The sequence below is a fragment of the Zingiber officinale genome, chromosome 9A, assembly GCF_018446385.1.
Source record: "Zingiber officinale cultivar Zhangliang chromosome 9A, Zo_v1.1, whole genome shotgun sequence".
NCBI lineage: Eukaryota > Viridiplantae > Streptophyta > Magnoliopsida > Zingiberales > Zingiberaceae > Zingiber > Zingiber officinale.
In genome coordinates, this window is record NC_056002.1 from 129740944 (window position 1) to 129812679 (window position 71736).

At 36.9% G+C, this 71736-nt stretch overlaps 5 protein-coding genes and 1 long non-coding RNA gene across 11 annotated transcripts; 5 read left to right on the forward strand and 1 right to left on the reverse strand.

Annotated features, from left to right (window-relative positions):
• The first annotated feature begins 3022 nt into the window (after nt 1-3022).
• Nucleotides 3023-11288, forward strand: LOC122019803 (glutamate--cysteine ligase A, chloroplastic-like). Its single transcript, XM_042577334.1, has 16 exons — nt 3023-3183; nt 3264-3588; nt 4252-4402; nt 4662-4769; nt 6783-6875; nt 7627-7710; nt 7880-7948; nt 8022-8092; nt 8188-8256; nt 8774-8867; nt 9027-9116; nt 9198-9278; nt 9378-9470; nt 9683-9763; nt 9857-9926; nt 10897-11288. Exons 2-16 carry the CDS (start codon nt 3281-3283, stop codon nt 10983-10985), a joined length of 1551 nt encoding a protein of 516 aa, XP_042433268.1. The 5' UTR covers nt 3023-3183; nt 3264-3280; the 3' UTR covers nt 10986-11288.
• A 1351-nt stretch (nt 11289-12639) lies between these two features.
• Nucleotides 12640-14322, forward strand: LOC122020618 (protein trichome birefringence-like 3). Its single transcript, XM_042578621.1, has 5 exons — nt 12640-13087; nt 13159-13330; nt 13413-13612; nt 13684-13842; nt 13903-14322. The coding sequence occupies exons 1-5, from the start codon at nt 12654-12656 to the stop codon at nt 14234-14236; spliced, it is 1299 nt and encodes a 432-aa protein (XP_042434555.1). The 5' UTR covers nt 12640-12653; the 3' UTR covers nt 14237-14322.
• Nucleotides 14323-16616: 2294 nt separating this feature from the next.
• LOC122020210 (RING-H2 finger protein ATL64-like) lies at nt 16617-17582 on the forward strand. Its single transcript, XM_042578031.1, has one exon. It carries the CDS (start codon nt 16617-16619, stop codon nt 17508-17510), a length of 894 nt encoding a protein of 297 aa, XP_042433965.1. The 3' UTR covers nt 17511-17582.
• Nucleotides 17583-17625: 43 nt separating this feature from the next.
• LOC122020209 (protein REPRESSOR OF SILENCING 3-like) lies at nt 17626-21945 on the forward strand. Of its 6 annotated transcripts, none has more exons than XM_042578027.1 (6): nt 17626-18241; nt 18321-18537; nt 18690-18950; nt 19642-19875; nt 20534-20953; nt 21086-21945. In XM_042578027.1, the coding sequence occupies exons 3-6, from the start codon at nt 18705-18707 to the stop codon at nt 21806-21808; spliced, it is 1623 nt and encodes a 540-aa protein (XP_042433961.1). In that variant the 5' UTR covers nt 17626-18241; nt 18321-18537; nt 18690-18704; the 3' UTR covers nt 21809-21945. The 6 variants fall into 6 exon arrangements, with proteins under 6 accessions (XP_042433961.1, XP_042433962.1, XP_042433963.1 ...); XM_042578028.1 differs by having other exon boundaries at nt 18693-18950; XM_042578029.1 differs by having other exon boundaries at nt 18321-18492.
• An 8945-nt stretch (nt 21946-30890) lies between these two features.
• On the reverse strand, nt 30891-43663 carry LOC122019768 (cycloartenol synthase-like). Its single transcript, XM_042577281.1, has 18 exons — nt 43271-43663; nt 42837-43022; nt 42504-42593; nt 42221-42415; nt 41864-41948; nt 40585-40751; nt 37021-37209; nt 35978-36091; nt 35720-35842; nt 35487-35609; nt 35323-35421; nt 35198-35254; nt 33874-33920; nt 33634-33777; nt 32845-33022; nt 32360-32440; nt 31725-31808; nt 30891-31161 (listed from the first exon to the last, which is right to left on the reverse strand). Exons 1-18 carry the CDS (start codon nt 43466-43468, stop codon nt 31051-31053), a joined length of 2271 nt encoding a protein of 756 aa, XP_042433215.1. The 5' UTR covers nt 43469-43663; the 3' UTR covers nt 30891-31050.
• A 22780-nt stretch (nt 43664-66443) lies between these two features.
• LOC122018551 lies at nt 66444-68225 on the forward strand. The gene is made up of 5 exons (XR_006121817.1): nt 66444-67131; nt 67214-67321; nt 67388-67481; nt 67574-67650; nt 68172-68225. It is a non-coding gene; the product is annotated as an uncharacterized LOC122018551 (long non-coding RNA).
• The last annotated feature ends 3511 nt before the right edge of the window (nt 68226-71736 follow it).

Below are 71736 nucleotides of genomic sequence, written 5' to 3' on the forward strand. Positions count from 1 at the left end.
ATATTTGGCTTATACTCATTTGGCTTATACTCAATTATAGCATATTTATATAATTTTTTTTCTCCAAATGAGACACGTAATTAAATGATGCTAAGTTTATGAGTTTTTCATCATGTACGGTTCTCTATTACTATGATAATTTATGAAAAATTTCTATGAGACTATTAATTAAAGTTAACTGAATTTATCATTATTTATTTATTTATTTTTAAATAGAATATCATAATAATTTGTCCGGAGGCTGACAAGGATAATAGTAGATTTTTTAAAAAATCAAAAAGTAAAGTATGCCATTTAAAACTTTGACAACTTCAAATTCACCCAAGTCGTTTTTCATTTGCTTTTTCGGCCATTTCAATTACAAATAAACAAATACAAAAGGTCACTATAATAATCATGAACCTTAGAGCATCCTACAGTGGGAGGGAGCTTTCGTTGATTTCAAAAAACTGATTCCCAATTTAAGGAGTCATCTTCATATTTTTATTTTAATAAATAATTTTTAATGTATGTTTAAATAAAAAATATATTAAAAAAAGTTAGGTAACATTATTTTATTATGAATTTAAATTTTATAAAAATTTAATTATATATAATTTAAAATATGAAAAAGATGAGAAATATATATAATGGTGGCAACACTTCAGTCGAGAGGAGTTATTAAAAGATTTTTTTATAATAAAAAAATTATGAGATTTTTTATTTTTAACGTGTAATGAGTATAGTAATGGAGGGACTCATGAAGAAATTACATGAAATACATTTAGAAATTTCCTTTTAAAATATATTTTAGCACCAAAATAGTAGTAAGATGCTCTTTTTCTTTCTTTCCAAAAGGGCTGAAATGATTGATTCAATGGGTGTCTTTTTCTTGTCATATTGCCCCACCAATAAAAATTAATAAATAAAAAGATAAATAATAGTAAACATAAAGCACATTTTGATAAAGCTAACTTTTTCTTTTCTAATAAACACTGTATAAATCTTTCCGAATGCACAGAATTACAAACAGACTCGCCCTATAAAATTTATATAGATGACGATTTGATTAAATGATGAGAATAATTATAGGTATGAATTTGATAGTAAAGTGTAATAGGAATGAGAATGAAAATGAAACTCACTTAATTATATGAGTTTGGTTGATTCCTATAAATCTAAAAATCATTCCTAAATTGTCATTCCTAAAATCATAATCAAATGTGGAATCGCCACATCAGCGGCCCCCCTAGAGCCGGTCCCACGGATATGGAGGGAGGTAAATGCAGGTACACAGGTGGAAAGTATATAGCGGAGACGTTAACCCCAGACAGTGACACTCCGGGGATCGACCCCTGGACCTTTTAACCACAGAACTATGCACTCCCCATCTGTGCTACACCCTGGGGACTTATCTGACTGATTTCACAATCGTATGTAAGGGGACCTTTTTAGCTCCCAAATATTTAAGAATCAAATTTTAACATTAATAAATTAATGGATATTTTTTTAATAAAAAATTTACCTAAGAACTTGGTCGATGGGCGGCCATCCGAATGATAAAAAACTTTTATAAAATCACATTGTCACCCTAAAATAAGATTTGAGAGAGATATAGTCTAATTAAGATAATATCAAGATCAACACATATCACCCTAAAAGGTCCTAAGTGATTACTTTAACGTTCTTGTCTATTAATTCGTCTCTAAACTAATAAAGAGGAGATAAATTATGAATGATTATATATTAACCATTGATATATATAACTAAGATATATTTTAAGAGAAAACATAATTGAAATATTTTGTTTCATCTAAAATTCGACGAAACATTATTTTCTTTCCTCCCAAGCAAATCCTAATATGTTTGTTGTGAACCCAACAAAAACTAAGCCAAGGTGGGGCAATGGCGGCGGCTACTTTTCTCTCAATTTTTTTAGTACAAGAGTGATGTAGTGGTACAATATGTATCTTTCGCACTTAATATAAAATTTCGGCCTCTATCTGTCTATATGATCCAACTTATGAGCTCGCGGTGACTTATTTGTGAGCTCGAAGACCACCTAACAGAACCTGACCACTGATCTAAACTTATCTCCTCGTCATTTTTAGTAAATTAAAAACATCCCTTTCTTTTGTGAAATTACTTAGCATCTTCCTAAAACATTAGAAAACTGAACATGTCAAATCAAAATCAAAATAAAACCACAATCGGGGAGGGCAAAATTAAAATTATGGAAAATTAAATACAAAAATATAAAAAACATGATAAAAGGTATAAAGTGGGAACTCAATTGACACAAATTGGTAAAAATATACGCCGACGTAAGTGCCCACGTCACATCAGTGGACCTCCTGTCCAACTTATAATAATAATAATAATAATTATATATATATTAAAAAAACTTTTTAAAAGTATTTTAACTTTTACTCCAAAGCACCCCTCATGTTTTTTTTGGAGTCACTTGGTGGAGGGACCTTTTGTTTCCCATTCCATAAAAATTGAATAAATATTTATATAAAAAATAAAGTTTCCTGTAGTCTTTTTCGTTTTTAGGGTTTCTATATTTGGGTGGGGTTGGTAACTCTGTATATATAGTTCAAGAAGCATTGATAGTGACTTTCTAATTGGCCAAGTAGTAGTAATAGTAGTAGTCGTTTATAAGCAATCTCCTCACAAATAAAAAGATTATATTCTTAGATTTAGCCAAAGTAATATAACAAGTTCATATTGCTAGTTCATTGTTTGAAAAAGGATAATCTCTGTTGGATTTGGATTGACTAAAAGGTCAAATTGATTTAGTATTAAATCGGTTAAAGTTTAATAGTATTTCCAATGACGATATTTAAAAGGGATATTTTATTTTAAAATTTAAAATATTTAAATAGTAAAATATTTAAAAAAAATGATGAGAAATGTGATCATAAATATTTAAGAGAAATTCCTACCACCGTAAAGGATACTTTTTTCCTTGCTGACTTGGCAATGGAGGCGGCGAGTTGAAAAACGCACCGCTATTGCGGACATTGTATCGGATCCGAGAGAGTTGCGTTTGGCGATCTAGCAGCCCGTAGCCCCTATTTATAGCTTCTCCTTTCCGTCTTCTCAGCACCTTCCGCTTTTCGATTTCTTCGCGTTTTCCTCGAAAGGCGGAAACCCTACTCCTCGGACAAATCGCAGCGAAAATCAACGCAAACCCTACTGGTAATCCTTTTTTTCCCCTTCTATGATTGTATTCTTCATTTGATGTTGAGGTGATTTGATTTGGACGTTATGTTTGACAGATTTGGGCGGAGGAGAAATGGCGACCGTGTGCAGCTTGCACGTCGCCCGAATCCGTTGCTCCGGGGTTCTCTCCGCGAGCTCCGAACCGGAGGGCGGTGCTTCGAGGCAGAGGGAGATTCGAGCGCGTGGGAATAGTTCCGAGGGATTCGGATTTTATGGTAAGAGGAAGTTTCGAGGGTTTCGTTTCGTGTCCGGAAGAGGGAAGAGTGTGGTTGTTGACGCGAGCCCTCCGACGGAGGATGCCGTGGTCATAACGGAGCCGCTGACAAAGGACGATCTCGTGAGGTATCTCGCTTCGGGTTGCAAGCCCAAGGAGAAATGGAGGTATATACTCTTCATCTGGCTTTTCTGCTATGCCTGCTAGTCCTTCCTGGGATCGTTGGTGGATAAATATGGATTGCCTCTGATCATGCATTTGACGTACAGAAGTTTATACAGGATCTCTATTGATGTGATTTTGTCTCTCCTTTCCAATTATTATGTTTTTTTTTTGAAGTTTTCTTTGAATGATTAGTATATGGAATTCTGTAGGAACTAAATATATATCCTGTTAATTATCTCAGTCGAGGAAGACTTGGCTGGTTGTTTTGGTTACTGTCCTAGTATCCTTGTGAAGTACAGGAACAAAGAAGATTTTTTTCCTTCGTATTAATATTGCAAATTAATCTTGTCCATTTATTGTACCCTGAATAAACTGCTTTATTTCCTTATTTAAGGCTCCTTGTTTATGGATTTGTTTTTTTCCATTCATCTCCTTACATAGAGGTCAATGTTGAGAAAAGATCCATGGAGCTGGCCTCTAGGAATCAATAGTTTATCGATGTTGTTTCTTATGAAAATTAATTTCCTTGTACTTGTTGAATTGTTTCATTTTTTCTATTCCATATGGAAGGGATGCCTCTTTGTTTATCTTTGAAGTTTAAAGAGACATTTCACTCTCGTTGGTCATATTGTTATGATGACTTGTATGTTTTTTTGCTGAAACAGAATTGGTACTGAACATGAAAAGTTTGGTTTTGAAGTTGAAACTTTGCGCCCAATGAATTATGAGCAGATTGCAGACTTGCTAAATGGTTTGGCAGAGAGGTTTGATTGGGATAAAGTCATGGAAGAGAATTACATTATTGGTCTCAAACAGGTGATAAAATGTTTCTCTTTTAAGTGTTTAAGATTGCATAGCGAATGAAAATCTGCATACAAAATTTGAAATATCTTGTTGTCTTATACAGGGAGTCTAACTAGCTTCTCTGACATTTCAATTTAGTCTTTTGATTTCTTTTCAGCAATCAAATTATTGTTCTAATAGAGCTTGAATCTGTCACGTAATCGGAATATTAAGGTTCATGGCCTTGTATTTTCTCCAACATTTTAAGTAAAATGGCTTGGCTTCCATGCAGGACAAACAAAGTATTTCTTTGGAGCCTGGTGGTCAATTTGAGCTTAGTGGTGCGCCACTTGAAACGCTACATCAAACTTGTGCTGAGGTTAATTCACACCTCTATCAGGTTAGTTTCTTGTATAATTAGTTGCTCTTAGCTAGGAATTTTTGAGTTATTTCTGTACTTAAAAGAGTGTTTAGGTTGAGTGCTTAGTTAATAAAAACTTCCTCTTGTACTTTATCCGCCTGAAGGGTTCTGCATTGTGTAAACTTTCTTAAGGAATCTATCTGTCACAAAAGTTTTTACATATAATACTTGATAAAAGATCAAACATTTTGGGAAAAATTTCAGATTTCTTGTTTTATTTTAGAGTAAATCCATAAAGATCTATCATTTTTTGACATCATTTCTGAATTTCCCTCCACTTTGATTCAACTATTAAGCTTTGATTTTCTATTGCCTTTCTAAGAACAAGATATTCTCCACCAAACATTTGCTTATGTTATTTGCTTGTGTTTAAGAGTATATTTGCTTATGTTATACCCCATGTTCAAAATTTAGTTCCGTGCGTGGGATGGGCGAAATTTACTGTTCCACCCGTGCACCGAAACTGACACTAGATTAGCGACGATTTTGTCCTGCGTCATCACGTGCGTCACGTGATAGAAGGAATTGTGCGCGCTCGTCGTCACGCAACAAAAGGAAGGGGAGGGGCAGTGCCGAAGGCATCCAGCAAGCGATCATCGACAAAGGCATCCAGTGAGGTAGTGAGCAAGGCAACGACCAAGTGGAGGCGGCTCGGAAGCGTCCAGAGGCGTCGCGAGACGCCTTCGGTGTTGCCGGAAGCCTTGAGCCTTGGCATCCTAGAGGCGCTTATCTAACCACGCTTTGCTGTATGTCCCGAGGCGTTCTAGATGCCTCGCACGCTTTGCAAGCGGTGCTGGAGGAGTCGTGGGACTCCTCCGGCATCGCCCGACGGTCCCGAGTGCCTTGTAGGCGTTGCTGGAGGAGTTGCAGGACTCATCCGGTGACGCCGGAGGCATCTTGCAATGCTCCGGCGCCGCTGGATGAGCGTGACATGAAGACGGCATGTTAAAAATTAAATATTTCAATTTAATTAATTCAAACATTTTCTAATTTAAGTGCGATATTTTGAAGAGGCTTTTATAAATTATAATTAAATTATCCTAATAAAATATAAGCATATTTAAATTTTTTAAAAAATAATAAATTTTATTAATTAATATTTTGAAAATCAATTTTACTGTTTTAAATTGTATTTAAAAATTATAAAAATAAAAAAATCTAATAAATAGGATTAATAATTTTTTTATATATTTTTATATATTTTTTTACTGTTTTAGTATTTAATTAATATTCTCATTTTTTTTTATCATTTTAAATATATATTATTTAAAATAATAATGAATTAAATGAATAAATAATTAATTTATGTAGTTATTATACATAACGTAGTATTTTTTATTAATTTATATACTTATATATATATATATTATCATAGAATCAATTTAAAATTTAGATCAATGAATATTAAGATATTTAATTGTTTTTTCTAACCATATTAAGTTGTCCAATAATTGAGAATTTTATAATTTATATATATATATATATATATATATATATATAATCAATTTAAAATTTAGATCAATGAATATTAAGATATTTAATTGTTTTTTCTAACCATATTAAGTTGTCCAATAATTGAGAATTTATATAAAATCAATATACAATTTATTTTTAAATTATACATAGTAAACATATTTATCTAATAATTACTATATATAAATAAAAAAAATATCGAAACCGTATTGGTATTGCATGATACGATACCGAAGTCGTATCGTTCTGGTCTGAGACCGAAACCTCGGTACGGGTCGAGATTTTAAACCTTGGTTATACCGGTTACATCTCAAACTTATTATGCATTAATCGTTCTACATATTAGATGCAAGTTCTATTTGTTTTCATTCTTTGCTCTTAGGCATGTGCCTCCACAAGATAGAAAATTTAATGTTGTAGAATGACAAGCATTCAACTATTTTGCACATTACCTACTCTTTATTTAATTATTTAATTATTATTATTATTATTATTATTATTATAATATTTTTTTTATAGGTGAAAGCAGTGGCTGAGGAAATGGGAATTGGATTTTTAGGAATTGGATTTCAGCCAAAGTGGAGGCTCAGTGACATTCCTATAATGCCCAAGGTACTTGTCTTATATTGGTGTATCTTAAATCTGTTTAATATTGGATGTTCATGCCATTTGGCGTGCCTAATTTATGCTCCAATAATTTATCTATACTACAATACTTTGTGATCACACTCAGTGGATTACCAAGTTGTTCTTATTAAAATGCATGTTGGTTACCTTTGAAATATCGATAATTGCTTCTCTTTACCTCTTTACAGTCCAAACAAGCTTTTCCCATACAGATAATTGCTTATCGATGAAGCATGTTTGGATGTTGGTTAACTTTGAAATATCGATATGACATGATTTTCTATTATATGTGGCATGCCATTACTCTCAGTTGCATTTGAAGAATCATTACTCTCCGTTTTTTCTCATATTTATTTATTTGTAAAGAATAAGATTATAAAATTAAGATATGACAACAGTTTCTCTTGCACAATGCATGGGTCAACTTGTGTTTTTTTACTTGCCTATCAGATCTCTATTGTCAATAACAAGTTTTGTTGCAAGTTGGCTGCCATAATTTGCTTCACACTTGGAATCAACTAATGGATCTTGTACTTATTACTTGTGTATTTTTTATCATATTAATACCCTCAAATAATAGTGAAGCATATGCGAGAATGAATCGTTAAATGCTGATTCTTTGTCCTATGATTTACTAGCAACATCTACGGGTCATTATTTAATAAATTCACAACCATGTTTAAAAGCTTCTTGGGTACTTTTAAATAAGAGTATTATTGAGATAAATCCTTCACAGGGAAGGTATGAGATTATGAGGAACTACATGCCAAAAGTTGGTTCTCTTGGACTTGACATGATGTTCCGGACTTGTACAGTTCAGGTACGTTACCTTTATGTCACAGAAATATGTTTGCCATCCTTAGATTATTATACTTTTCAATATTCCAAATTTCTTTATTCCCGGGCTTCACACCACAGTATTCTTGCAGTTTATTCAACTTATATTGCTCTGAACTATGAGATATCTGCATGAATTTTGATACAAACAGGTTAATCTTGACTTCAGTTCTGAATCAGACATGATAAGGAAGTTCCGTGCTGGTCTTGCTTTGCAACCTGTGGGTACTATATTCATTCAACTAAAATATTTGTTATTTTTTACTAATCTTTTCTAACTTGTTATTGAACCAGATTGCAACAGCAATATTTGCTAACTCGCCTTTCATTGAAGGAAAGCCCAATGGTTATTTGAGCATGAGAAGGTTGCTATTAACACCATGCATACCCACATCATGTTTAATCTTATTTGGCTAATGTGAATTCATTTTGAGTAATCATCATTGTTTGTGTATTGCAGCCAAATATGGACTGACACTGACAATAACCGAACTGGAATGTTGCCTTTTGTTTTTGATGATTCTTTTGGGTAATTTTTTTGTTTGCTTCTGTTCTTTTATAAGTGACAGTGGAAATGGTTGTTTGTTTTTGTTGGTAATTAATAAGGCTGGAGTGTAAATATGGTATTTGATATGAAACTATGAAGATAAGCAGGCATGAGAGATCCCTGTACAATAAAGTGATACAAAACAATGAAAAATAGATCTAACAGTGTTTCAATTAGAAATATTCCTCTAGTTGCATGATAATTTTGTGAAATTTGTGTGACATACATTAGAATTTGCCCTCTATAGAGAAACTAAGGCAGTTCTGCTGCAATACTAAAACTCTATGTATCATATGATTAGCTATTATTTTTGCCTTAATAAATTTATTACGTTGTATTATTTGTAACTCTGTTACCCTTCAGCATATGATTATTTTAGATGTTTTGTTTTTTAGGATCTAATATGACAATTATCTATTGTGTATCATGTAAACATATTATTGTCTTGAGTTGAATGTGTACTGAACTTTTGTAACTACCTTTATTCTACTTTTCACAGATTTGAACAATATGTTGACTATGCTCTGGATGTTCCTATGTACTTTGTCTACCGGAATAAGAAATATGTCAATTGTAGTGGGATGTCCTTCAAGGTTCCTATCTTCACTTGATCTACCTTCTTATTTGGTCCTTCATACCTTTATTAGAACTCATTGAAAAGTATGCAGTATGAATTGTAGACTATTTCATTCTGCATAGGGGCTTTTTTTAAGAAAATTAGTCATTATAATCTCTCAATCATATATCTGCAGGACTTCATGCAAGGAAAACTTCCTTCACTTCCAGGAGTGCTTCCAACACTGAATGATTGGGAGAATCACCTAACAACTATATTCCCTGAGGTATCTTTGTCTTCATCATCTTATGTAATAATTTTTTTTTCTTTTGATAGAGAATGATCGCTATCCATCCCTGGATTACAGGTCAGATTAAAAAGATACTTGGAAATGAGGGGCGCTGATGGTGGTCCTTGGAGGAGACTATGTGCCTTGCCTGCCTTTTGGGTATTTCTAGAATAAACAAGTATTTCTATGATCAATTTTATTTTTTTGAAGAATTCGGTGATAGATTATCTGGTTGCCCCAAAATTGTCACTTGTGCAGGTAGGCTTGCTGTATGATGAAGTTGCCTTACAAAATGTTTTGGATCTGACCTTTGATTGGACTCAGGAGGAAAGAGAGATGCTACGTAAACAGGTGCAATAGATAATTGGAACATCGTAGCCTTCCATCAACAGTAGTCATTACTAGAAGTCTAGAATATGGTTTCTACTTTCTAGTTGTATTTGGTCTTACACATAACTACTAGAAGTTCACATAATATAATGAACAACCGATTTCCGTATGCATAACTACTCTGTGATTCTTAAGGAAATTGTTATTAATTTACTATGATGTTTGCTCGACAGGTTCCTGTGACTGGTTTGAAGACTCCATTCCGAGATGGAACACTAAGACACGTGGCTGAACAAGTTCTGAAGTTGGCTAAGGTCAATCGGTTCACAACTAATTGTATTAAATGCTTGGAAATACATATAATTTTAGAATATGAAGTTCACAAGTGTCTTGTATAAATCTTACAGGATGGACTCCAAAGAAGAGGATATAAAGAAGTTGGCTTTTTAAAAGAAGTCACTGAGATTGTTGGGACAGGTAAACACCTTTTGCATCTCATTTATTGTCATATTCAACGTATTAGTGTAGTTGCGTGGACAATTTGTGTTTCTCTTGTGTGTATCACCATCATCATCGGCATCATCAATCTGTGTTTGCACAAAGTATTGGGTTTCAGTTACAAAAATGTTACAACTCCATTGAGCTCTATGCAAGGGTATATCATTAGCTAAATCATTCTTTATGACATTGACTCATATTTCTTTGGCCTCTTATTTTTTACACCTTTCACTTTAGTAGATTTAATCATCCTCTCTGAACATGTTGTCATCTTGATCTATTTTCTCTCTCTTTCATTTATCATCTATCAAGGCTGTAATTGCTAATATATATATCGGAGAATGTTATCCTACTTATCTTATGGTGCACATCCGTGTGCATCAAGTGTAATTGTTATCCTACTGACCTTATGGTGCACATCCATGTGCATCAAGTGTAATTGTTTCAATCGCGCAACGGAGGCGCATACGGCGCAGCATATCAAAACTCTTTCTCTCTCTCTCTCTCTCTCTATATATATATATATATATATAAGTGCTCACTTTTCGTGCGCGACTGAGAGCACGGGGCATTGGAAGTGCATTCAGTTGCATATGAGAGTGAGCAACATAACAAATATCACTCTCTCACTATAAATTTGTCTTTTCTAGTTACCTTTATACATCCATTTTAGCATTCACATCTCTATAATTTCAACTTTTCCACAAGTGTTGTTGTCTATCAACTTTCTACAATTGTTGCTATCCTAAGACTGACCCATCCCATAATACATGCACGTATGTGAATTAGAAGTGACATATTTTCATTCCTTCCTAAAAGCTGATCATAAACAATCATCAAATTCCAATCCTTTTAACAAGCACCGCCTCATAATTGTTTTAACAGTTTCCTAAGCATTTATTCTTCTAATAATCACTTTGTATGAATAATCCTTTTTTTTTTTCAACAGGCATAACTCCAGCCGAGAAGCTTCTCGAGTTATACCATGGAAAATGGGGACGAAGTGTTGATCCAGTTTTTGATGAGTTGCTGTACTAACCAGCAAATCTGATACCAAGTGCATACATGTAACAACAGTGGTTACCTTCCTGATTCAGCCAAAGCACCCGTTCTATGACCTTGTGCATTCTGTCCACTGGCAGAATAACTGGCAGAATAAAGGCAATGCTTGAGGTTGATATACAGCTCAACTTCGCTTGCTGCGAACGAACTACAACTGTATCCTTAAGTGATTTCTTTTTAGCGAACTCTGATGGAAGGTGCTATAGTCCTGTGTAATCTTTTGTGGCAAACTTTGAACTTGAAATAAGTGTATCATATACTCGTTTTTTTCCCTCTTTCCTTCATTGACTCAACTGTATCATGTCAGTCAGCGAGCAACTTTCCTCGTCATTAGTTAGCAAGAATACTTTGTCTGGAGCAGTTGAGATTAGGAAGGAGTTGTTTACTTCCTGCTAATGTTCATTTGACATCACATGCAATTAGGGCACAGACTGTGTCAAGGTCAAGCGAGTGAGGGTGGAAAAATCCCATTTGCATTCATGAGCAAAGTATCGCTGATTCTGCTTTGGATGGTTTGCATTCACGAGCAAAGTATTGCCAATTCGGCGTTGGATGATTCTTGACAAGCGAGTGAGGGTGGAAAAATCCCATTTGCATTCATGAGCAAAGTATCGCTGATTCTGCTTTGGATGGTTTGCATTCACGAGCAAAGTATTGCCAATTCGGCGTTGGATGATTTTACAGGGATGACGAAAGTATTGCCAATTCGGCGGTGGATGATTTTACAGGGATGACGAAGACAATGGGGGTTAGTTGTCAATGACTTGTGCTTTTGTAATTTACTAAAATTTCTGTGGACATCTCCCAAGCCAACTCGCCCTAAAGGAGTTACCCAAGACTTAGCCAAATTGCATCCCTCTTCCTCTTGGTCTTACCTCAACCAGACTCCACCATCTTCAGCTTCATCGTATCATATTACATTTAATCTCCTTTGATTCACATATATATATTTCATAATTTTATCTGATCAAGACACAAATGGAAATGAGATTTTTTTTAAAATATTTTTTTCTTTCAATTATTAGTTTCTTTAAATTAGTTAGAAAAGGAGGGCTTTCTCCATGGCTCCACCAACCTACCAACCAACGGTCCCTTCAATTTGATCAAACACAAACATCAACTACTTGTTTAAATATCACATCACTTTTCCTTATCGTGTTGTCATACATAAAATTTAAATTTCTCACATTGACGATATACATTGAGATACCTAATCGCTTACTATACAAGATAACAAATTAACAACCGAAAAAATTTTCACTCTCACAAAATAAATTCTCCAACATCTACCAGGACAATTTATTCAACTTGAAAGATCTTACAAATGAAAGACCGAGCTTAATATGCTGCGCTACTTCGAGCGATCTCATTTATGCTACCTTTTCGAGATTCGACAATCATGAATCCGCTTTATGCTACACTCAATGCATACATACAACACAACTAGATTCCACCTTTTACATCGTTTTCCAAATCCATCTTAACTATACCCCACGAAGACTTATGTTCAAAATGGCCATTAAAGTAGTTGGTGCAAGAGCCAAGTCGACATGCCTTTAACTTCACTCCTACTCAATGCCACCAATTACAACTATAAACCCCTAGAGCATGTTCATGCTCCATCACCTCACTCACTCCTCAAGTATGAAGATACCGCCCAAGGGGAAGACTCCCCTCTCCCTCGCCATCATCATCATCGCCGTCATTGCCTTGATGAGTGCAACTTTCACTGAGGACCTTCGTGTGCTCACCGGCACATCCACCTTTAAAGCCAAAGCCGCCGCCGCCGCCTCCTCCTCCTCCTCTACCTCCACCTCCACCTCCACCTCCGTAGAGAGAGATGTTAGTTCACGCGAAACTAGCGAAGCTGTGGTGGATGAGGAAGACAAAATTGAGTTCAAACGAAAGAAGTGCAGCACCACCAAAGGAAAATGGGTGTTCAATAGCTCCAAGGAGATGCCCTACACCGACGAAAGTTGCCCTTATTTAGACAAACAACTAGTGTGCCAGAGGAACGGGAGACCGGATGACAAGTACTTGTATTGGGAGTGGGAGTTGGACGATTGCACATTGCCAAGGTGATGATCGATTCAGGGTTTAACGCAATTCACCAAAACATGTTATTGATTCTTCTCTCTTTTTTATATAGATTTAATGTTGAAAATGTGCTACAAAAGTTGAGAGGGAAAAGGTTGATGTTCGTCGGAGACTCGCTTCAAAGAGCTCAATGGCAATCATTTGTGTGCTTGATACAAGCTCACATACCTCCCAAACGGAAGCTCATCAAGAGGAATGAAGCCAATTGTTGGTTCAAAGCAAAGGTGTTATTATATCTCTCATGATCCTTTCCTTTGTTTCTCTTCTTCTTGTTTTCTCTTTCAAATTTTTGATACTAAAACCTAGGATTACAACGCGACGATCGAGTTCTATTGGACACCATTTATCGTCGAATCCAACACCGACAAATACATCGTTCCCGACCCTAACAAAAGAATTCTACGAGTGGACTCCATTTCCGCCCATGCTCAAAGTTGGGTAGGGGTGGACATTCTCGTCTTCAGTACCTACACATGGTGGATGAGTGTCGAAAGCATAAAATGCTCGTGAGTCTTTGCTCTTATCATTCACAAACTCTTTCATAGTATTTGCACCGTAACATTTCCGTTGATGGTAGGTGGCATTCATTCGTCAACGGAGAGGAAGGTTACGATGAACTAGATCGTAGGATTGCCTATAGACTTGGTATCAAGACATGGGCTAATTGGATTGATTCCTTCATCAATCCTAACACCACAAGAGTCTTCTTTGCCACAATGTCGCCGTCTCACACGAGGTTTAGTCCTCTCCTTAATCATTTTGAATAGTTTGCCCCGCTAAAATTGTAAGTTTGTAGGAGCTTGGATTGGGGTAGAGAGGATGGAATCCAATGCTACAACGAGACGATGCCCGTGGCACGAAGAGGCTTTTCGGGAAGTGGCACCGACATGGAAATGATGCAAGCGGTAACCGATGTGGTAGAGAGGATGAAGGTGCCGGTGACGGTCCTCAACGTAACACAACTTACGAATCACCGGATCGACGCGCATGTCTCAGTGTACACTCAATTGGACGGCAAAGTTTTATCGGATGAGCAAAAGAAGAATCCACATCGATACGCCGATTGCATCCATTGGTGTTTACCTGGAGTCCCTGACATTTGGAACCAACTCTTGTATGCCTATCTATGAAGCATTTCCTTTCTTCCTGATTTGTTTTTAAAATATATGTTTTTAATCATTTTGCTTGGATGGAAATTGAATTTTAATCTCTTTAATTGAAAGTATTATATAAATATTTTTAGGATTTATTATTATTTATAATAATAATAATAATAATAATAATAAAGAATAAACGAGTTAACTTGGGAACTAAGTATGGACTTACAGAGCCAAAGTCCACGTCAACGATGTTGACTTGCTGACCCATGAGTCATAATTTTGCGCATGGAAGAAATTAATTTGGGCCAAGAAAAGTCGACATATCTAACTCCGGTCAATTTGATTTGGACCGATAAATTGGCATTTATGAACCGGTTTATTTAAAAGAAAATGTCTTGAATTAATTAAAATGGAAAGGATCAATTATGATAATCGAATAATAATAATGTAGTATATTTTCAACACATAAAAAATGATTTTAATTTTAATATATAGATTAAAAAAGGGATAATTTGACCTAAAAAAATTTACACAAGGATTTTAGGACAATTTGTCCATAAAAAATTTGTTAAAATAAAATACGGTAAATTAGAGAAAAATCTTTAATCACAATATTAACTTTGCATGCAATTCTCATGTCCAAAAAACTTTATTTCCACTCCCTGCATGCAAAGTATTACTTGTTTCAACTCCCTCATGTAAATATTGATACCTAAATTGTTCCTCAGATTTTTTAGGTACAAAAATTTCAAAATTGAGTACAAAAAGTCAAAAAATGAGTATAATTCTTCTTAAAGTCAGTACTTTATATTAAAAATCGAGTATATTTTCTATCAAAATTGTCTATCTTATTTTTTAGGTATAAAAAGTCTAAAAATAAGTATAATTCATATTAAATTCAACATTTTACACTATAATCTAGTACTCTATACTATGATCGAGTATATTTTCTATCGAAATTAACCCTCATATTTTTCGGTACAAATAGTTTAAAAATGAGTATAATTCCTATTAAATTCAGCACATTAAACTAAAATCGAGTATATTTTGAGGCGAAAAAAGAATCATACTCAATTTGATAGAAAATATATTAGATTCTAAGTTAATATACTCAATTTAAGAGGATTTATACTGATTTTTAGACTTTTTGTACCTAAAAATATCATGGACAATTAGGTAAAGATATTTGACTGGGGAGTGAAAATAAAGATTTTCATGGATGGGGACTATATGCAAAGATTTAGGTAATAACTCATTCTCATGTACCTCCCCTTCAATGAGCCATTACCCTATTTTCATCAATCAAAATATTCCCTTATTCCAAAAATACCCTTGACTTAAAACTAAAATTTTCTCCATTAATATCAAATATCAAAATATATATATTTATTTTTTCTTTCATATCGCTTATCTATCCTTATTCTCTCTCATCATATTTTCTCTCTCATCATTTTATCACACACTTTCTCTCTACTTAATCTCTTTTATCACACTCTCTTTCTTCTTTTTTTTCTCATTGCACTTTCTCTCTCATCATACTTTCTCTCTCCTCAATCTCTTCCATCGTACTCTCTTCCTTCTTTTTTTCCTCGTCACATTTTTTCTCTCATCACACTTTCTCTCTCCTCAATATCTCTTATCTCTCATCACACTTTCTCTCTCCTCAATATCTCTTATCACACTTCCTCCTTTTTTCTCAACCCACTTTCTCTCTCATCATATTTTCTCTCTTATCACACTTACTACTTTTTTCCTCAATACACTTTCTCTCTCATCATACTTCCTCTCTCCTCAATCTCTCCCATCATATTCACTGTTCTCTTTTTCTCTCACCATACTTTCTCTCTTCTCAATCTCTCTCCTCATTTTTTCTCACTATATTTTCTCTCTCTTCATCCTCTCCTATCATACTTTCTCTCACATCATATTTTCTCTCATTATGCTCTCTCCAATCACACTCTTTTTTTTATTTTCTCTCATCACACTTTCTCTCTCTTCATTCTTTCTTATTGCACTTTCTCTCTCATAATACTTTCTCTCTATCATTCTCTTTCATCATATTTTTCTCTCACATTCATCTTTCTCTCACATCTAATTTTTTTCTCTTATTTTCCTTTAAGGGTAAAAAAAGGAAACTTTGATTTATTCCGATAGAAGATATACAACTAACCAAAGATTGCTTTTAAGAGTGATATTCATGCTCATACCCATTCCACAATATAATGATTACCATTCCGATTCCTATTCTAGGAAAGAACCAAACGCCCCCTTATTTGCCAATAGAGACTGCATGCAAAATTACCCAATAAAATACTCTATAGGGCGATTTTGAGTTGACTAAATAATGACGTAATAATTACGTCATCACATCCCTTTATAACCGGTTTCCCGATAAATCTACGGCCAAGCCATGGCGGAGCCCGGCGATCCCGACTTCGACGACTCCTCCACTGCCGACGCCACCGTAGACCAGGCCAGCTACACGTTCCTTCTGGCCGCGATCGTCTTCCTCTTACTCGTCGTTTCCTTCGTCTTCCTTTTCTACCTCTACGCCAAGCGCCACCTGCGCCGCCCCCACGTCCTCGTCTTCTCCGCCTCCGACCACGGCGCCTCCTCCGCTCTCCCGCGCGGCCTCGACGCTACCGTCCTCCGATCGATACCTGTCTCCGTATACCGCGCCGCGGAGTTCGGGAACGGGATCGAGTGCGCCGTGTGCCTCTGCGAGCTCACCGATGGCGAGGCGGCTCGGATCCTACCCAAGTGCGGCCACGGCTTCCACCTCGAGTGCATCGACAGGTGGTTCCACTCTGACTCCACTTGCCCTCTCTGTCGGAGCCCTGTCGTCGCCGAACCATTCCCGGTCCTAAATCCCAATTACCTCGTCGCCGGATCCGGAATTCCAATCCATGCATCGCCCGCCTTGCCATCGGACCAGCAGCAAACGAGTGAAGCCCCTTCGAGCTCTTCGGTCCGATCGAAGAAGCCAAAAGGGGATCTTGTGATTGAGATACCGAGGAGGGTGGCGGAGGGGTTTCCCTCGCCCGTATCTCCGCTGCTGACGAGCAGGAACGCCGGTGAGGAGATGAGGACGCCGGGTTCGGCGAGGCTTCGGGCGCTGAGGCGGCGCTGGAGCATCGGGAAGCGAACGCCTCCGACCGCCTCTGCGTCTAGTCCCATGGGAAGTGATCTCGAGCAGGAATTTGTCTGGTTTTGCGGAGAGGGAAGCGATCCGCCAGCGAAATCTCCGGCGAACTCCCGACTGGAAATTACCAAACCGCACGAAGTGCACGAAGCAGGTGTTTGAGGAAATGCCCCAGTGAAGAACTAGGATTGCATTAGAAGATTAAATTTTGAAAATGTCGTATAAAGTGAGAAGAAAAAAAGAAGAAGAAGAAACATTATGCTATAGATTCCTGATCTACATTGCTTGTAGTTTCAGCTTGTAAATGAGTTCTACGATTACAATTTGAAGTCAAATCATTATCATCGTGAGGAAATTGCCTAAAAACCCTAGTAAAATCACGGGAAGTTTGATGACGACAACAACAACAACAAAAAAAAAAAAATCACGGGAAGTTTGAAGTTTGCTGTTGGCGATGAACAGATGATCCGAGAAAGAAGGCAGAAATCGCGAAGCAAACATCGAGGTGCGACACTTGAAGTTGCCTTCTTCTGCGCTGAGAACTCCCTCAGAGTTCCTTCTTCCGATTAATCCCACCGGCGAACCGCTGCTCGAATCACGGCTCCTCTTCGCCTGAGGATCGGAGAAGAAGAGTTGGGCGAAGGATTGGAAGTTGCTCTACTTCCGCCGCTGGGTCAATGTCCTCAACCCGGTCTTCTAAATCGCCGTTATAAAAACAGAGTCAAAATTAAATTTTGACCCGGTTTGCGTAAACCGAGCTGAGTTTAGGAACCCTAACACCGCACCCGACTTCGATTAGATTTCTTCTACTTGAGACGGCGAAATCGAAGGCACTGACCCAGCGGCGGCGAATCGGAGGAAGGGAGCTCTGTAGGAATTTTTCAGCGCCGAAGGTAAACTCAAACTTCGCGCTTCCAATTTTTTCGACTCGGTTTCTGTGTTCTTCGCTGGATCAGCTGTTCTTCACCATAGGAATCAAAATCCTTGAGCGGCGAGAAGATGTCGGTGTAAGGCATCATGAGCTTTGCTCGCCGTCGACAAACGAAAAAGCTTTTTTTGTTCATCGTCTAACGATCGTAGAAATCATGAACAAGTTGAACTTCAAGCAAAGTTACATTTTGTTCTTCAAGCTGTAGCTTTGCCGGTGAGAGATCGCGAGGTGTTTGAGATTGATACTACAAAGACTTAAGTATATCTAGATCTTTCAATGTTCATCTCGTCAATTGTTAATTCGATTCCGCTCTGTTTTATGTCTATTTCTATCCATATACTGCCTGTTAATTTAACCCTATCTTACTAATTCCTTAAGCACTATCATTCTCATTTGTTCACATCTGATAGTAGGTGGAGGCAGAAATGGGTTTGGAGATGGCAAAAGGAGAAGAGATTGCTGCGACAACTGCTTTAGTTGCCGATTCAACCATCAAAAGGATCTTCATTGGTGGATTGAGTGCGACTGTGACGACTTCTGATATGGAGACGACGTTCTCGCCCTTGGGCAAGATTCATAATGTAGAATTTGTGCGCTCAGATGGTCGGAGCTTTGCTTACATGGACTTCGAGCCGAACTCTGAGAAAAGCTTGGCAAAGCTCTTTGCAGTTGTGAGTTGCCTTGACCCAATTTGTCTTATTCCTTCTTTTTTTTTTAAGTGTTTAGGATAAAGGCTTCTATTTCTTATATCATTATGTTCTCCAACATCTAACACTCGATTTCGTCACATACAAGACTTATTCTGTGATTTTTTAGAAATATTCTTGTTGAAGATTCACAAATTTGTTGGATAGAGTAGGAAGACCTTTCAACAGGTTTATTTTCTGAAAATTCATTGAGTAATCCACTAATGTTCCCCTAACATTATGGATGGAAAGAAGACATTGTAAAATTGTAACTCGATATGAACTTGTTGATAGACCTAAAAGATAGTTAAAGTCCTACATATACTGATGGATACTCAAGATTGTTTCTTCTATAAATTCCTTGTCTAGGATTAGTGTGACAATATTAGATACGATCTAATATTAGTACATGATCTGACTCGACTGAAACATGATTAACAGAGGTAAAAATGCAAAAATGATGACATGAGTCAAATATATAAATATGATTTTAAATTGATCATTTGTTTGGGATTGTTTTTATAGATTCATGTTTCCATGTGAAAGCCCTTTGCTTCTCAAATAATACTAGTCAATGAGATTTTATTTTGTTTCCCCATCACTGCTGCTTACATAGATGATGAACCACTAGATAATTGTTTAGCCATCGAAGGATTTCTAACTCGATTGCCTGCAGTACAATGGATGCGCTTGGAAAGGAGGGAAGCTGCGACTTGAAAGGGCTAAAGAACATTATCTCACTCGCTTGCAGCGAGAGTGGGCTGAAGATGCAAGCATAAATGTGCTAGATGATCTCAGTGCCGAGAAAAGTTCAGATCATCCAAACAAGTTGGAAATCCTGGCACACAAGTCAAAATGCCAAAACTTGGAGAATGCAAAACTCCAAATATATTTTCCAAAGCTGCGAAAGGTGTGCCCTTTTTTTCATATAAGAAAAGAAAATTCTTACCTATGGGAATGATCAGTGAGCCCATGCCAAAATATGGACCAGTGCATTCGTTCTCTTCTATTATTTTGGGTTAATTGATAACCGTTATGTGAAACTTCACGTTTATGATAACATCTAAATTTTTTAAAACAATCACAACATTTAAGTATTAGTTTCAAATATCATCCGTTTGCACTCATCAATTGGTGTTATGTTGGTGATGTGGTGATCGGTTAATTAGTCTACAGCATTTACTGACTAGGAACCAGTCATGCCATGTCAACAACTTAAATAGAAAAAGGATATTAAGGACAATGCCGACATTAGTTTCCAATATCTTCCTTATGCACTTGAGTTGATGATGTGGCATGACTAGTACCTAGTCCACAGATGATGTAGATAGATTTGGCATTTTACCATGTTGTCATCAATCATCAATTTAACAGTGAAGGAACAGACAACTGCTAGATTTGAAACTAAAACTGAAAGATCCTGTTAAATTTAAAAGCTTATCTTCCTTGTGATATCATTACAAGATCAAATTGAATTTGATTTTCAATCACTCTTTATATTTGGTTAGTAATCTTTCCCAGCACTCTATTTGGAAGAAAGAATTTGATTTATAACTGATGTTCTATAGGTAAAGCCGGTGCCGTTTAAAGGAACAGGGAAGCACAAGTACAGTTTTCAACGAATCGAAGTTCCTCCTCTACCGATTCATTTTTGTGACTGTGAAGAACACTGTGGCCCATCTGAAATGGCGAACGAAACATACATGTCTGCGCTGAACTCTGCAGCATATAATAAAGAGAGAAGTATAATGACAAGTGTGATGAACAAGTTCCTCGAAAAGGAAAGGAACAAGGTTCCTGAACCTGGGATGGTGAACTTTTCGAAAGAAGGGATAGCTGTTGATACTGCTGGTGGTGATGTTCAATTGAATGAAACAGATGAAGCTCTGGAAGAGGATGCAGACAATCTTGTCACTAACATCGGGGTGGGACAAAGCGATGACATGCTCATGCAGTTACTAGGAAAGAAAACTAATCTTATGGATCAGGTATCTGGTTGATTCTGAAGGTGTCATAAATGAACATTATGTTTTGATAAACAACAATAAACATTTAAACTTAGTTAAGTTATTTTGTGTTAGTAAGATACAGCTAACATTTCATCTTTTGCTGTACTGTAGGTTCATGAATCGGGAAAAAGTAAGCCTCGGCCATCTACAGATGGCCATCTTCGAGACAAAGCACAGTCTCGTAAGAGGCAAATAATTGCATCCGTTGATACTGAAGTTGCACCAAGCCAAGCAGCCCGGTCAATCCCAGTAGAGACTGACGACAAGTTTGCTTCTGTATTGCCGAAAAGTAAAACAGAGGCCATTTTGGATGAAGATTCCCCTTCCAAAATGCAAACTGAACATGGCACGGATAGTGTTGCGTTGGCAAAAACCAACACTTGGATACAGAAATCCTCTTGGAGAGATCTTGTTGGGGAGTCCAGTGGCAACACATTCAGCATTTCCACTATATTACCGGCATCGAAGACACTGAAAGCAAATGATTCAGCCACCAAGACTACCGGTGCACCGAAGAAGAGGAAAATGCAATCTGACATGGAGAGTTCGGTGAATGTCGAGGTCAAAAAAGCCATTGTATTTGAGAAAGCTGCAGCATCATCAAGTCTGAGAGGAGACTTAGCCCCTGGCAATCACAATGTTGCAGAGAATCAGAGCAGCCACCAGGGACAGAAGAGAAGTATCCCGAAAATTAACATCGGCGAGGTCTGCACCTTCATGCGCAGTGCCCAGTCCGAGAAGGAGTGGTCGAGGGCAAAAGCAGTACTAAGTGGCTACATCAAGAAGAAAGGTGATGGATCCCACGAAGCTAAAGCTAAGCCACATAGGAGGTGATCAGAAGCTCGATTTGATTCCTTGATGCTTTTCGGCAGGACAAGGTTTATCCTAACCGTCTTAACAGTGACTGCTATTTGTGAATCAACTTCTATATTTTGAAAAGCTTTTAATTCTCTCCCCCACAGATTTCGTTACTTGTGTGTCTTGTTTGATAACATAGAATCAAGAAAAGGAAAAGGGAACATAAATGAGCCATCCAGTCGCTTCCAAAATGATAATTTGAAACAGAGTCTAGCAACTGAACAAAGTCTGTGAATGCTAACCATATGTAATTTATATTGGAACCGGTATCTCCCGGAGTGCGCAAATTAATACTGATCGTCGAGATTAGTGTTCAACACTATCTCCGTAAACGATATTGCTCCGTTACGGTGCTAACGGATAGCAACAATTTGTTCCCAAGATACAACGACGAACGTCTCGGAATCGTAGCACTCCGAATTCTGAGACCAGCGAACCTTCTCGTAGGCTTTTTGGACTCTTAAATGCACAAGATGAGATGAATGCTCAAGAGAGAGTAGAATAGATGAATTCGATGATTCGATTGATATTTTCAGCATCTGGAGGGTTCTATTTATACCAAATGAAGATGTTGAATGTCTTTTTGGGTGAGAGGATGTGTTCTTTGGGCTGGATCGATCTGGATCGTCCATTCTGAAGAGTTATAACCCGCACGTGGCGGGTGGCGGGTGGCGGGCTCACAGGTGCGAGCACCTGGTCTTTTTTCTGAGTTAACTCCATTAACACAGCATCATTAATAAGCAAAGAATGCACATCGAAAATTTTCGATGTGGGACTATTCTCCCATGCATTTCCTTATATATATCATTAATTAATAATTAATGTTTATTTGGACCGACTTTAAACAATTAATTTCTCATTCACCTTTAATCGATTTTGAGCAAATTAATAGTCTAAATTTATCTACGCGAAACGTAGATTTTAATTTTGAAGTCAATTACGACTTTTATCTATTGATGGCATTCCGATTTTTTCACAAACCGTATTGGTCCATTAAGGCCCTAATATCCAACAATCCCCCACATGAATGGAAATTAATGCAATGCGTGTATGCATGCTGACACTTTACAAGAGTCTAATCGATAAGTCACTGCATCGGGAGAGGTAGCTTGTGGCTTTGAACCTTCCATAGTGGAATGCTATCTAGTATACTAGGTTGCGCAGTGAACGTGATGTCTTGAACTGCTCAGCTGTTGGTGTATATTAAGACAATAATACCCACACAGAGACCTATCTCACCTACTTTAGGTTCTCATGGTTGGTTCCGTTTCGGCCATGGACACCATCTTGGATTCATGAGTGTTTCATTGAAGCGGCCTGTCTTCACACTCATATAGGTGACACTTCTATCAGGAGTATCCTACCATACTCCACCTTATAAGGTATAGAAGTCACTAAAAGCATAAGCTTAACCTCACTACATGAGGTAGGACAACACAAATTCATCCTAGGATTGGGATAGAGATAAAATATCTCATGTGCTGTAACACAACTTCTGTAACTTCGTTGTCCCATTGAACCAAGATCTTGGGATCTCCAGTCAAATAGGTTGGGTTACCGCTACAGTCGTTTTTTAGTTGTAGATTTTTAATCACATTCCTCTTGACGAGCAGTATACTTGTTCTCGACTCAACCCTTTCGTAAGAGGATCTGCCAAATTATCTTTGGACTTAACATAGTCGATTGCAATCACTCCATTCAAGATCAACTGCCTAATGGTACTATGTCTACGACGTATATGTCGTGACTTCCCATTGTACATATTACTATGTGCCCTTCCAATTGCTGATTGACTATCACAGTGGATCAGTACGGTAGGCACAGGTTTCGTCCAACTCGGAATATCTTCCAAGAAATTTCGCAGCCATTCAGCTTCCTCAGCTGCTTTGTCTAGTGCTATAAACTCGAATTCCATAGTTGACCGAGCAATGCACGTTTGCTTAGTGGATTTCCAAGATACTACTCCCCCACCGATCGTGAAAACATATCCACTAGTGGATTTGGAGTATTTTGTATCTGATATCCAATTAGCATCACAATATCCCTCCAGCACAGCGGGATATTTTTCATAATGTAATTCATAGTTCATAGTATATTTTAAATATTTAAGAACTCGCATCAATGCTTTCCAATGGGTGTCGTTTGGATTACTCGTAAAATGACTCAGCTTGTTGACCGCACAGGCAATATCCAGACGTGTGCAGTTTGTGAGATACATCAAACTGCCTATTATATGAGAATATTCCAACTGCGATAAGGTCTCACCATGATTTTTCGCTAAGTGTTGACTTAGATCCATACGTGTTTTTACTGTAGAGAAATCGTACGCATTGAATCTTTTCAATACTGACTCTATATAATGGGATTGTGTCAGAACTATCCCTTCTGATGTCCTGAGAATTTTAATTCCCAATATAACATCTGCTTGACCCATATCTTTCATATCGAAATTTTTGGTCAATATTTTCTTTGTAGTCATGATTATATCATGATTACTGCCCATTATTAGCATGTCGTCTACGTATAGACAGACGATTACATAACCTTTAGGTGTGTCTTTGACATAAATGTATTTGTCACATTCATTTATTCTGAATTTGTTTGATAGCATTACTTTGTCAAATTTTTCGTGCCATTGTTTATGCGCTTGCTTAAGTCCGTATAATGACTTAACAAGTCGACACACCTTTTTCTCATTTCCTGGAGCCACGAACCCCTCAGGTTGCTCCATATAAATTTCTTCTTCCAACTCACCATTTAAGAACACAGTGTTAACATCCATTTGATGTATTTCAAGGTCATACAGTGCTGCAATGGCTATTAGCACTCGTATGTACGTAATCCTTGTCATCGGTGAGTAGGTATCGAAGTAATCAAGGCTTTCCTCTTGCTTGTACCCCTTGGCTACAAGTCTGACCTTATACTTGTCAATTGATTCATCAGCTTTATACTTGCGTTTTAGTATCCACTTACAACCTAATGGTTTATTACCAGAAGGAAGATCTACTAATTCCCAAGTATGATTATTCATGATGGATTCGATTTTACTGTTGACAGCTTCTTTCCACATTGGAGCATCGGGACTAGAGAGAGCTTCACTTAATTTCTTGGGTCCATTTCCGACATGAAAATCATGAAATCTGGCCCGAACGATTTCTCAGCTCTAGCCCGTTTGCTACGACGTGGCCCTTCGCTTTGATCGTCAATAGTCCTTTTATAATAGCTAAGTTCAGTAATGTCATTTTCGTTTGAACTTCTGTTGTTATCATTTTCAACGTTTTCCTTCTTATTTGGGAATTCGTTTTCAAAGAATATCGCATTCCGAGATTTTAAGGTTGTTCCCACATGAATATCAGGAATGTCTGATTTGTGAACTAGGAAACGATATGCACTACTATTATGGGCATATCCGACAAATACCGCATCGAACGTTTTAGGTCCGATCTTTACTTGCTTTGGTTTAGGTACTTCGACCTTTGCCAAGCACTCCCACACTTTCAGGTATTTGTACGATGGCTTGCGGCCTTTCCATAGTTCGTATGGAGTTTTATCACTTTTCTTATGAGGGATTTTGTTGAGAATGTGATTTGCCGATAATATTGCTTTCCCCCACAAGTTTTGAGGTAAGCCTGAATTTATCAACAAGGCATTCATTATATCTTTTAGTGCTCGATTTTTACGTTCAGCAACACCATTCAATTGAGGTGAGTAAGGCGCCGTTGTTTGAAGGATAATGCCAGAATCTGAACAAAATTCATCAAACGGTGCACCATATTCTCCACCTCTATCGCTACGAATTATTTTAATTCGTTTGTCAAGTTGATTTTCAACTTCTGTTTTATAGGTTCTGAACGCCTCTAAGGCTTCGTCTTTACTTCTTAAAAGAAAGACATAACATAACCTCGTGTAGTCATCGATAAAAGTAATGAAATACTTTTTACCTCATCTAGTTTGCACAAATTTCAAGTCACATAGATCACTATGTATTAACTCTAGAGGAGTCGTTGACCTTTCCACCGAATGAAAAGGTAGTTTCATCATTTTAACTTCCACACACACTTCACATTTGTGTGTTTCGTCAACATTGACGTTCGGTAATAAATTTAGTTTGACGAGACGTTTCAGAGTATTATTATGCACATGTCCGAGTCGATCATGCCACAAATTGAAACACTCAACCACATAGCTGGAAGTAATTATTTTATTACCATCAAATTTTCGGAGTACAGTCATTACAACCATTTTGAATAGACTTTGTTCTAAGTACTCCTTTCCTACGAAGACATCATTCTTCGTAAGGACAAAGTTGTTGGACTGGAACACTAGTCTAAACCTAGCCTTAACAAGTGTCGACCCAGAAATTAGGTTTTTTCTGATGTCGGGAACATGGAGCACATCAATTAGAGTTAGCTCCTTTCCAGACGTCATCTTCAGAACAACTTTTCCGAGTCCGACGATCGGAGATGTCGTGGAATTGCCCATATAGAGCTTCCTTCCATTTATCGGAGTATACTTGGAGAACATCGCTTTATCTAAACAGATATGACGAGTTGCTCCAGTATCGATCCACCACTGCTTCGGGTTATCCTCCACTGTATTGGATTCAAACACGACCGCAGTGAGATCCAAGTCTTCAAGAGAGGTTGCGACGTGGTTTGCAACATCTTTTGGTCCCTTAGTTGGCTTCTTCGGGTGTCTGCAGTCTTTTGACATGTGTCCTGACTTTCCACAGTTGTAGCAAGAACCCTTGAACTTCTTTGCTTGAGCCTTCTTCTTGAACTGCTTCGGCTTTTTGGCGTTTGGCTCGACCAGGTTGGACATGTCGTCAATAGTCCGCTTGGTTCCTCTAGAGTCGGATAATTTTCGATTATCGTCCTCTATTCGTAGCCTCAGGACCAGGTCTTCCAGTCCCATCTCCTTTTGATTGTGCTTGAGGTAATTCTTGAAGTCCTTCAATGATGGAGGGAGCTTCTCAATTACCGTAGCTACTGCGAATGACTCGTTCAGCTTCATGCCTTCGACGTCCAAATCATGCAGTATTAATTGCATATCTTGGACTTGAGCTGAGACGCTCTTAGAGTCCACCATCTTGAAATCCAGAAACCGGCCGACGATGAATTTCTTCAATCCGGCATTTTCGGTCTTGTATTTCTTCTCAAGTGATTCCCACAAAGATTTCGTCGTCTCTAATGAACAATACACGTTATACAGCGTGTTGTCCAAGGCGTTGAGAATATAGTTGCGGCACAGGAAATCTCCGTGTGACCATGCATCGCAAGCAGCCTTACTACCTTCCGTAGCGGCTGGCGGGACTTCCTGCAAAAACCGTACAAGGTTTAGCGTCGTTAGATAAAACAACATTTTCTGCTGCCATCTTTTGAAGTCGGCTCCACTGAATTTCTCCGGCTTTTCTCCATGTGGAATTGATGTTGGCGGAATGGCGGTTAGAACGACCGTCGGAACGTCGTTGGAAGTAGCCATATCAGTTTGCACAATATCGTTTACGACTGTTGGAAATTGGAATCGGTATCTCCTGGAGTGCGCAAACTGATACTGATCGTCGAGGCTAGTGTTCAACACTATCTCCGTAAACGATATTGCTCCGCTACGGTGCTAACGGATAGCAGTAATTCGTTCCCAAGATACAACGACGAACGTCTCGGAATCGTAGCACTACGAATTCCGAGACCAGTGAACATTCTCGTAGGCTTTTTGGACTCTTAAATGCACAAGATGAGATGAATGCTCAAGAGAGAGTAGAATAGATGAATTCGATGATTCGATTGATATTTCCAACATCTGGAGGGTTCTATTTATACCAAATGAAGAGGTTGAATGTCTTTTTGGGTGAGAGGATGTGTTCTTTGGGCTGGATCGATCTGGATCGTCCATTCTGAAGATTTATAACCCTTCACATATCCCACTTTAATCTCATCCATCAGATCTGAAGAGTTGTGACCCTCATATCTCGCCTATTGTCATCAGCCATCGGATATGGATCTACTGATCCATTCGATCTGACGCTTCAGATCAAGTCTCATCCCAAGCGGTCAAATCATGACTCTTCGCGATCCAACGCTCTAGATCGCATCACAAGCGATCCATCACACCTCTTTGATCAACGGTTGCCATCCGTTTGCCCAATCAATAGTCCAGTCATCTCTTCTTGCCCACGTGGATGCCACATTGGCATTGCCATGTCAGAGCCTGATATGTCACCCGAGTGCCACGTAGGTACTGCAATGTCCTCTGGAGCATAAATTTAAGCTCCTCAATGGACGATGCGTACGAAGTGCAAAGTGCGCCTACAAAGCGCCCATTGCGCACGTGGCGGGCTCACAAGTGCGAGCACCTGCTCGCCCCTGAGAAGAGAGCACCTGGTCTTTTTTCTGAGTTAACTCCATTAACACAGCATCATTAATAAGCAAATAATACACATCGAAAATTTCCGATGTGGGACTATTCTCCCATGCATTTTCTTATATATATCATTAATGAATAATTAATGTTTATTTGGGCCGACTTTAAACAATTAATTTCTCATTCACCTTTAATCGATTTTGAGCAAATTAATAGTCTAAATTTATCTACGCGAAACGTAGATTTCAATTTTGAAGTCAATTATGACTTTTATCTATTGATGGCATTCCGATTTTTCCACAAAACCGTATTGGTCTATTAAGACCCCAATATCCAACAATTTATAGGAGAAATGGGTAGCCATGTCACCCGACTTCAAGAAGATCGCGGTATAGCTAAGATTTCGCGACCGCAAACTCAAGTCAACCTGCATAGTGCCTTTGGTTTTGCAATTCCACGTCGGACGGTGGCAATTTTGGAGCCAAAGTAAAGGGATATCTTTTTTTGTTCCCATAGTTCATCAAAACTTGAAACTTAAGAGAGGTTCTCTAATATGATTTAGCATTTATTTGTTGGTGCGGGAAGCATCTGACGATCGAACCTGAGTTTTGATAATGACAAAAGATTCAAAGTTAAGGTGGTTTGTGATCTAACATGCTTGATTGAGTGTTTCAGGAAAGTCCTAACTGTGGTTAGGCAGGTGAAAATCCTAAGGGGTGGTAACCTTAGGTTCTAGGGGGCGGTAACCCTAGGTGGAGGAAAATCCTAGGGGGTGATAACCCTAGGTCATAGGGGGCGGTAACCCTATGCGGAAAGTCTTGGTGGGTCGAGTGCTTCAGGCAAAAGTCCTAGGGGGGTAACCCTACGTGGAAAGTCCTGGTGTCGCGAACCAGGTGCAAGACTGGACCAGCCGGGAAGCGGAAGTCCAGCAAAAAGTCCGGAAGCATCGAGCACCGAGCAAAAGTTCAGTCGATCTGGAGGATCGCACTGGCAACAGGTAAATCTCCTGAGTGGAGTAGGTGAGGACGCTTTCCCCGTAGAAGGAACAGTAGGCGTCGGGTCGACCTAGGGTTTCCGGTTGGAAATCCGAAGTCAGACCCGGACAGTCCGATGACTGTCAAACTTCATATTTATGATATTATATGTGCTAACTTTTATTTTGCAGGATATGTTTGTGTTTTGGATCTAACATGTCTTGCAGGTACGAAAGAACAAGGTTAAGCCTCGGATAAACAGTGTCCGAGGCGCTTCCATGGAGCTTGGAGGCGCCTCGGGTGCAAAAGATGAGCTGGCTGCGAAGCAGGCTTGGAGGCTCCTTGAAGGAAGCTCAAGGCGCCTTGGACTGGTGGATGAAGGCGCCTTGGAGAGCAAAGAAGGCGCCTTGAACTTGATAAGGTTCGACCAGATCAGCCCTTATCTCAGCGTGTGACTCGGCCAGCATGGAGGCGCCTTGGATGGCTTTCAAGGCGCGTTGAACACCCTTTATAAGAGGGTCTCGACCAGCAGCTCTCAACAACGAATTCCAAGCAATCCCCTTGCAACTAGCTGCTAACCAGACGACCCGGAAGTGCTGCGACTTGACACCGACAACTCGGAGCTCCAAATCTTCAAATAACTATACTGTTGTCGGTATAACTGTTTCTTTTATTTGTACTTAAGTGTAATACTTGTACTCTATTCGAGCTTATAGTTGTTGCCCACGGAAAGAGATCAAGGATCACGAGCCTTCGAGTAGGAGTTGTCACAGGCTCTGAACGAAGTAAATTCCTTTGTCTCTGTGTTTGATTGTTCTCTTTATTCCGCTGCTTATTACTTTGTTAGTTTCTAGTACGATTTACGAATTCGAAAATCGAAATAGCCACGAGCGCTATTCACCCCCCCTCTAGCGCTTCTCGATCCAACATTATTAACTGGCCAAAAATAACAAGTAACTACTATTATTTTTCTTGAAGGGAAGCCTTAAGCAACCTTAAAATTTCTGTTGTCTGACTTAGTGATCATAGATTAGAGTCGCAAAAATAAATTCTTCTACCATGAACTACTTTTTTATTGTTATTTTCCTGTTTATCTATTTCATTCTTTCTCTAATTAAAACTAGGGATGTAAATGAAAACGGTTCACGAGCTATTCGGAGCTCGATTCAATAAAAAGCTCGTTCGAGTTTATTCGTTTATCTTATCGAGCCGAGCTCAAGCTCGATTTCGAGCTCGATAGTTTTATCGAGCCGAGCTCGAGCTTAAGGATATTCGGCTCGTGAGTTCACGAACATGTTCGTTTATAGGCTCGCAAGCTAAAAAATGAGCCTTAAAATGAACCTTAAACCGAGCCAAAAAACGAGCTCTAAAATGAGCCAAAAAAATGAGCTCTAAAACGAGCCTTAAAATGAGCCAAAAAATGAGCTTAAAACGAGCCAAAAACGAGCTCTAAACGAGTCCAAAAACGAGTCTGAGCTCGCTTAACGAGTTAGACTCATTAACTTTGATAATCGAGTTAATAATGAGCCGAGCTCGAACTGTTCGCGGGCTTGATAATTCTAAAACGAGCCGAGCTCGAGCCTTGTGATAAAAGCTCGATTCGAGCTCGAGCTGAGCTCGAGTCCGAATATAACTTAAACGAGCCGAGCTCGAGCCTAATACTATTCGGCTCAGTTCGATTGATTTACATCCCTAATTAAAACCAAATGCAAAATAAACAAACATAACCCATGCCAAAGGTCGTCCAATAAAATTGTAGTAGTGCATCACATAATTTCATCACAGGTAGAGACTTACATAGCAAGGATCCGTAATACACGCATGATACACGCATGATAATTATGCTCACAATAAATTTAATCATATCATTGCGAAAGGCAGGCCTTAAGGGGACAATATGCGAGTGCGATATTCTCCGAGTGCCCATATTGGAAATATGTTTCTATATGCCGAATAGCTGAGTGTGCAGTTTTTACAGAAGACTCCCATAATCTCCTACACAAATAAATACTGATAGTTTGAATATTATTGTTGAAATTGTCTTCTACAGAAATGGAAGGGATAATTTCAGTTTGATGACGAAAGAAGAGCAAGAGAGAGCTACACAAATATAAGTATTTAAATAATGTAGTAGCAAAAAATTGTTATCAACTAAGAATGCAATAAGAATTACAAAATATATACTAATTGAGATAAACAACTTGATTAGAGAACAGAAAATCACATTTGATGACCAGAGTTTTCTTTTTCAAATGCAACCTAGAGCTCTAAATTTGTCAAAATATTCTCAATATTTTCAAACTGCCATCATTTTACTCCTAATCATTAACATCATCAATATAATTGATCTAAGGAAATGATGACATGAAAGGTATGTCATATATGCACTATGCTATTTTTAATAGTCTGGTGATGAAATGACAATAGTTTGGTGTTTGATAGTCTGGGGATGAAATTTGGTGTTTGATATAAAAGAGACAGTCCGATGTACTAAGTTTTCACCATGTGGAATCCTGAGAAAGGATCGAATTAAAAAAAAAATAGAAGAAATGTCTTACTTGTTGGGGAAACTCTCCATTTTCCATTTGCATATTTATTAATACCTTTGCTGCTCTGTGCAGTGGTTTTGGATCTATGTCACCCTATTCGAACACAAAATTGAAAGAAGTAACGTTATTTCATCTATTACATCATTACATTCAAAAACATTCAATGAACACAGAGAATGGATATAAATTCTTATATGAGTTTTAAATATTTTGAATCTATTAATCAATAGAGATCTATTGATGATGTATCAGTGATGCACTCAAAGAAATCTTATAGATAGTGATTTAGAAATCACAAATAGTTGAGACTTATAGCCCTTTAGCAACCCCAAATAGCCCATGTAAAAAAGAACCTCTTCTCCTAAGGTTAACCTTTTTGAACATGATAATTTTGAACATTAATTTGAATTATTTCTAGTTCTTTCAAAGATCTTAAGACAAGAAAACACTCGCACCATAATCTTTATTGAATCAACATTATTTCACTCATTTTGCATTAACTTGCACATGATATTTTCATTCTTTGCTTCCTCCACACCATACTTCCAATCTTTCTTCATTCACTAAATAAAAAAATTGCTTGTGAATTTGTAATCCTAAGAAATCTAAGCCTTCATGAGATTTGTGATTGACAGAAAACTGACCTGTCCAGCATCAATTAGAGCTAGCATTGCCCAGCTTGTGTTCACTGCATGAATCCTGTTGCCCTCAAGATTTGTATAAACCTGCTCAAAGAGAACTCGAGAAATATTAAATAATGTGAACAATAAAGTGGTTAGTAACTTCTAAACCAGTCAAGATGCCAGTTTGCTACAATCATAATGGTAGGATACACGAAATAGAATTCGAATAGAGTTTATTAAGTAACTTATGTAGAAATATTCAGAATCAGATGACAGTATGTAACTTGATTCGTAAACATCTTGGCTAATACAAAAACATGAAACAACCCAATGAAACAATTTGGGGATAAAAAAAAATCTTTCTAGCTAAATTTGATATCTCGCTATAACATAAAAACAAAAAGAGAAGAGAATATCATATGAAAAAATGAACTAGAACCCATATAATGGTGCTGATTCATGGAAGAAGCTGGAAAAGACAAATGGGTAATCAGTTAGGAATTAACCTTATCTTGACATGAAAGATAACTTTCTCCCCAGCCACCAGAGGCAAGTTGTTTAGATAACAGAAAGTTGCACGCCTTTCGGATACAAGAGCTGCTCTCGTATGTCCTTCCAGCAGCAATCAATCCGGCTACTCCAAACCATGTGCCATAAGTGAAGCAAACTCCCCAACATCCATACCTATTAGAAGAAGTTAACAGTATGTAACAAAAGTTTAAATGCCTTAATAGCACTTTTATAATAAATGATTGCAAAGATTTTGTTCTTGGCAATACCAAAATAAGACTAGTGACATGATAGTTCAGCTAGATGGATCTTTAGGAATTAGTAACCGCAAATGTAAACTATAACACATTAGCTTGATGAATCTTTAGTGAAACAGGATATTTAATTTTACAAATATGACTTTGTAATGCAACACAAAAATTGGCTGGCAAAATAGGAACTTGGACAAAAATGATCAAGAGGATAGTCTATATTTGTTGTTACTAATTCCTCTGGCCGAAAAATACACCTCGAAAGAATCAAAAGAAGAATTTTATAAATTTAAAAACTTATGGATCATATTTCTTTTTTTTATATATATAAATTGATAATAAAACTCATTTTTCATAAAATAAAATCTCAGTTTATCCCAATAGAAAATTTAAACTGAATAGATTTTTAAATTCAACATATATGGCAGGAGATTTAATCCGTTATAAGATTTTTTGTGACTCATTTTATAAAAAATGACAAAGCAGAATCCTACAAAATGAATTTAAATGAAATGGATAACTATAAGTGCAAACCATGAACCATCATCTCGCTGTGTCTTTTCAAGAAAACGTGCTGATTTATTAATACAATCATCTATCTCATCTCGTCGATGACCTGGATATAACTTTTTAAATGATGTCAATGCTTGAATCATTGAAGAGGTGCATTCGATAGACCTATAAAAAAACATTTGCAATTCAATTGCAAATAAAAAAATTAAAGTAACTAAATAGAAAATATTATATTAATAAATAGAAGTGATCGAATCTTACGAGGAATCAATCATAATGTCTCCAAATGTTTCAGCAGGATTAAAAATCTATAAAAAAAAAAACAGATTTAGTAAGTGAAGATTGCCATGACTTTGGTAGAAGAGTGGTATATAATTATCTATCCTAATTTATAGATAAAAATCCTATATTCTTATCAACCAATCCAATACACCAATCAAAACTGTCTGCAATATAACTAAGGCATTAAGTTTATCAACTTATACTTCAGTTTCCACAAAAGATGTTGCCTTAAGAAAGAAGCTAAGTTGATTGTATATTGTTCCAACAAGTAAAGATAGAGCAAGTTTTGTTAAATTGTACATTGTTGCCATTCCCCAATTTTGTCCCACGATCTCTCATATTAGGGTATTTCTAATTGAGGATATTTGGAGAAGATATTTCTTTAAATATCCTCTTCTCAAATATCCCTCATTGTGGGGGGTACTTAAGAGGTGAATAGAAATCAGCGAACATAATTTTATGTCCGGTGATTTAATTTTTGGTGGCATGCAAATGGGCCTCACAAGGAGCAATGATTATTTTATTGAGATATTTTATTATATAATTTGAGATATTTGAGAGTAAGATATTTGGTAGATGAAACCCATAAATATTTAGTTGAGGGGATATTTTGATGATAAAATTTGAAATATTTGAGGAGGGAGATATTTAATTGATGATGTGGATATAGGGATCACAAATATTTAAGAGAAATATTTAGTATTATTGTGGATACTCTTATACACAACTGGAAAATATCCGTGGATTTAATTCTTTCTTTTAAAAATCAGAAAAGATACCAGTCCGTTAAGAAATTCACTTTTTTATTTGGAAATTAAAAAGGAACATATAATAAGATTTTCTAAATATAAACTAGCCACACCAATTTGTATGATCCAAAATTTCTTTCTTTCCTTTATTTTTTGCTGTCTTATTCCTCTTGCGCTTTCCTCAACTATCCAAAGTATGTATGGTTCTGGAATTCACATAAGAATGCCTTACTAATGATCTAAGGAATTAGTTAATAATAATAATAGTAAACAATAATTAATCTCATTTTTACATCTTTAAAATTACATTTCCTAAATGCTCATGTGCTTCATAACACATGCAAGTTGTCTCCTTCCCATTCCTAGGCTAAAAGAATCTTTATGCCTCATTTTAATTACTTGGAAAATTAACAACTTCAAGGATAACCCTAGCTAGTGTTATGTAAACAACTCTTGTTTGTCCAAAGTGAATTAATCTATGAGCAAACTCCAGATACATGATTGAGAAACATATGCAGAATGCAACATCAACAAAATGTTCTTGGAGTGCATACCTCCAACCAAGCGTAAGATCTTGTAAGTTCATAAGTACCAAAACCACCGTCCTTGTTCTGCAACATAACCACAATTAGAAGAAAAGCTACTGTTAAGTATTTGCATCTATTACTAATACGTTTACCATTAGTGAAAGGATGAAATTGACCGCATCATATAGCTTCCTTGCTTCAATTGGATCACCAACAATCTTTGGAGAAGCCTTAGATAACAAGAGGGCAGCCTACAGAAGAAACATAAGCATAAAAATCAAGAAATTTGGCTTGACAATAGAAGGTAGTTAGTTACCTTAAGTGCTTCTGCTGTGCAATCTGAGGCAGCCCACCCTTGATCTGCAGTGGTAAAGGTCCATGCACCTTTGGAGATGTGGCGGTACCAAAAATCAAGATCACCAGGGCAATCTTCAAGGATCTTCCAATCAGAAAGAAGACAAAACTTAATGTAGTTACATATTCAATAAAGGGTAAATATTCAGTAGAAGAATACACATACTTTTGAGAACTTTGTTAAAAAATGCTAACCTGTGAGCATTTAAAGAATTCGTGAGCCTTCTTGAGTGTTTCACCAAATTCCTCAGAAAGATCAGTTGACATAATTGCTTGAACAGCAAAAGCTGTGTCCCACAACTGGCTGCCATTACAGCCCTACAAAATTAACAATACAACAACAACTTCTTTAACACATACAAAATAAGGTACCAGACACTATTCAGACACTGTACATGATTCTAGGAAGTAAAAAAACTAATAAGAGTACATGCACTGCATATTCTAGCATACCTGCATTTTCATTCCATCTTCAGCTACCCATAGATAATCATATATTCGTGGAAGATGTAACTTAAATGCCTCTGAATTTGGGTCTTCAATCCAGACGCAAAGCATATTAAGTACCTATATATATGAAATTTCAAAAGAAAACATTTCTCACATAATTGCTACATAAATTGTAATACATGTACAGTGTCGGTCAGAAAGAAAAACTGGCTTGGATTTTTCATTCACATTTTATTTAACTCGTATAAAGGGACAATCTAGTTATAACAATTCCAGGAATAATTGGGCCAGCATAAAACAAATGCAATTTAAAGTTTAATTTTAAACATAATCCTTTGTTAAATAAATATGAAATATAAGTTAAAATCAAGTTTACATAACAATTCCAGGAATAATTGGGCCAGCATAAAACAAATGCAATTTAAAGTTTAATTTTAAACATAATCCTTTGTTAAATAAATATGAAATATAAGTTAAAATCAAGTTTACATCCAACAACATGAAGTGCATCCGTGATATAGTTTTAAAAGATATTTTATAGTTTTCATACCATAATATTCGAACAGTAAGAATTAGATGGGTTTTTTAACATACAAAGGAACAAGACATTAAGACTTCTGAAGTTGAGGTAAAGGTTATACTTTAAAGTCAGCATCCTAACTTTTTTATGTAGACATTTGTTCTTCCAGAAATGTGCAAATTTACCTCATAGGTCTAATTGCAATCAGCATTTGTAATTAACTGCATTCATCAGTAAAAATAGCTTGTCTCTTAACATCAAAGAATATCTGGATCATAAAAACCATAGAGTATCCAGAAGGTACATAAAACAGATACGAATACATCAGAAAGGATGATAGTTTTGATTAAATACTTCTTTATAAGCTGCATGATTTGCATCTCAACTTCTAGAAATAGGTTCTTCTAATGGACAAGCTATAGTTCTTGGTTGTTATGCACTTATGATGAATTGCCGATAATGAATCCTATCGTTTGCTATAAAAATTGATAGTAATCAACTTCTTCAAAGAAATCTTTTAGCTTACCTTGTTAACTGCACCCATGCAAATATATCTAGTATTCTCATCTTCATAATGAATATGCTGGATAGCAGTATTAATAGCCTTCTCTCTCAACTTGCTACAAGGCCAATGCATTAAAATAGGTTCAACAATTTTATGAAGGAACGCCCAGACGATGTCTTGTATAAATGGATGTGGATAGTACAAATCTTCCTGAAACATACATCATCAAGCCAAACAAAAAAAGAGCATTTAGTATATACTAATAATTAAGCATCACAACTTATTATAGTCACCAATTACAAAGTTATTTAATTCATTTTATGATTTTTTAGTAAATGCACTTTGTGCTTAAGAAATTTGTGGATAAAAAGGAAGAAAAGTTTTCAGGAGTATCCCATTGAGGGCAAGGAGTTGACAAGAGCTAGATGATGTTACACGAGGAGGCAATTTTAAAGCCTATGGAGAGAAGAGATAGTAAAATAAATGCTACCACCATTATGAGAGAAGGGCAAGCCTATGAACATTTAAGTCAATGATTCCAAGTTCTTGAGATTTACAACTATACAAAAAAAAAAAAAAATTGCTCTTGAAATCAAATGAGAAATAGAGGATGTGCCAATTTAATAAATCACCCATTTAGCAGCTTTGAAGATGTAGGAAGAAATTATGGAGAACAAAAAGTACAACATTCATGTGGGCAAGGCATCCATCATTGTTTAAGTGTCTAGCTCTCTAAGGAGTTATCCATGAACCAATTTTATGCTAGGAATCTCAAGGATGCTTGGATAAGAAGTTAGAAGTCAAAGAAATTGGGTTGAGAGGATGCTAAATTACTCCCAAAGAAATCTATAAGTATCCCAAGGTAGTTTTGATGTGATCAATCAAGTCAAGTTAGGCCCTGTTGGTGTTTAACCCCTGTGTCTAAGTGTGCAGGAACTTAGGAGCACAGGAAGTCGAGCGAAAGACGCAACTAGTGAGAAAGACAGCATGGGAGAGAGCCGACGGACTTAGTGCGTCCGAGGGATGAGGTGCTGCGGAAAAGTACATTGGCGGACGAGAAGGAGATGCGCGCGACATTTCTGGGGGACGAGAAACCAGAGCGGAAGGTTGCTCGAGAAGGCCGGAAAATGGGTTCGGGTGAACCCTATTTCGGATGGCCGAAATCACTTAAACGAGTGGAATTGGAGCGGGACACTTGGACCAATGCGAGCGGAATCGAAGTAGAAGATCGAGATCGAAAGTCAACATAAGATTGACTTTTTGGGTCCAACCCTCGGACCGATCCAGGCGCCTTGACTTGGTCCGGCTGCCCGGACCCCTGGAGAGCCCGATGGCACCTCGGCTTGGCGATGCTGCGGAGGCGGATTCAACCCGGTTCAGGCGTCCGAAACTGGTCCAGGCGCTCGGACTAGAAAGTTTATCAAAACTCAACTTGTCGCGAGCCATTGCGACGCGGATAAAATTCTATCCGAGTCCAGTGTTATAAATACAACCCTGATCTCAGTAGTGCAATAGAACACTTGTAATCGATTTGTCTTTTGTTTAGCTTTGCAAATTGAGTGCTTTAACTACAGGAAAAGGCTTCTCCACCTGAATGAGATTTTAGCGACCTTTAACTTCCTTGGATTAACAATCCGCTGATTGCAAACCAAATAATTCTTCCTGTGCTTTTAATTCTCTTATGCAAGTGTTTATTTTTATTAAGTTATAAAGTCGAGGAAGATTTGTTGTTTTTATTGTACAGGTTATTCACCCCTCTCTAGCCGCCAAGGGACCAACAAAATCTAACTAGACAATGGGAGGAGTATGGACATGTTGAGAAGATAATTTCTAGTGGAATAAATTTTAAGTCCGTAGATAACTTAGAATGCAGATACAATGAGAGCTTCAGAATCACAAGCATTCTTAACACATATCTTCAAAGAATAATTAGCACTTAGACAATCATACATATGGTAGCTCCATAATATACATGAAGATAATGTATGCTTCAAAATGGAGCATTAAAAAAAAACCATCATCCAATAGGAGTTGAGGATGCCATCACACATAAATATCAAGAAATGAAGTTTGGGTCATGAAAAAGTAAGAAATGTTTTCATATCCTCATACTACAAAATAATGCATAAAAGAGTCTTGGTCTGTATTACAATGCTAGAAGTCAACTTGCACAAGGGACTCATTACAAATCTTATATCCCCATGCTACAAAATAATGCATAAAAGTGACCTCTTCTGTATTACTCACTATGATAGCAGCCAACTTGCATAAAGGACTCATGGCAAACCTTAACCTTTGGTTTACTACTAATACAGAGTCTAGTACCTCATTTCTATCGATAGTTATCTAACTCACTGTATCTCTTCCCATCAACATTTATTTAGACTGAATGCACTAATGATTAAGGTTTAAAATCTCGACTCGTATCGAGATTTCGATCTCAGACCGGAATGATACAGTTTTAGTATTTTTTTTATTTATATATAGTAATTATCAGATAAATATGTTTATTGTGTATAATTTAAAAATAAGTCGTATATTGATTTTATATAAGTTCTCAATTATTGAACAACTTAATATTGTTATACAAAATAATTAAATATAGTTTTCTTTAAAGAAAATTGACCTATGAATAACTCGAATTAAAATTGATACATTATAATATGTAACCTTGCTAATATCAAAAGAAGTGGTGTGAACCAGATGAAATCATTGGTTCTCGTAATATTCTATTTTGGTCAACTCTGTAGTTCTCCAAACCCTAAATTAAACAATCATAATTATATAAATTAATACAAAGATGCTATTTTATATATAATAATTATATAAACAAACTATTTCTTCATTTAATTAATTATTACTTAAAATAATATATATTTAAAATAGTAAAAAAAATATCAGAATATTAATTAAATATTAAAATAGTAAAAATATACAAAATAATAAAAAAATATCAGAATATAAATTTGATTTATTAGAATTTTTTTATACTTTTTAGAATTTTAAAATAAAATTTAAAATGGTAAAAGAATTTCAGAATATCAATTAATAAAATTAATAAGTTTTTTAATATTTTAAAAATATTTTATATATATTTTATTGGAAAAATTTAATTAAGTTTATGAAAGCTTCTTTGAAATATCACACTTAAGTTGGGAATTGATTCAATTAAATAAATCATAATTTTAATTTTGAAAAGTAGCATCGTCCGTGGACACTTATGGCGACGCCGGAGGCATACTGCGATGCCTCTAGCGACGTCGAAAGTGTTGTGGGACGCCTTTGACCCACTTGTGTCGCGCGACATGCGCGCGTGAAGGACGAATGACATGCAAAATTGAGGAGCATATTGTGCCAGTTTTGCTCCCCAAGTAAAAACTATCTGTGCCGCCTGACATGGAACGGTATTTCAATCATTGCTTATGATAATAATCATACAACCTCATAATTATTAGTTACTCTAAGACACATTTAGATACACTGTAGACACTATAATAAATAGGAAAAAAAATACAATGACATGCATGATAACATTACATCCATTTAGTTAGAACTAGGAGAATAAGGAGCAGAAGAATTGCACACCTTTGCGCATTCATTACGAGCCTGATTCCAATCTATCTTCTCATATGGGCAATGGAATAACTCATTTCTTAGTGATAAGATTATTGGGGTAATTGGGCCAATAAATCTTTTCCTGTATATATATGACATGGGCAAGTAAACCATTCTACAAAAGCACCACATGCGTCCTATAAAACAAAAATATTTGATAAAGTTCAGAGCCTTGTTGTACCATTTACAATATATATGACATGGGCATAGTAGAGCAGGTCTTTCATTCCATCTAGAGAAGTGAAATTGGCACTTGTTTAACAAAATAGAATGAACATTCCACTTATTTTTTATTTGGCAAAAATTTGTACAGATGATATTGTGAATGATCAAAACTAGTTAAGCAATACAACTATGTCTAGGTAGAGGTATAAACTGCATGGAATGATGTTCTTCAAAATTCATGTAGGAATGACAACCCTAATAGAGAGATAATGGAGTTCTCAAATATATACTAAAAATTTGCACCATGTATAAAATTATTATCTTATAATAATGTAATTTCTCTTGGTAAAGCTGTTGTTCTATGACTTGGAAGTCTTGGATTCGACTCTCATAAACAGTCTCTTATAGGTAAGACTGTGTATAATAGATTTTTCCTCGGGACCATGCATTAATAGGAGTTTCATACACTTGACTACTTTTTTTTTATATATAGTAATGCAATTTTCATGCAAAAAAGTTGAAACCATATCTAATCTCCACTTTAGTAATCATATAGTTCATCTTAAACCTAGGAAGTATCTAGAAGACATAAATTACTTTTCTTGGTAACTAAGCTACACATAACTTTTGAACAGTACTGAGAATGTCTACGTAGACAATTTGATCTTCAAATTTTCAAGTCACATAAAAGTTACTTCTATCCGATAGGTTTGGGCTATAACGGAAACTATATATTAGGCACATTGCCTGCAATAGAAAATTGTATATTACATGTTATCACAAATGTATGAAGAGTTACAAAACTAGTCATGAAAATTGAAAAGGTCTTGGTATTGTTTCAATTGTGCTCAGAATCATAACTGAAGTTTATGTATAATAAGCAAAAGTCCTCATATATGTTGTTCCTTAATATTACAGGAGCAGGTAGTAAGTGATTGTGAGTTGTGATAACATTCTCCACAATACAAAATCTTAATGTTCTACTGGTTACCATTCAACTTATCTATGAGATCATTTTTTCTTTTACATCCTCTTTTTAGTTACAACTACATATCCTACTCATTATTCTCTAACAAATGTATACCTGGATGAATAGGTACAAAGTATGGTAATAACCACATTTCTGGTAGTAAAGGGTTGTTACCAGACCAGTCAAACACTCCAAGCACCTGAATGAATTCAGTGCACAAGAATCAAGGCTCTTCTTTGGGAAATGTGATATAAGCAACAAATAGAACAAAAAGTGCTAAAATATTCCTATAACGTTTCATTAGTATCACCAAATGTTTCTATGGCAGGAACCCCATTGGAAGCAAAGCATGCGGCTATATAAGTGAGTATAACCGACCCACAAATGCTTAGTTTAGTGAGGTAACTAGCTTTGGCTTGTGGAATACATGGATATCAAGCTTTAATATAAAAGAAAGTCACTATTACTTACGGATAACCACATCTTTCCCCATGATGTTGTACAAGTTGCACTTCCATTGTCTAAGATCCATTTTCTCCCTTTTTCCATTGCCCCATCTCCATCATCAGGTCCTTGTCCAAGCAACCTTAAAGAAACATAACACAATGTCGAACCAAACATAGTACTCTTACCCTCAATATGAAAACCCCACCCTCCATCTCTGTTCTGCAATACATAAGCAGGCAAATGACAATTTAGCAAAGGATTCAGATCAAGTTTATTAAAAAAAAAGAGAGGGTCAAGAATATGATACCTGATGGTTGTAGAGATAACGACGGATCTCCTTCTGGTGTTCAGGTGTCAAAACAGTATTTAGAGTTCCAGTAACATGTAAAGTTATTATCTGTACAAATCAAATGGCAAAAATTTAGTAGAGACCTGATATGCACAATAAAATTGTGTATATTATCTGGTAAGACAAATCCACTATCAAAATTCAAGTCTTGTCCAACAATAGACTCTGTCAAGTTTTCAGAAAAATAAAAATTCACATAAGAGCAATCAAGGCACAATATTGTAGGAAGTTTAATCTAGAAAAAGGGTTAAGCCGTTATAATTTTTCATATGAAAAGATTCAAGCAAATACCAATCCTGGCAAAAAAAACATTGGGCCTGCAAATTCCCCAGGCCAGTGTCCATCATGTGCTTGGTGAGTAGAAAAAATGCTAATGGCCTTTCTTAAGGAAGTGACTAGAGCTTCTTCCGTGACATCTTCGTCATCTTGAATCCTGATGATAGGATAGTCCATCTCAAGTGGATTCTCCTTTGCAAACTGCAATAAAGTAAAGAAACTGATAATCTCAATCACTTCCATAAAAGATAAAACACACACATGCGCGCGCAGAAAAGAATTTGCAAGAGTTGTTTTCTGACCCAAATGAAAGTTGCAAGACATTTCTTTTCTCGTCGCTAAATAACATTGTTCTTATAGTGATGTCGTGTCCTTTCTTTTACATATATGGCAAATCCATATATCTTCTTTTGGTACTTGAATAGTTTTGAACTACAACTTGATCGTACCTGCAACCGCATAAGCAGATCGGCGCTGTTTTTCTTCTCGAACCGGCTCTCCCGGAAAGCTTCTCGTGCCCTCTCCACCTCCTCGATTTCCTCGGGCGTGCCGAGGCTGGGATCGAACTCCCACACCTGTCTGCCGGCGTGATTGTTGGTTGTGCGCAACCAGGGGCTGCCGCCCTCCGCGATCTTGAGTCTCCACATTGTCAGATCGTAAGAACTGCACGCGGCTTCGATGGAAGAAACTGCCGTGCGCTGGAGTTCCACGCCGTCGAATCGATTTAAGAAGTGGCCTCACTCTTCGCCGGCATAGAGAACGAGTGACTATAATTGAATTGCGAGGCTTCACTCTTTGCAGTCGCAGTCGCAGTCGCGGTCGCGGTCTGGTCGCGAGCGCCTTAAATATTTATAATTCAATGAAAACTGCATGGGAAACTACACAAAATTATATAATTATCAAAAAATAAAAAGCAACAGATTAATTTTAGGGAAAATTTACCGTTAATTTTAACCACTTAAATTTAAAAATTAATAAAATAATTATTTCCCTATATTTATGTTAGTATAATAAAAAATCAACTCAAATTAAAATATTAATAATTGTCTCATTTTTATTTGGCCGATCCAATTAATAATATAGTATTTATAAAAATTTTAAATTACTACCTGATATAATATTGATCAAATAGAGTATCTTATTATTCATTCGAATTTTAAAAAGACAATACAATAATACAATTTTTTTAAAAAAATAATATTAAAAGAGAACGAGCACTTTTTTTTTTCAAAATTCTTTTATTAGCTCTAATTATAGCTAATGCAATATAAAGTAAACTTATATCAATTTAATTATAAATACTATATTAAAATCATTTCAATTTTATTAAAGTCACTTTAACAACTATGCTACAATAATATATTTTTGAAAAGAAAAATATAATAAAATACATTTTTTTTGATGATTTTTAAAATGGGCTGTTTTTTATGATAATAAAAATAAGAGGTGCTATTTTTAATTTTTCTCCAACTAGTTTCGGTTTAATAAAATAAAAAAGAAATAATTGAGACCAAAATTAGGCCGTGCTGCAAAAAGTGTTTTATTCTGAAAATATAACTGTATTTTAATACCATTTAAGTAGTCACATCAATTATCTTAATCTAATTTTTTTACTTTAAATTAAATTTTTATATATCTAATACTCTTTTAAATTTAAAGGAATATATTCTATTCATTAAATATCAAAATAATATTTCTCTCTCCTCATTATTAAATAATGAAGAAAAAAGAAAAAATAATAATAAAAAATATATGATAAATCATAGAGAAGTATACATTTAAAATGAAAAATAAATATCTAAATTTAATAAGATAATTTTTTTACTCTAAATTTTAATTTGGAATGAAAATTCTGAATACTCAAAATTTCAATTGTTTTAAAATAATTTTAATTAAATTAATAAAATCTTAAATACTGACATTCTTTCTCTTTCAAACCCCACCTTGTCCACATCGATATTTCCTGTACCTGCGACATTTGGTTTGACAGTTCACCTGCCCTTCATTAATTATGAGAGTGAACCATTTCATTAATAATCGAATTGATTGGATTATATTGAAATTGAATAAATTATTTTTTTTTCTTCTATAAGAACAGAATGAATTTTATTATGAAAATTGAATAAATCAAATCAATAAAAAATATTAAATTTAATCGATTAGCTTACCGAATTAATTGATTTTCACAATAATTCAACATTCAAAGTGCACCCATAATGATTTGCTAAGTACTCGATATTTAACTTAAACATCAGAAATAAAATTTAGAACCCATTACTTGATAAAAATTTATTTAATAATACTAAAATTAAATAATTTAATTCTATATCATAATCATAGCCACTATAAATTTTCAATTAAAAATAAAAAAAGAGACGTTTTGATGTTGTGTTTAGTGTTAAACCAAGTCATAGCTTATTCGACTTGCTCTTGTTTAACCTCATCAAGATCTATCCCTCTCACTCATGCATCTTGCCTCTTCAACTTGTGCCTCGCGTTGAATAACAATGAAGGTCGATCGATCGATCTCCGACTGACGACGGTGAGGATCTACGATCCAAACATAATTTTTTCTTTCATTTCCTTCCCGTTACTGATTGCTTCTTTTCCTTTCTCCATGTTTCCTTGATTATTTTAAGCACACATCTGCTGCCATGTCTATATCTATCTTTCTCTAGATGCCACATATAAGACAAACTAAGTAATTAAATCAATTAGGTCCATAAAAGGACCAATCAAGCAAAATGAAATGAATGGACAAGAGGACAACATAGCCACAATCAAGCAAAGTAGAGCATTATAAGCTGAAGACAATTTTTAATGTAGACATTTATCAATATGAAAGCTAGCTATTCTTTGCTCTTTAGCTGTATATTCCTATAAATCAATAGAAAAAAAACATTTATTTTCAAACCCAATTAACAAATATCTTTTCTTAATTATTTTCTTATTTATCTATTTCATTCTAATTTCTCCGCTCAATTTCGTGAACCGAATTAAATGCAAAATAAATAAACAAACAAAACCTACGTAAAAGATTCGCCAAGCAAATTCAAATTTTGGTAGTCCACATAATCATTATCACAAATAGAGATGCATGATACAAGTGTTTTTTCATTATGCATGGGCACTAGACACACATTAATTATTCTTGGCATGATACAAGTGTTTTTTTTTCTCTCTGAGAGCCTATATCAAAAATATAGAGTTTAGGGTACAATACCACATGCTTTTAATACACTACTCGAAAAAGTCACTAAAAATAAAATTGAGATTTTTTTATAATATTAAGGGTCTCACATGAGACCCATGAATAATGAGTATTAATGTTAAAAAGAATGTGGGTAAAAGATATATATTGTTATAATGAGTATATGACAATGAACCTATGCTTTTTGATGAGATGATAGGTGTTATAACACGAATGCATTGTGGATGCTCTTACATCAAAATATTAAAGTCTACACCTTCCATTAATATGGTAAGAATCAGAGTTTAAATTCTTGTTTGAGTTATTGGCCAAAGTCAAGCTCAATCTGAAATTAAATATGTTCAAACCATAAAAATACATTCTCAAGATTAACGGGTTGATTTTAATTCGTTGTGTCAAAGTCATGATCAATGTGAATAGAGGTGAAGTTGGGTGATATGCATTTGATGTATATTTGTTAATGTGTTAACAACCCAATGTTCATGCGAATATCAATTAGTTGCTAACATAATGTGATAGTTGTATATAAGTGATATGTAATCGATAAATTTGTTACCTACCGCTATAGCTAAGAATGACTTGTTGACTGAAGTCAAGGTTGTTCTTATCTATAGAGGATATCAATCTACTTGGAGACAATCTATCATCTCCCAAATTCATAATAAGGGCTCTTGAATTTGATAAGTGGATTTTGTATTTATATGTAAATTGTTTACATTTACGAAATAAAATCATCTTTCTTAAACATGCTCAATTGTGTATTTATAAATTATTAGAGTTAGAATGTTTTCTTTAAATTTGTGCTCAACTATGAAAACAAAAAAATTGACCGGGCTAACTCCAAAGGACTCATATTACCATTGTGGTAAAATGTGACATTGGAGAAGAAATGATAAGATTTATCTGGAGTCCATGAAGAAGAGAAAAAGATATCCAATGTCCTATCTCCTATCTTCGAGATTGGATCTCACACTATTTCTTTAAGCACTTGGTATTGGATATCGAGTGTGCCTCACATATATGTAATGACACAAGTGAGCTAAAGAATAGTAGACAATTAGATAATCAATTAGCTTCCTACACGTGGCAAAGTTTCCTTGGTCAAGTAAGAAACACGTATTCGAATTACACTAGTATATAATCTTAGAATCATTTGAATTGAATTCATTTGATACGTGTGCTTCATGCTTAAAAGGCAAGATGATATACTTATCTTTTATTTAAAAGGATACAATAGGAGAATGACATATTGAGTCTTATACATATCGATGTATGTGGACAAATGTCAACTCATGCACAAGAAAGTTATAACTACTTCATGACCTTCATCGATGATTACTCAAGATTAGGGTATATGTATTTAATGAAATACAAGTATGAGGCTTGTGAAAAGTTCAGACGGGTTCAGAAATGAAGTAGAGAAACAACTTGACAAAAGTATTAAGATACTTTGATCCGATCGAGGTGGTGAGTACTTAAGCCAAGAGTTTCAAGATTATCCAAGAGACAATGAAACATTGTCTCAATGGATTCCGCCTTACATACCACATGTGACAGTATATTTGAAAGGCGGAACCAAACCTTGTTGGACATGGTTAGGTTAAAAGTAAATCATGCAAGTCTTCCCAAAGTCACCTTGTGACAGTTGTTTACTTGCTAAACAAACTCACAACTAAGGCAATCTCGATTAATTCATTTGAGATATGGACTTGTTAAAACTCTTAGTTATCTTATTTGAAGATATGAGGTTATCCTTCTTATGAGAAGAGGACTGTATCATAAAAGCTAGATGCTAAGTCTGATAAGTGTCTATTAATTGGTTACCCTAAGGAAACTACCGGTTACCAATTCGATGATCCCATGAAACAAAAAATGTTCGTTTCAAAGCATGTTGTATTTCTAGAGAAATGGTTTCTCTTGCAAGAAAATAAGTGGGAGTGAGGTTGAACTTAGAATAGTTCAAGTGACTCTAATAGACACAAAGAGATGCCTAAATAAGACCCACAACTGATTCCTCATTAGGATGAGGTAACAGTTGAACCTGTTAATACACCGCCACTTCATAGATCAAGTAGGACACGTCTAATTCCCAAAAAATATGGATTTCTCATAAGTGAGTCGAGATGTCTGTCACTCATTGTGGATGAGGTAGTTATGAAAAAGTTCTGACAAATTTAGAAAGGGACTCGTGGTTGAGAACCATGAAATCGAAAAATAGATTCCATGTATAACCAGGTTTGGAACTTCGTGCATCCACCCGAAGGTATAGTACCTATTGGGTGCATGTGAGTTTTTAAGATTAAAAACTGACATGGATGAGAGTTTGATTTTTTACAAAATTCACATGAACCTTGAGTGTATATAAAGGTTAGTGGGAGTGTAATCATGTTCCTAGTATTATTTGTTGTTGACATATTACTTATATGAAACCATGTGCTCCTTCTGTTCTTGTTGAATGAATCAAGTTATTTGCTCCTTATAAAAACGACCTCTTCTTCCTCTCATTAGTAGATCCAGGCACTTTTATACTTGTTGAATGAATTGAGTTATTTGTTTCTATTCAAAATTAAGTATAGTCATGTGTTGTGTGTGCTTGATAATATGCTCGTGGCCCCCAGAGCGTAACACAGACGGTGGGCGCATGACATCTCTAGCGTAATGGCTAGGGGTCGATTTTCAGGAATTGACGACCTGAGATTTATCCCACCATGCGCCTGATGTCTGTGTACTTACATGTACCTCCCTTTATATCTGTGGGGCCGACACTAAGGGATCATTAATTAATGTAGTGGATCTACATTTGATAACATGCTCGTGTGAGAATTTTTCAACTGAAGTATGTCACCATCCACAATTTCAGCCACTCGTTTTGAGAAAGAAAATTGTTTCAGCTGAAGTATGCCACCATCCACACACCCACTCGTTTTGAGAAAGAAAATTGTTTCTTCTTCCTTCATCTAGATTAGTAGATTGTAAAAAAAAATCATGGGGTTTTTTTTCCAGCTGAAATCTACGATATTGGGTTTTATAGTATCCAGTTTGTCTACTCTTCCGAGTTAAAATGGGAACTAATTGAGATGAAATTTCTGAGATTCCAATATAGAGAGAGCATTTAGTAGGAGAACTTTATTTCATCAGTTGGCATAGCAAATCTCTTGTGTTCTATTTATGTGATTGTGTAACCTAAGACACATTTTATGTCTGTGGACAAGCAAAATTGCAGATTAAAACGTTATATATCATGAAAAAGAGCTAGTGATGTAAATAAGTGTATGCCCAAGTAAAGCAAAATAAGCACAAAGATAGAGGATTATGTGGTTTGGCTAGGGCTTTTAGCTCAGGGCAAATGCTCCATGAAGTGCTTTTGGTTAGGTTTCTATTTTACATCCTACACCTCACAATATTGTTGTGTTAAACTCCTGATAATGGCTGGAAGTGAGCAACTGTTACATTCCCTTTAAATTTTCCTTGAATTTTTGTCCCAAGGATTCTCTAAGCTCTACATTCACTTTCTTAGAGGTTGTTCATATCATTTCTTTGACATTGAAATAGTCAAGGTCAATAACTTGGAATCTTTTGCAGGAAAGGTTGTTGAGGTATAGAAGGAAGAAGAGTACTCTAGAGGATTCATCGATATTGATCAAGAGAACTGATGCACCTTTGGCTGAGACCCTTAAATATACTGCAAAAGATGTTCCTTGCTTTCACTTTCTGAGACATAACGGGGGAGAAAAACACCTCCTTCTATAGTCTGATTTTATCGGTCATGGACATTTTACACATGATCTATCGGAACTTTCAGAGTTCTTAGCGGAGAACAAATGAAGCTTGCTTTCTTGATAGCATTCACAAAATATTTCTTGTGCAATTTTTGGCATCTCAACAATCTCAAGTCAATCTCCAGTTAGTAACATTGATTGTTTAATTCTTTGTATATGATATGTTTGCAGAGAGTATAAATGAATATGAACTGAAAAATGATTGTTGCATCAAATGATATTATGATGATAAAGGCAAAATTACCACTCAAAACAGAAAACAAATATTCATAGACATTTTTAAAATTCAATGAGATACATCTTAATATTCCATCAATTTTTTATACTTGCTATGAGATATTATTTATTATGAAACTGAAAATTTTAAAATCACAAGTAGAGACTTACATAACCAAGCCAGGATACATGATGCAAGATACTAGTTGTTTTTACAATTTAATGGCTTATTATGATCATAATAATTTTAGAAAAATGATATGCTCAAAGGAAAAATCTCAATAAAAAACTCAAAGTTAGACACATAAATTCATGAGGCTCACAAAAAGTGAAATGGTGGGCTATAAATTTATATGTCTATCCTTAAACTTTTCTTTAAAATTTTTTTCTTGAGTATATCATTGCTTATAATTTTAATCACACCAGTGTATTAGGTAAGGTTTTACGTTCTTTAGGGGACAAGACACGAGTGCGATATTCTCCGAGATCCCATATCGGAAATATATTTCGAAACGATGAATAGCTGCTCATACAATTTTTGTTAAAGACTCCCATAATCTCCTACACAAAAAAAAGAAATGATTGAGTATTATTATTGATATTGTCAAAATAAATGATCCTGAATAAATGCAATAAATTCAGACCAGGCAATGAAAGAAGAGTGAAGTAAACAAGTTCTTGAGTAATGCAATAGCAAAAACATAAAAGTTTTTTTTATTTCACTACAGAATTTATGTTATTTTTTTCAAATGTACCCAAGAGATTTAAATTTATAGGAATATTTTCAATATTTTTTAAACTATTATCATTTGATTAATTAATTGACCTAAAGGAAATGACGAAGTGAAAGAAGGTACCATATATGTAATACATTGTTTTTGTATAAGGGGTGTTTGGCTAGTAAGTTTGAGAATGAGGAAATTGAATGATAGTAAAAAACAGTACAGATTGTGGGTTTGAGAATAATAAATTGGGGATAATAATAAAAGATAGTGTTTAGATTGTGAGTTTAAGAATAACAATTTGGGAATAATTTTTAGATTTATTAGAACTAGTCAAGCTCATATAACTAGGTGAGTTTGATTTTCATTTTCATTTTCATTTCTATTCTACTTTACTATCAAACTCATACCCATAGTTATTCCAGTTATTTAATCAAATACCACCTAAGTAATGATCTAAATAGCTTGATTTTTTTAATCTATTGAATGGTATTTTGGCAATTTTAAAATTTTAAAGGACATTTTGAAAAAGAATATGAGGGTAAATTCTAAGGGCTTCAATGAAAATTTTCCATTAAAGAAAAAAAGAAACGTAAAACAAATCTAAATCCTTGAATACTGCGTTAGCAAAAATTAAACAAGAATAACATTATTACTTATCACTACACATTTCACGTATTTTCACTTTATTCCTTTATATCAAAATATTAATAAGTAAAATAAAATTGAGAAAGTCTAAAAGGAAAAAAAAAATTACAATCAAAAGATTGACAAAAGAATAAAAAGAAATAGTGAAGCAGTAAAATGTAGAAATAAAAAAATATTGCTCAAAACTAAAGAACGATTAACAAACACCAGCATAAAATAAAGTAAAATAGAAAAAAAAATATTGTTAAAATAAAATCCAAAAATTTAGAAATGTGTAACAAAAATGCATTGCTCATTTTCTTCCTTGCTCGAAATAGGCCAATTTCCTTATGAAGAATTTTTTTTTCACAATTTGAGTTCTAAAAACCAAAGAGCAAACAAAAATATATCAATAAATTCTTGAGTTTGATGCTCAATTGTGGCATGTGTTCATCTAAAACATAAAATATAGAATACATAAATTTATAAATCTCACAACAATCTCCTGAGACAATCTTGATGTCCGCTTGACATTGGAAGAATGATTATGACACAAGGTCGAAAAGCTCTCCTTTGGTTCATAAACCAAATCCCAATCTCACTAGATGTTCTTTTTGCTGAGTGCTTCGATCACCTCCAACTCTTCCTTTTTCCGATTCTTCTTGGACGCTTTTTAAAGGAAGATTTGCTTTAATTACACATCATGGAGGAAGATAAAGGTGAATGGACACCCCTTCATTTTTCTAATGCTGCAAATATTACAATGTCCAACATCTCCCACTCGTCCAAGTCAATTTATAAAGGTTATCTTGTCATAAAGACTATGTAAGTCACATAGACTATATGATGATTAAGTCTCGAAGACCAGAGCAAAAAAACTAATTAGTCACAAAGATCAAATAAGAACATTCAATCCATAATTTAGGAAAAATGGTTCGTGCAACAGTAAGCACATTAAGCAATTATTACTAAAAACATTGTTACACCTTATATAGTTGCTCTATAGAACGAATTAAAGACATCAATAACTTGCGTTTACCCCAGATTAAATCATTTACATCATTATGAACATCTCTAATCCCTCATAATGACTATTATGTCGAGAGTATGTTCAACATTTCTAATTCAATAAAATTATTCATAATTATATTTTATATACTGAACAAAAATATAATTGGTACCAATAAATAAATGCCAAAGATGTAAATCAATCTTAATATTCCTTTTTAGTTAGAATCTATTCATTCTATTTAGTCGTTTTCCTAGTTATGCTCCATAGACCGAATCATCCATGGCCAATAGAATACATGCTAAAGTAGTAGACACTGATTAGAACTTTAAGTAGACAGCTAAATAGTCGCATAGGGTAAGATTGAAATTAACTTATAATCTCAAGAGTCTCACATAATAGAGAAGCAGGAATCCATTCTCATACTACCTTTCTTGTGGTTATAGCACATGTGGTATGAATCACATGCTACGATGTTATTCTCTTCTACTAAAAAAAAGCGCATGTTCTTCTCAAAATTTAACATCCATACAAATTTCGATCTAGTCGTACCTAATGTTTAATCCTGAATTTAACATATGAATTCTAATATGACCTTAAGCAGATTCAGTAAATAGTGAGTTCATTTACTCTAATCATTACACGAATAATCTCATCTTGACACAATTATCAAGGTGACCTTAACTTATAGGTATATCTCTATTCACAGCTACATAAGTTGTCTCATAAGTAATAGTCTTACCATTATTTATACTTAATAAATAAAGATATTTGTTCATGTGAGTGGACAATCTCAACCTGCCAACATGCTTATCAAGATTTTATTCAAATATAACAAAGACATATACACTAAATAGATTATGACATTTTCGTATATCTAATTATCTTTACAATATGTTACATTCTTCGAAGTCGCAAAGACTTCACATGTCCTTAAAATGACTCCTTAGTCAATTACTTAATAAAAGAATCTCCAAGCATAGTATGTATAGGGATGTAATTAAGAACTATCTTTTTCTTATCAATAATATTTCTTACAAAATTATGCTTAATTTTTATATGCTTACTTTTGCTATGATATTTGAAATCTTTGGAAAAACTATAGGAGTTTGACTGTCATAGTATTCCGTAATAGGACTTCAACTATTCTCGGCAATCTTCAGATGCTTTAGGAAATTTCTTAACTAGACAGTCTCTTACACAGCCATTGCACAAGCCACATACTCAGCTTCTATTATCGACATCGCTACACAGACTTGTTTCTTGCTATTTCATGAGATGACACCACCATTTAGCAAAAAGTTATAGCCATATGTGAATTTTTTGCCATCAATGTCTCCCGCCCAATATGTATTTGTATAGCCACTCAGACTCTTATTTGATCCTTGGAAATAGAAACAATAATCCGCTGTCCCTTTGAGATATCTGAATATCCTCTTCTTCGTTTTTCAATGTCTTGATCCTAGGTTTGATTGGAAATGACTAACTAAGCTAACAATATAGCTTATATCAGGATGAGTACACAATATAGAGTACGTTAAACTAACAATAACACTGGTATATGATTTTTTTCTTTATTTTGGCTATTTATTTAAAAGTCTTGGGATACATACTTTTACTCAAAATAGTACCTTTCTCTGTAGTTGTTTGTTCAATATTGCAATCTGACATATTGAAGTGTTGTTGCATTTTAATAATATAAACTTCTTGAGACAAACTCAAAATGCTTTTCGATCGATCTCTAATGATCTTTACTCCTAAAATGTACTCAACTTCCCCATATCTATTATGTCAAATTATGATAAAAGCCATGATTTAACTTCTATCACACACTTTATGTCACTTCCAACTATTAGCATATCATTAACATATAATGATAAGATGATAAACTTTTTCTTTTCCTTTCTTAGGTAAACACAATGAGCCTCATTGATCATTTCAAAATCATAAGACAAAATGACTTCATTAAATCTTATGTTGCATTGTCTTGATGTTTGCTTTAGCCCATATATAGTCTTCTTAAGTCTATATACTCTTTTCTCATGACCTTCAGTAATGTAACCTTCTGGTTGTACCATATAGATTTTCTCATCAAGATTATCATTAACGAAAGCCATTTTTATATCCATATGATGTAATTCTATGTCAAATTGTGCTACTATAGCTAGGATGACACGTATTGACACAAACTTCACAACTGGGGAGAATGTCTCTTCAAAATCAATACCCTCCATTTGGGTATATCCTTTTACAACTAAACGAGCTTTATATTGATTAATCAATCCTTCTACTTTCCTCTTAATTTTGAGAATCTACTTATTCCGAATACCCTTTAGCCCGGAAGAAGATCGACTAAATCCTAAACTTGATTCTTTCTCATAAACTCTATTTTCTCATCCATTGCAATTTTCCATTCTTCTCTAATTGAGCATCTCAAGGCTTCCTCAATCGTTTGAGGTTCCTCATCATCAACTGAGAGGATCATCAATACCTCATTCTTAATGTCAAACCTTCTCTGAGGAATAATTTGACGACTATTTTTTTATAGGTTAGACTATTGAGAAACTAACTCATTCATTGACAAATCACTCACACTAGGTTGACTAAATTCAGGCATCTCTCGTGATACCTGATTTGTAAAATACCGAAAATAGGCGAATATTAATAAGGGAATTTTCCGAAATTTTTGGAAATTTTTCGGAAATTTTTTGGAGCTTGTATGGACGAGTTAACGAGGATAAGAACGAGGCCCGGGAAAAGCCTGTTTAGGCTACCTTATTTAAGTGAGGAAAAGTTCTATTTTCTTTTTCTTTTCTTCTTTACTCGCCCGACTCTTCTCCTCTTCCCCCTTTTTCTCCCGACGCCGACTCCTTGCCAAAATCGCCACGCGACGGTTCCCTCTCCTCTTACCCTTCTTCCGCAAACGTCTAAGCCCTCTCTGCCATCTCTCTCAAGCGATGACAAGCCAAGGAAAGCCCTCTTTCCCTGAAACCCTAGCTTCCACCCGAGCCCTTCACCTCTTCCCTTTCTCTCAGCAAAACGGCAGGCGGCTGATGCTAGGTTACCGTTTCGAGCCGGCCAGAGGAGGAGCGTGCGGGAGCGACTGCACAAGTAGAGGTCTTGGCAGGGGGCTCCGGCGAGCATTCGGTGATGCGATGCTGAGGGACACCGAGAAGCTGGTGCTGATCCCGTACTAGGGCGACCTCGCCATCGGGGGCTGTCATCCATTTCACCGATTGTCACTTCTTTCTCTCCCTCTTTCGCCTTCGATCTCCTCTGCCGCCACCACTGCTTGGTATCGCTGTCATCGGAAAGGAGTAATCGACGAAAGTGTTAGGGCGACCAACCTCTCTCCCTGCCAGATTCGAACAAAGCAGCGGTGATTTCATCGGGAAGGTTCGCTGTTCTTCCGATGCACTAGAGTTCATCTCGGTGGCTTGCAAATCCGCCTTGGCGATTTGTTTTGGCTGCTTCCATAGAAGCCACAAGGTTCCAGCAGCACCTCCTCGTCGAATCCTTGATCCTCACAGGTAGTTAGAGGTAGAGGTAAGGTGCACTGATTGTTCTAGAATTTGGTTATTGTTGACTGTGATGATTTCTTGAGTTCTATTTTGATCTGGACACTGAAATGCAGGGTGTTTCTTGGTTCAGCAGCTGAGACATCAGATTTGAATAAGAAATGCTGGGTAGTAGATGTAGCATAGATCTGATTTCAGTTTGCTGGTTGTGATATTGAGGTTAGTTATTTGCCCGATCATTTTAGCTTAGTCCATTTCTGCTATGGGATTAATAGGGAATTAAATTTATTATGAGTTAAGGTAATTTACAGATGCGTTAATTGATGATTAGTTTGTATTAGATTGATAAATGAGTAAGTTGGATCCAATTTGGGTTAGTAATTTGGGTGGATTGTGTAAGACAATCCAAATGGATGTTCATAATGAAATTAGGAATTTTGTTTAGTTGTTACATTTTGAATTTAGCTAAATAAAATATACACATTGATTGATATAGGACTTTGACGCGAGACGAGTATCTCGGAGTCAGATTTGGACCATTTTTATCGGAGGCGGGTACTTTTGACTTTATGTCGTTTGATATACATAGTAGTGAATTTAACAAATTGCATTAATTATGTTCCTCATTCTGTTTCGGTTAATCACTACCCAAAACTTGTTACATGCTTGATTGATTACTTGGTTTGCATCTCATGTATACTTTACCTGTTTATACATGCTTGTAGGGGTAGTGATATACCATGCTTCACCATGTTCAGGACCTAGATTGTATACCTTATCTGATCTGTGTACCGTTGTTTTGATTCATTGACTTATGGTGCACTTTCTATATATATACATGGTTTAGCTCAGGATATTTTGTGGTTAGTGCCATGCACTATTTGCATGATTGCATGCTGTGCGATAGTCCGCTCCATTATTGTTGAGCACATCGCCAGTTACATGGATCTGCACACACCACCACTCATGGGTTAGTGGTCGATTCAGGCAGTGTGTGTTGTAGCAGGGACTTTGTTTGGCTCCGTTGGTCCGCTCATGGGTAGCGTGATGCAACGTGTTAGCCGACAGGGATTCCTCCCCGTCATCGTGTACCGGGAGTTGAGAGCATTGCGCTCCCCCATTTATGATTTGGGGTAGGAGGATAGGTGTACTCCGACAGCATCCCATCCACTCGGTCACTCATCAAGAGCAGTGACGACAGAGTGCACGGTTGTCACAGCCTTACCCACTCGGCCTCACTATTGTGTGTGAGATGGTTGACTGGCGTCAGGGGTGACCAGGACGCATCATTAGCATCATATGCATGATGCATTTATTGCTTGTGTTTGTGTTTGCTGCATTTATATGCTGCATATTGTTTGGATACCTATGTTTGACATGTATACAGGATTTCCATATCACTCGGACTGTTTGTCCTTATACCCAGGTCCTGGTTAGTACAGTTTCTCTTCTGTTTACTTCAGATGCATTTTTATCTTTCTTATATCAGGAGACTGTACGCATGATTAGTGCTAGGTGTTATTTCCCTATTTTGTATATCAGTTGTACCTGCTGAGTGTTGGACTCACCTCGCCTCCATTGTTGTTATTTTTCAGGTTGATGCTGTCAGGAGAGAGTTCCAGTTGCTATTCCCTGCAGACCTCAAGGATATTATTGGTCTTTTGGTTTTTTTACATAGACTATGCTAAATTTGTTTTGTTTGATAGTATGGATATGGTATGGATTTTGTGATGTCGATGGTTTTGGTTTGGTTTTGCTTTTACTACATGCCTGCCTAGACGGCAGAAGAGGTAAATTGATCTTATCGTCATATTTGTGTTTTATGAGTGTAGTTGAGTATGGTGGATTTTGAGTCTTCTTATCATTGCTTATTAAATTACGTGGAATGTCTGTGTGTTGTTTTTTATTTCTGTTATTCTTCCAGCTGCATGTGGCTGAGGTATATGGAGATGTAGAAAGTTTCAGATTGTCCGTCGTACAGGGGAGATACTGCCGAAATTTCTTCAGACAAGGACTCCTCTGGGGCGTGACAATTTAGTGGTATCACAGCTTAAGTTTTACGATATTTGTTTTCGTATTTTGGATAGTTGGTATAACCTGATACCAATTGATATGGTATCAGAGCGCCAAAGTTTGGCGATTCTTGTTTGATTTTCGTGTGTTGGATTTTTGAGATTTATCTGATACCAATTTATTGGTATCAGAGCGGGTTATGATACCTGCTTTTGGTGTTCTAGAGTTTTGGATATCTATTTCGGACTTTCATTTCGGATTTGTATAGATTCCCGGCGATTTACTTGTTCGGAATTCCGAGGTCAATTTGGGGACTGGACAGCGATGGAACATCTCCAGACAGCATATAGGTATGATGTTTAATTTTATAGTTTATGACATATATTAACAATCTTTATTTAATACTTGTCTGGTTGTTGTAACACATATTACATATGATGGGTTAGCCATTGAGCATGGTTGACCTTAATAGAGATCAAGGATTATAGTCTCTGGTGATTTTTTTTCATATCATACCATCAGTAGTTTTAGCTTCTGTTACTACTAGTAGGAGATGGAGGCACATACCAGACTCTGCTATTGTTAGCTGACTAATGGATGATACCTACATATTCCTGTTGACTTAGCCAGTAGAGTTTTTATACTCATATCTTTTGGATATTAGGGTATCCGATACGATGAAAATTGGTCATTTGGGGAGTTATCATGTTTGATCATTGTTGAGAATGATTTGAGGTTGAGGAATATTGTGAGATCAGATATTGTGATGTGTTGATTTCTAATGATTTATGAGAGTAAATGTTATGTGGTTGTCTGATGATCTATTACTAGATATTTATTTTGATGATCTATTAGTGGATAATTATTTTGATGATCTATTATTTGGGTTGTCGTTGATGGTGACATAGTGAGTGTCATGTATGATATTCACAGGTTTGATGATTATAATTGGTGATCAGATATAGATCAGGTGCTAGAGAGTTTACGGTTGAGTGTGCCTATGAATTTTAATAAATCTGGTTAGTTGTGGTTAGTTAACAGGATGATAAAATTGATATTTGCTTCCTCTGATATTGGACTATGTGGATAAATAATGATTTGATGTTTTGAATGCTAACTTGCTCTCATGGGGAGTAGAGACTTATTCATCTGATATTATGTGGGCTGACATTTTCTAATTTGAGTTGATGTAATTAGTGTTGAATTGACCCATGAACTGATTTAGTTATTTGACAATTTATTTGGGGGTCAAGTTGTTACTTGCTCTAGTGTCTATAAAGATGGATCCCTTCGGATAGTTCTGTATGGATTATGGATCAATGAACTGGTAGGATTTTTGTTGTGCTGCCTTTGGTTGTCATAGTTGAAAATTTTTCTGGGTCTGCTGAGTGGATACATGTATGGAACATGATATCCGGTTGATTATGATTGGATTGGTTTGTGAATCCTGGCAAAATTTTTGATCATATAACTCCATATGAATGATTAGTAATGATTTCAGATATTGAGGATATAAATTTGATTGAAGTGTTAAATGTAACCAATTTTTCATCAATGTTAAGGCTGGATGAAAATAGTTGAGTATTGTATCGGATTTGAATAACATAGAAGGTAAAATAGGGAATGTTAGGTTGATTGGATTAAATATGCTGATTAGGTATATCTATGTGGTGTATACTTGTCCAGTTATAATTATTGTGGGTGTCTAGTAGATTATACCCTAGTGGTTAGGCATACGTGTCTGATTGTTTATTTGGAGGTATCTTATCGATTTAATATTAGTTCTGATATGTGCAGATTGTGTTCAGTATAATATTCGAGGTATTTTATTGATTATATTTGATTTGTGGATGCACTTGTGTATATTAGGCTTTGTTGGAAGTATTACGTTGATTATACTCTTGGCATAGGTGTATATATGCCATGTGAGGTTGTTTGAGGTGTATTGTCGATTATACCTATGTTGATATATGCACACGGGTTCGGTAGGTATTGTTGGAGGTATCACACTGATTTATACCTATGCTATGAGTGTGTTTGGTGTGTACTAATTGGATGATTATGTCGATCATACCTATGTTGTGTGTGCACGTGTGCCAGGTGTATTGTTGGTAGCATCATGATGATTCTACCTATGTTGAATATAGAATGCTGAGTGTCTACATTATGTTATTGGTTATATAACCCTGTTAACTAATTCTCCTATTAGTAGGTGACCAACCCACTAGGATGATGATAGAGTTGACTATGAATTTGATTTGTTTACTAGGTTGTTTATACCTTTGGCTGCCCACAGTGATATGTGGTTGAGTGGTCTCGTGTAGCCTCTAGTTGGATAGTTAGGTGCCTTGGACACTTATGGATCGTTTGTGGTGGAGCGGAGATCTCACATATACATATTTTGGATTGCTTGTAGCGGAGCATTGCTCCCATATCTATTGCAGATACATGTTATGGATTATTTGTAGTGGAGTGTTATTCCTACATATTGAGAATTTCTTGTGGTAGAGCGTTGCTCCCACATATGTGGTGTTTTCTCTCACACAGGTGGATCTATTCTTGATGATTTGTATTGTTGATGATTATATTGCAGATTTATTGTCAGGGATGTTATGGTTAGGAAGGTCTGTGATACGGACATTATGTATCTTGGTTTTATCATTAAGGCTTGCAGAACCTTAGATGTTTTCAGAGACTTGATGATTTTGATATTTCGAGGATGTTTGGATCGGTTTCCATTGTCTTTGTTGACGATGTTGTGATTTATTTCGGATCCACGGTGAGTCACACACATCATCTTTGCATAGTTCTAGAGATTGTCTCGATGGGAACATCTATATGCGAAGATCAGTAGTGCGTATTTTGGTTGTCTTCTGTGAGATGTTTGAGATACACGATCATCAGTAGGAGTATACCGTGGTTCCACAGGAGATCGAGGTTGTTACCGTTGGGAGTAGACAGAGTCTATAGAAGAGGCTCGCAACTTCCTTTGTTTGGCTCGATATTTCCGGAGATACGTTGAGGGTTTCTCATGGATTGCTATGCTACTTACACGCCTGACCAGGAAAGGCGTGAAGTTCACTTGGACTGAGGATTATGAGATCAGCTTCCAGGAGTTGAAGCGGAGACTAATGTAGGCTCTGATTATAGTTTTACCTTCTGAAGAGGACGGATTAGTGCTCTATACCGACGCATCTCTACAGGGTTTGTGCGCTGTTTTAATGCAGCACGATATGGTAGTCTCCTATGCTTCTCGTCGGTTGAAGGAGCATGAGAAGAACTACCTTGTACATGATCTGGAACAAGTCGCCATTATTTTTGCCATGAAGATTTGGCGACATTATTTATATGGCGTTACATTTGAGATTCTCACTGACCATAAGAGTCTCAAATATCTGTTTACTTAGAAGGAACTTAATCTCCGAAAAAGGAGATGGATGGAGTTCCTGAAGGATTATGATTGTACCATTAGCTATCACCCGAGGAGAGCTAATGTGGTTGCCGATGCGCTTAGCAGGAAGTCCGAAGGGATTTTAGCTTGCCACCGAGTTGTGGTCACAGACTTGATTTAAGGTTCCTCCGATTTGGGCCTTGAGGGGTAAGGACAGACAGAGCAGGGTACTTTGGTTACCATGGTTGCTCAGTCGTTGATCAGGACGAGGATACGAGAGCCCTAGGCTGCTGATCAGTATTTGTAGTTTATTTGCAGCCAGATAGCTTCCGGGCAGCAGACCGAGTTCACACGAGACGAGGAGGGTGTTATACACTTCCGAGGCAGATTTTGCGTACTTCAGTCTCATCCGGTCTTATAGGAGTTACTTCTGGAGGCTCATCGCTCATGATTTGCTATCCACCCAGGCGGTACCCGTATGTACCAAGATTTGAGGTGTTTCTATTGATGGAACGACATGAAGGACGACATGAAGAAAGACATCGCATAATTTGTAGCGAGAGGTCTTGTCTGTCAGCAGGTGAAGGCAGAGCACCAGATATCTGCCAGATTATTTTAGCGGGTTCCTATTCCTGAGTGGAAATGGGAACATATTACCATGGACTTTGTGATGAGTCTGCCTAGAACACGACGAGGTCATGACGTGATTTGGGTAATCGTTGATCGATTTACCAAATCTGCGCACTTCTTAGCGATCCGGAAGACCGATTCCCTGGATCGATTGGCAGATCTGTATTGCCGAGAGATCATCAGATAACATGGTGTCCCATTGAGTATTATTTCGGATAGAGACCTCCAGTTCAGCTAAGGTTTTGTGTATTGAATTTTAGAGGCAGTTGAGAGGGCCACTTGCCATTGGTAGAATTCGTCTACAACAACAGCTTTCATTCGGGTATCCAGTTGACACCGTTTGAGGCGTTGTATGGTAGGTCTTGTCAGACACCCACCCTCTGGGATGAGGTTGAGGAGGCCCAGTTGTTGGGACCTCATAGAGCTCAGCATGTGACAGAGTTGGTCCATACTATTAGATGGAGGATGTTAGAGGAACAGGATCGCCAGAAGTGTTATGCTGATCGGAGACGCAGACCCCTAGCGTTCTCTATTGGCGACCATGTATTTCTGTGAGTTTCACCCACGAAAGGAGTGAAGAGATTTGGCTTCAGAGGTAAGCTAGCTCCGCGATACATTGGACCTTTCCAGATCTCGGAAAGGATTGGAGCGGTAGCTTACCGGTTGACACCCCCACCGTCCCTGGCAGGAGGTCATGACGTATACCATGTGTCTATACTGAGGAGATACATACACGACCCAACACATGTACTGACAGATATCCCAGTTCTAGTTCAGCCTGACGTCACTTATGAGGAGATTTCGGTACGGATTCTAGACCGGAAAGAGCGTCAATTGCGGAACAAGACTATCCGGCTGGTTAAAGTTGGATGGCAGCATCATTCGGATGAGGAAGCTACTTGGGAACTCGAGGATACTATCCGAGCTCGATACCTCCATCTTTTCGCTTGAGGTATGCGATTTAATTTACCGTTCAGCATTTATACTTTATATCTGTTGTTAGTACTTGCTGATGGTAGATAACGAAATTCGGGGACCAAATTTTTATTAGTGGGGAGAATGTAAAATATCGAAAATAGGCGAATATTGATAAGGGAATTTTTCGGAATTTTTGGAAATTTTTCGGGAATTTTTTGGAGCTCGTACGGACGAGTTAACGGGGATAAGAACGGGGCCCGGGAAAAGCCTGTTTAGGCTACCTTATTTAAGCGAGGTAAAAGTTCTATTTTCTTTTTCTTTTCTTCTTTACTCGCTCGACTCTTCTCCTCTTCCCCCTTTTTCTCCTGACGCCGACTCCTTGCCAAAATCGCCACGCGACGGTTCCCTCTCCTCTTCCCCTTCTTCCGCAAACGTCTAAGCCCTCTCTGCCATCTCTCTCAAGCGATGACAAGCCAAGGAAAGCCCTCTTTCCCTGAAACCCTAGCTTCCACCCGAGCCCTTCACCTCTTCCCTTTCTCTCAGCAAAACGGCAGGCGGCTGATGCTAGGTTACCGTTTCGAGCCGGCCAGAGGAGGAGCGTGTGGGAGCGACTGCACAAGTAGAGGTCTTGGCAGGGGGCTCCGGCGAGCATTCGGCGATGCGATGCTGAGGGACACCGAGAAGCTGGTGCTGATCCCGTACTAGGGCGACCTCGCCATCGGGGGCTGTCATCCATTTCACCGATTGTCACTTCTTTCTCTCCCTCTTTCGCCTTCGATCTCCTCTGTCGCCACCACTGCTTGGTATCGCCGTCATCAGAAAGGAGTAATCGACGAAAGTGTTAGGGCGGCCAACCTCTCTCCTTGCCGGATTCGAACAAAGTAGCGGTGATTTCATCGGGAAGGTTCGCTGTTCTTCCGATGCACTAGAGTTCATCTCGGTGGCTTGCAAATCCGCCTTGGCGATTTGTTTTGGCTGCTGCCATAGAAGACACAAGGTTCCAGCAGCACCTCCTCGTCGAATCCTTGATCCTCACAGGTAGTTAGAGGTAGAGGTAAGGTGCACGGATTGTTCTAGAATTTGGTTGTTGTTGACTGTGATGATTTCTTGAGTTCTATTTTGATCTGGACACTGAAATGCAGGGTGTTTCTTGGTTCAGCAGCTGAGACATCGGATTTGAATAAGAAATGCTGGGTAGTAGATGTAGCATAGATCTAATTTCAGTTTGCTGGTTGTGATAATGAGGTTAGTTATTTGCCTGATCATTTTAGCTCAGTCCATTTCTGTTATGGGATTAATAGGGAATTAAATTTATTATGAGTTAAGGTAATTTACATATGCGTTAATTGATGATTAGTTTGTATTAGATTGATAAATGAGTAAGTTGGATCCAATTTGGGTTAGTAATTTGGGTGGATTGTGTAAGACAATCCAAATGGATGTTCATAATGAAATTAGGAATTTTGTTTAGCTTGTTACATTTTGAATTTAGCTAAATAAAATATACACATTGATTGATACAGGACTTTGACGCGAGACGAGTATCTCGGAGTCAGATTTGGACCATTTTTATCGGAGGCGGGTACTTTTGACTTTATGTCGTTTGATATACATAGTAGTGAATTTAACAAATTGCATTAATTATGTTCCTCATTCTGTTTCGGTTAATCACTACCCAAAACTTGTTACATGCTTGATTGATTACTTGGTTTGCATCTCATGTATACTTTACCTGTTTATACATGCTTGTAGGGGTAGTGATATACCATGTTTCACCATGTTCAGGACCTAGATTGTATACCTTATCTGATCTGTGTACCGTTGTTTTGATTCATTGACTTATGGTGCACTTTCTATATATATACATGGTTTAGCTCAGGATATTTTGTGGTTAGTGTCATGCACCATTTGCATGATTGCATGCTGTGCGATAGTCCGCTCCATTATTGTTGAGCACATCGCCAGTTACATGGATCTGCACACACCACCACTCATGGGTTAATGGTCGATTCAGGCAGTGTGTGTTGCAGCAGGGACTTTGTTTGGCTCCATTGGTCCGCTCATGGGTAGCGTGATGCAACGTGTTAGCCGGCAGGGATTCCTCCCCGTCATCGTGTACCGGGAGTTGAGAGCATTGCGCTCCTCCATTTATGATTTGGGGTAGGAGGATAGGTGTACTCCGACAGCATCCCGTCCACTCGGTCACTCATTAGGAGCAGTGACGACAGAGTGCACGGTTGTCACAGCCCTATCCACTCGGCCTCACTATTGTGTGTGAGATGGTTGACTGGCGTCAGGGGTGACCAGGACGCATCATTAGCATCATATGCATGATGCATTTATTGCTTGTGTTTGTGTTTGCTGCATTTATATACTGCATATTGTTTGGATACCTATGTTTGACATGTATACAGGATTTCTATATCACTCGGACTGTTTGTCCTTATACCCAGGTCCTGGTTAGTACAGTTTCTCTTCTGTTTACTTCAGATGCATTTTTATCTTTCTTATATCAGGAGACTGTACGCATGATTAGTGCTAGGTGTTATTTCCCTATTTTGTATATCAGTTGTACCTGCTGAGTGTTGGAGTCACCCCGCCTCCATTGTTGTTATTTTTCAAGTTGATGCTGTCAGAAGAGAGTTCCAGTTGCTAGTCCCTGCAGACCTCAAGGATATTATTGGTCTTTTGGTTTTTTTACATAGACTATGCTAAATTTGTTTTGTTTGATGGTATGAATATGGTATGGATTTTGTGATGTCGATGGTTTTGGTTTGGTTTTGCTTTTACTACATGCCTGCTTAGACGGCAGAAGAGGTAAATTGATCTTATCGTCGGATTTGTGTTTTATGAGTGTAGTTGAGTAGGGTGGATTTTGAGTCTTCTTATCATTGCTTATTAAATTGCGTAGAATGTCTGTGTGTTGTATTTTATTTCTGTTATTCTTCCAGCCGCATGTGGCTGAGGTATATGGAGATGTAGAAATTTTCAGATTGTCCGTCGTATAGGGGAGATGCCGTCGAAATTTTTCAGACAGGGACTCCTCTGGGGCGTGACATGATTTGTTGATAAAGAAACATTATCCACTTCCTCTATTACAAATAGAGGAATTATCTTATCAACCGCACCTTCTGTTGGGAACTCAGTTTTGAGAAAAGTAGCATCTTTTAACTCTATTTCAGAGATGGTTCTAACTTGTTGCTCACCAATGAAGACATAACCCTTAGAAATCTCAGAATACCTTATAAAGATACACTTCTTACCTCCTGGTCATAATTTTTCATAATTGTGAGTCTTATCATGAACATAGGCAGCTGCCCCCCAAGGTCTCAGATTACTCAAATATGATTTTCTGTCTGTCCAACGTTCATATAGAGTGAATGGAACAGATCTAGAAGACAATTGGTTAAGTATATAGGTTGCATCCAATAACATATCTCCCTAATACGAAATTGGCAAATTAGCTTGAGTCATCATAGACCTAACTATATCTAGAAGAGTTTGATTTCTTCTTTTAGCAACCCTATTTTACTGTGAAATTTCAGGGATAGTTAAATGTAAGATATCACAAAATTAAATAATAAATGTTATTGGACGAAAAATCTTATTGGATTTTTCAGGAATTTTTAGAAATTTTCTGGGAATTTTTCGGAGCTTGTACGTCGAGTTTTGAGGGGACGAACTGACGGGTTCAAATAAAGCCTGTTTGGGAAACCCATTTAATTAAGTGAGGAAATGATTTATTTATAAAATCAATTTTCTTTTCTCCCCCAAATTCGTTGATTCCCGACCCCCATCTTCCCCGATCTCCTCTTCCTCGACCTCACGCCGAAACCCGAAACTCCCTTCCCTCTCCGGCGATTTCTCGCCTCACCGACGCCAAGCTCACGATCGCCGACCATCTTCCTTCGGGTAGGGCTAGGGCAAAGACTCCATTGGCTCCTCTTGCGATCCTTTTCCTTTCTCTCTTTCTCACGAACGCCCGATGCCAACGAAGAACGACTTCTTCCACGGCGATCGCGTCCTCGTCGAGTCACCGGAGAGAATGGCGTTGGTTTTCGGGGGTTACCGATCATCTCCCACTGAGAGGTTGTCTTCTCGGCGGTTTCTTGCTCGCGGTCGGCAGCAGCCTAGCGTCTAGGGCACAGCCGGGGGAGTTTGATTCGCATCACCAGCCGATCAATCGTCTCCTCCTCAATTTGTTCCTTAGGATTGATCTGTAGCTCCACACCCGCTGGATTGGATCGGGCGACATCATCAGAGGCGACCTATCAAGGTATGCTTCGTCCAAAATTTATGGATTCAAGGATCCGGTACTATAGGTCTCAATTCTTGATATTCCTCTTGTTTTGAACTAGGGGAAAGTACCGAATCATCTTAGTGACAGATCTTCCTTGAGTGGATTTTGATCTTCTTCTCTGTTCGTGGGCAAGAACAGATCATTTGCCCTAGCCTTGATCTTGGAGGTAAGTGTTTAGTTTTGGTTGTGGATTCGAGCTTGTGATCTTCTTGGTTTGATTTGGGGTTGGTAGGTGATGAAAGTGTGGGCAGCAGTAAGCATCATACCCATGATTTCTAGCAGTGGTTGCTTCAGTTTTGGTTCTTTGGTAACTCTCGGGTGAAGAGGTAAGGTGCATAGTTGTGCTGGAAATTAGTTAGTGATGTGTTGTTTTGTGGAATTCTAATCCCTTCTTCTTGATCCGGGTGATGAACAACAGCTTGATTTGGGATCAATTGAGCTGTTAGGAGGATTATGGTGGGAGCTGTGAGTGTTGATCAGCTACAACCTTCCAAGGTAAGTGATGTATCAATGAGGTATTTCTGATTGGTTTAATAGAATATTGCTAAATTAGGGTTGTAATTTTATGTAAGGGTTACTTCTTTTGGGCATGTGAAATGTGAAGGAGGGTTTTAAATATGATGAGATTGATTATCAGATTTGATGGTTAGAGGTGGGTCATGAGGATGATTATGCATGTTTGTTGTATGATGTGTGGTGGATAATAATGGGATGTAATGGATGGATAATTTTCTGAATTAGAGTAGTGTCCATCTTGGAGTTTGTATTATGTTATGGTTTGATTAATTAGGGGTTGGTTGCATTTGATGAGTTCATGATTGTTATTAAGGATCATTGGATTATGTTTGGATTTAGGAAGAGTTAAATTTAAGGATGTGCCTATGATTTACTTTGGGTTGGATCATTAGGTGGAAACTAAACAGGGTTACCTAATCGACGTAGGATTAGGTATTGGGTTTAGTTTGTTGTTGATTATGTGATTAGCTAAACATTATATATATACCGTGTGATCGCAGGACTTGGGTTCGGGACGAGCGTCTCGACGCGGGATTACTTGGCACGATCTACATTTTAAGGCGGGTATTTCTTCCTTGACCTCTATGTAGATTTTCTTGTACTTAGTGCATGGTTATTATTGGATGAATTAGGCTGCTTTATCTTATATCATGATCGGTTGTTATTTTCCTGCATGATACTTATGCTTGACCCTTGTGATGATCTATTTAATTCATATACAGTCTCCACTCTTGACATCTACTCTGTTGTGATTTCACGTGTAGAGTATGTCTTGTAGGGATTGTTGGGTTGTTGGTATTACCATACTGATTGGGTATATGATGTGGATTGTACATAGGTGGGTATGTGTTATAGGAGTTATCTTGTTGATCGTGCATTTACATGTGGCGTGTATATCCGTATTTGTTATGTACTTTTGGAGGAGTGTGTTGATTGCACGTCTGTGGTTTATACACGTGTCCGATGTGTTTTATTGGAGGATACATGTTGATTGTATATGTGGGGTTGTCCATGTATGTCTGATATGTTCATTGGGGATTATTGGTTGATTATACATGTGTAGTTGTATACATATGTTTGGTGGGATATGTGGAGGTATCATGACGATTATACTCATGTTGGAGGTATTTATGAGGTTTGGGGTTGTTGCATGGATGATGATTATATATATATATCATGTTCATCATTCATTGCATCTGATGATCATTATCTCCCTTGTGGTTGAGAGAGTCATCAGTTTGGTTTAGCGCCGCACACTCGGCCACTCATGGGTAGTGGTAGCTGGAGCAGTTGTCGCTCGTCCTTTCGTGCCACCCGGTCACGAGGTTTAGTGATATCCAGCGTTGTGAGCAGTCAGGGACCCTGATGCTATGTAGTTAGATAGCTACTAGTGGACTGTCCGCCTCGACCACTATATAGTGGGCTGGAGGGTAGTACAGTCGTCACGGACCCAAGCCTCTCGGCCATACTGGGGTCGTGGTGTCTGGAGAGGTGTCGGGGTGACCATGGAGCATGTATACGCAGTTATTATTCTTGCATTTGATGCGCGGTGCATCTGCATTTGCATACATGCCTAGTAGTTACTAGTTGCATGTGATTGTCGTTGTTGCACTTGTTTGAGATATGATTGTTGCACTTGGTTGCCATGCTGCATACATGTCATTTATTTTACATGTATATGCAGTCGTACTTATATTGCACAGGTGTCACGGGTATATCTGTTGCAGATCCGGTGAGTTTACTGATCATTGTACCATGTGTCGATTCCAGATTGGGTATGTATCTGTCATTATGTTAGTTGTGGTTTGTACAGTTTATGTCAGGTTATTATGTCAGGTATGTTTAGCTGCATTGATTATGATAGTATGATCATGTTCTTATTCCCTACTGAGACTGTATACTTGTGATCTCCATGTTTTGTTTATGTATAGTCCATGCACTATCTTTTCTATTACCCGCTGAGTTACCTATACTCACCACCGCATGTATACATTTATGTTTTCAGGTAGCCTGTAGATGGTTGGTGTCGCTCGGAGTATCCTGTCTGCCGGGTCCTACGTCACATCCGACGATCGTTTCGGGTTTTGGTATATCTTTATTTGTATTCGATATGTGTTGTATTTGGTGTGTTGTTGTATTTGTTGTTATGGTTGTTGTATAAAGCCTAGCCGGCTAGCAGTGTGTTGATTGTGTTGTATTGGGCTTTCCGTTTTCGTTTTTCCGCTGTGTTGGTTTTAGTACAGCCGTGTGGGCTGTTTTATATATAACTGCGTGGTTGTGATTGTTTCATTCCAGCCGTGTGGGCTGTTATTATAACTGCGTGGTTGTGTATATAAATATTCCAGCCGCGTGTGGCTGATGTATTTTGCTTGTAGTGATGCTTCATATTGTCACTGGTACAGGGGAGACTCTGTCGGATTTTTGTCTGGCAGGGACTTCTTTGGGGCGTGACAAATTAGTGGTATCAGAGCAGGTATACGATACTTGCTATGCGTTTTGGATTTTCGAGATTTATCTGATACCAATTTAGTGGTATCAGAGCAGGTACGATGCCTGTTATTCGTGTTTTTGGATTTCATGTTTCGGTTTTCTTGATGTGACTTTTGGGCTTTGGGACCAGGCAGCAACAGGACTTCTCCAGGCTATAGGAGGTATGTATGCATGTGGTTATCATACATTTCTGTTGGTATGTGTACTATTGTCCATGATAGTTTCTTATGACATGTGTTAGTACTCTTTTGTTAGTACCTACCTATTTGTTTGTACCATGCATTTCATGGGTTGGGTCAATCACTGATCATGGTTGACCTACTGGAGATCAACGTTTTACAGTCTCAGGGGATTCATCATATCATACTACCAGTAGTTTAGTGTCCATTACTACTAGTTGGTTGAGAGGTAGAGTCGTATACCGTCTCTGTTACTATTAGCTGGGTAGTGAATGATATTTGTATACATATGTTGACTCAGTTTGTATTACTCCTGTTGGTTAGGTTTGTAGATTACCCTCGTTGACCTGGGTAGTGGTGGATCGATTTTTACCTTAGTTGATTTTGACGATGATTGATTTACCCTTATTAGATCAGTTAGTTGACGACCGAGTTAGTTAGTAGTTTGATCATTAGGGTATCGTCATACTCTATTTTTAGAGATTCTGATCTTTGGGTTATTCGTACTTGGTTAGATATTTTGGGAGACACATTTGAGTACATGACTTGTACCGTCGTGGAAAGGACTGAATTAGCCGTATACCATTGTTGGCTTAGTCAGTTTATAGAGGATTGATGTATCCTATTCTATGGGGACTTTGACCATGGACTGTTTGTACCTGGTTGGTTGACTTAGAAGGTACATTCAGATAGGATATCACACGGTGTGGAAAAGTGTAAAGCTACTTGCTTAACACTTTGAGATACAACCGTTACTAGGGTATAACTTGGAGAGTACATTTGGATATATGATTTGTACTGATATGAGAGAGTTGAAGTTAGCTACTTAACCTTTACGTGACCCGGTACCACGTGAAGGAAGAAGCAGGGAATGCTTTTTGGAGATCAGGTCATCACTTAGTGATTTCCTTGAGGTGTTTGGAGAGAGAGTAGTTCTCTACTTCTTTCGTCAGCACGATGAATTTTAAGGTGATGACTAGTAGACTCGTCTAACGTTGCTCCATGGGAGATCCTGACTCATAGAGTTGTCGGATGTAGTTAGATATCCTTGATGTACCTAGTGATTTACGACCTGTGATGATACGGAGGTAGGAGTATTAGTTGAGTAATACCTAGGAGTTCTGATCATAACTAGGTATAATTTCATATGATGATCTTTGAGGGGTAGAGCGTCGATTGACAGATATTTTGATCAACTGTTTGGTTATAGTATTCCTTTATCTTTGTGTTCATTGCTCGATACTAGAGGTTACTGAACCTCAGGGTGGAGCAATCACAGTATGATGGGGTACAAGACAATGGTTAGACGACTCAGCTAACATTGTCTCTATCAGGTGGCTTAAGACCTTGATCATGTGATCATTTTACCAGATCTTGTAGTCTATATCTCAGATTA

Excerpts from the sequence above, each read along its gene's own strand:
- LOC122020209 (XM_042578027.1), top strand. The coding sequence starts at position 18,705 with ATGGGTTTGGAGATGGCAAAAGGAGAAGAGATTGCTGCGACAACTGCT. Across the intron at positions 18,951-19,641 it reads TGGCAAAGCTCTTTGCAGTT|TACAATGGATGCGCTTGGAA; the intron begins GTGAGTTGCCTT and ends GATTGCCTGCAG. Across the intron at positions 19,876-20,533 it reads ATTTTCCAAAGCTGCGAAAG|GTAAAGCCGGTGCCGTTTAA; the intron begins GTGTGCCCTTTT and ends GATGTTCTATAG.
- LOC122020210 (XM_042578031.1), top strand. The coding sequence starts at position 16,617 with ATGGCGGAGCCCGGCGATCCCGACTTCGACGACTCCTCCACTGCCGAC.
- LOC122019803 (XM_042577334.1), top strand. The coding sequence starts at position 3,281 with ATGGCGACCGTGTGCAGCTTGCACGTCGCCCGAATCCGTTGCTCCGGG. Across the intron at positions 3,589-4,251 it reads AAGCCCAAGGAGAAATGGAG|AATTGGTACTGAACATGAAA; the intron begins GTATATACTCTT and ends TTGCTGAAACAG. Across the intron at positions 8,868-9,026 it reads GTAGTGGGATGTCCTTCAAG|GACTTCATGCAAGGAAAACT; the intron begins GTTCCTATCTTC and ends ATATATCTGCAG.
- LOC122020618 (XM_042578621.1), top strand. The coding sequence starts at position 12,654 with ATGAAGATACCGCCCAAGGGGAAGACTCCCCTCTCCCTCGCCATCATC. Across the intron at positions 13,088-13,158 it reads GACGATTGCACATTGCCAAG|ATTTAATGTTGAAAATGTGC; the intron begins GTGATGATCGAT and ends TTTTTTATATAG. Across the intron at positions 13,843-13,902 it reads ATGTCGCCGTCTCACACGAG|GAGCTTGGATTGGGGTAGAG; the intron begins GTTTAGTCCTCT and ends GTAAGTTTGTAG.
- LOC122019768 (XM_042577281.1), bottom strand. The coding sequence starts at position 43,468 with ATGTGGAGACTCAAGATCGCGGAGGGCGGCAGCCCCTGGTTGCGCACA. Across the intron at positions 35,255-35,322 it reads ATTTCATCCTTTCACTAATG|AACAAGGACGGTGGTTTTGG; the intron begins GTAAACGTATTA and ends GTTATGTTGCAG. Across the intron at positions 31,809-32,359 it reads CTCTAATTGATGCTGGACAG|GGTGACATAGATCCAAAACC; the intron begins GTCAGTTTTCTG and ends GTGTTCGAATAG.